The sequence below is a fragment of the Pipra filicauda genome, unplaced genomic scaffold (genome assembly GCF_003945595.2).
Source record: "Pipra filicauda isolate LSUMZ 115617 unplaced genomic scaffold, ASM394559v2 scaffold297_size1274073_pilon, whole genome shotgun sequence".
NCBI lineage: Eukaryota > Metazoa > Chordata > Aves > Passeriformes > Pipridae > Pipra > Pipra filicauda.
Window position 1 is genome coordinate 1,013,815 of NW_024104417.1, and position 72,089 is coordinate 1,085,903.

General features: G+C 38.7%; 2 long non-coding RNA genes across 3 annotated transcripts; one reads left to right on the forward strand and one right to left on the reverse strand.

Moving 5' to 3' along the window:
- Nucleotides 1–3,563: 3,563 nt before the first annotated feature.
- On the reverse strand, nt 3,564–4,922 carry LOC120323600. The gene is made up of 2 exons (XR_005564225.1): nt 4,807–4,922; nt 3,564–3,834 (listed from the first exon to the last, which is right to left on the reverse strand). It is a non-coding gene; the product is annotated as an uncharacterized LOC120323600 (long non-coding RNA).
- Nucleotides 4,923–14,022: 9,100 nt separating this feature from the next.
- On the forward strand, nt 14,023–33,675 carry LOC120323598. 2 transcript variants are annotated; one of them, XR_005564223.1, is made up of 3 exons: nt 14,023–14,057; nt 15,366–15,463; nt 33,596–33,675. It is a non-coding gene; the product is annotated as an uncharacterized LOC120323598 (long non-coding RNA). The 2 variants fall into 2 exon arrangements; XR_005564222.1 differs by having other exon boundaries at nt 15,366–15,460; nt 33,596–33,672.
- The last annotated feature ends 38,414 nt before the right edge of the window (nt 33,676–72,089 follow it).

The window sequence follows — 72,089 nt, forward strand, 5'->3', positions numbered from 1 at the left end:
TGAGCCTTTTGCTGTATTTTCTCTCCTCTTTCCAGTTGCAGAAGTGGGTGATAGAGTGGTTTTGGTGGATGCTTGGACACCAGCCAAGGTCAAACCACCATAATCAGTCTCCACTAAACTGAGTGGGCATTATGTTGAGATTTTGGTAAGATCATCTTTATGATTATGACTGGAAAGGTATAGATTTTGTTTAATTCTACATGGCGCACTGATACTTCTACCTTTTAGCTCAAGAAGAAAACAAAAACTAGTACAGAGTATGATTCCAAAAGTGAACTGAGACTTTAAAACATGTAATTTCACATTAAACACAGAATCTGTATATACAAAATGACATTTGATAGCGTTTTCCAAGCACAGGATTACCTTTCCTTGTTACGATCATATTACAGTACCCTTTCAAAATCTGAAACCAGCTTCAAAATATCTCAGTCTTAGGAATTTTGCACACATTTAGTGTGCAATTTTTGAACACACTTCCCTGCTCTCAGCTCAGGTTATAATGCAACAAAGAAAAAGACCATGTGTAAGAAAAGAGACCAAATAAAAATTGTATTTCAAAGTAAATCTGAAAAATAATCACTCTGCAAGCTACATAGCAATACTTATATGAAAACTGAGAAAAGCCCCTTTCAGATTTTTCTTTCAGCACTCTTAGCAACATGGTTAAATATGGGATTGCCAAAACTAAACGAAGGAATCTTGATAGTAGTTATCTCACAAGGAACAGCTTGAAATTCACAGCACCTGGAGGCTGTGGTTTTCATGCTGTTTTGTAAATGACGCCATGGGAAAGTGCTAAGCTATCTTTTAGAAATGGAACTGTGATAATGAACTATTTAGGATTAGTTTAAAAAAGGTTATCGGTGGTAGGTGACTGGTTAATCAATGGGCTTTTTTTCCAGAATTATATAACTTGGGATATACCTGTACTGCAGTCACAACACAAACTGCTCTCCAACAGTTTAATATCCTAAGTAGTGCTAGAAATTTAGAGCTGGGATCAATCTACCAGTAACTCAAGTACAGGCTGAGTGTAGTTGCTTTTTTGACAGCTCAGCCTGGTGTTGCCTTGGTCTACTTATTACCTGCCCCTAAACTGCTGAGTTTAAATTGTGCTTCTCTGTCACAATCATTTGTGGCTGCAGTCCTTGCTGTCCTTGGCCTAAATTTGGCTCCCAAATGTACAAGTGCAGTTCTACAATACATTAGCTGAAATCAATTAAGTCTCTCTCAATTTAAAGCAACTGAAAGCTGAATTTGACCAATAAACGCTGCTGACACTCTAAATGCCTGTATCAAATGCAGTGCTGCTGTTCTGGTTTGAGCCAGCAGAGAATTTAGCTATGTATCAGAAAATCAATTAAGTGAAACCTTCAAACAATCAGAGCTAACCTCTCATCTTGAAAAGCACATGGAAACATGTATCAACACTATAATAATAATAATGATGAAAAAGTATGAAAGTGTGTATGAAGCTGCATCTGTTTTATATGTACACTATTACTTTGGGAATAGAGAGGAATATCTGCATAAGACCACATTTTTCTAAACAAATTATTTAATCTCCAGGGACTAACATATGAAAAAGTTCTACCACATTATGATGTGGCTCTCTGATGTGACAGCTTTGATATTCTGGATTAATCAGAACACTTTGACTCCTTTTTGCTGAATGATTAAATGCAAAGTAATATTTAGATGCCTGAGATTACATATACAGCAATAGGAATATGTAGGCCTGAGAAGGAGGGATATGGATATTCCCATTTTAAAGCAGGCAAACACCTTATCAAAGGCAAATGTCTCAGGATAAGGGAAAAGTTAGGGAGTATACAAGTCTGTTCACATTTAAATTAGGAGTAGCTGTAGTGAAGTGTAAAGTCAGTAAGTGCAATATCAGGATCAGAACCTCTAATTATCTCACACCAGCACTCAAAAGGTGTTATCTTATTCAGCAAAGTCCGTTACAATCCTTATACTTCCTTCAGCTAGTAGCTTCCATGTTTAAGTCGAATACTAATTGTTAGTCTTATAATGAAGCTTACATATTTTCTTCTTACTGAGAATAAAAGAGGAAGTGTTTTTACTTTGAAGAGTGAGTGACAATAATGCTTTGGTTGATTGAATAGTGTTTCAGGAAGAGATTGAGAAGGCTTTGAGAGGCTTTTGCTATAGTGCTTCCTGAGATTAGACTTACTGTGTTCTCCTGCAGTGGTATAATTAGATATGTTTTTATTATAATTAGACAGATATTTATCATACAGAGGTACAAGGAAACCCAAAATTCAACTAAAAAATCTTTGGTTTTAGCTAAAATATTTTGCTAAAGTCAATTCTTTGTTTATAAGCTACCTTCCTGGAGTTCTGCTTCTCCAAACAGCTGTTAACACCTGACTTTTTGGGTCCAGAAAATGAGGATGGTGTAGGACAAAGAAGGCTCACTTGTAAGGCTTAGATTCTGGGCAAATGTCCTATGGTGGAAGCTAGAGCCAGAGCATTGTTTCTGTAGGCAAAGACTGCCAACTGAAACATCGATGTCCAGTGATTTATTCTTTTCCTCTTCTATCCTGCCAGGATTACAGTCTCAACTGATGAAGTGGTAATTATATGCATAACTAGTTCTTCAAATTAACCCTTCTTCTATGGCCTATTTATGCATCTGATGAAGTCACAGGCAAAGTTTCCGCTTTAGGTGGGGTTTTTTTGGGTGGTTTTTTTGTTGGGTTTTTTAAAATTATATATAGCATAGAGGTTATCATTCAGAGGTGCCAAATCAGATTAAGGTTCCCCTCTTTTTTTTTTTTTTTTACTTTACTGAAGTGTTACAAAAACGCTGACAAGTAGAGGAGGAAAATTTTCTTCCTGCATATCCAGTCTCATCACACTGTAAAGGATGTGAAATAGAACATTTTTATAGAAATGACTAAACTGATAATGATTATAGCATACATTTCTCAAATTAAAACAGCTGGTGAATTTCATGCCAAGTGCCTTCCATGCTGTGAAATAGCAAAACAACACATTCCAAAAGTAAGGCCTTTCAGGGTGGTAGCCTGTATAATGTATTCAAAGGATCTCACTGCTGATTCAGAAAGTCTTGATCAAAATCTCCACTGTGTATTTTGACACTCTCAAAGAGCAAATTACTTAGTAACAAGACTTGTGAAAAAGATTGAGAAGAATATATTGCACACCTGGAGACCAATTCTGAACATAAACTCTGGGCCACTCGACAGATGGAACTGAGGGCCATTTCATATTTTTTTTGAACAAAAAACACACACACACAAAGAAGGATATTTAGATTCTCAATTCCCAGACAAATCAAATCTGTGGAAGTTAGGCACCTACTCTCCTGAAAGCAGTTACTCTGCTCAGAGCATAGCTCTCACAGCCCTCAGTTATTATAAAGTGCTTATCACTTCTGCAGATCTGAACCTGGGAGTGGAGAAAATCAGTTTGCAAGCAGATATTTAAAAGACTCTGTGCATTGATCATCTGTAGTGGGAAAAAATTTTGGCCCAGTGGTATATTCAGTGTCACAGAAAATATTCAGAGCAGAGGGATGGTCTTGCTTTTATTTCTCAGCTCTGCAGCTCCCTGCTGCTCATTTACTTTCTTATCACACACCTCCAGCATCTGTTCTGGTTTTGCATCTCAGTTTCTGCTTTTCTTATTTGCTCCAAAACAGTCTGCTGCTTTTTCTGTCTCTCGGTCACCTAGGTCTTTTCAGAGCAGCCACTGAGTCATTCTGCCAGTGCAGCAGGTACTATGTCACGGCAGATGCAATTCCAGGGGAAGTCCCATTCATTCCTCAGGCTTTGTGGAGAGCTGAACAGAGAAGGTAGAGTTTTATAAGTTTTGCTATCAAACCACTGAGCAGATACAGACCAGAATATTCAAGGCTTGTAAACTAATTGGAGGGGATATTCATCAGAAAAAACCCCCCAGTATTGGAGGTGATCCTTCTATCAAATCCAAAGCTCCTGCTTAAAAGAGGAGCCCTAACAAATATCCTTAAAGTGCTCTACCATGGTGGTTCCTCTATATTGTCTAATTTCTGAGGAAGTCACTTATTGACTTCTGAAAAACAACGACGAAAAATGGTTCAATCTAAACAGGTAATATTTGAAACACATGCGAAGAGCTGTAGGAAAATCTTATTGTAGAAAGGACAGAAAAAAATACTTCAGTCCTTGGTTTGCAGAGAGGAAAACCTCCAGACTAATATATTTGCAGACTTCCATGAGTTCTTCTTTTTCTTTTCTTTATTATTTTAGTATTTGCTGCGCGTTAAGAAAACAGAGTGGGAGGACTAACTGCCACCAAGTTCACAGATGCATCTGTGAACACACTTATTTCATATAAAGGTAAATAGATCAGTGTAGATGTACATGTACGCACATATCTGTATATTCAATGTAATTTCTGTAGCAAGGTATAACTGTGATATTGCTCAGCTTTAAATAGCCTTGCCATTTTTATTACCCATGTCTACAGGCAGCAGTCTTTTTAATGAAGTAAATGTATCTAGCAACGCATTAAAATCAAATATGATACTCAAGAGTCTCATTCTCTGCTAACAGTTAAGCATTCCAACGTGAAGCAATTTCCAGAACATGGTCATATGCAGCAGTTTCCTTCTTTTAAGTTAACTTAGATGTTTTACCCCTAATTGGACATTAGAGCATTAAGAATATTTTGTGTTTTAATGTTCTCATCAATATGTTCACTCTCTGACAGGAAAATAATGCTGGTAAAATTAGAACACTGTATCAGCCTGAAAAATGCTTGCATACTTACTTTGGACAAAGAGAAGAGAAACACCTGAAATTGCCAGATAACTATCTTATTTTTTTTCCATCTTTCTTCAGCAGCTCCAACAGCTCTGTTGTTGTTGTTGTTTTCTTACAGGAAAATAAATTAATAAACAGAACAAGAAATTTAATTGTGTTTATAGTATTTGATGCTGTTCTACATAGTCATACTTTCTAGTTTTTCTGTGAGGAAATATTGACTCGGGAATTCAAAATAAGCCTCAATTTCATGGTCATCTGTGATTCGAATCTTTGGATTAATGGTCAGCTCAAAAGCTTATCTCGTATGATCTCTTACTCAGTCTGAACCAGGAGACTTCACCTGGTGCAATGTACTATGTCCTAAGATGAAAACCATATCCTTCTACACCAAATTTGATTTAAATTAATTTAAAAACCCCTTATATATTAGGGCTGACCAAATCATAGTTGTTCCAAGTGTGTGTATGGGTCAGCAGCACTTCAATTCTACCAGGTCCTCAGAAATCCCATCAGAACTTCTGGAAGGTATTTCTGCCTTCTCTGATAAGCCCTTAGAAACCTTGATTGAAAAAAATACAAATGCCTTGAAACTAATGGGTGAAGTAAAACCAAGAGTTCATTCCAAAATTTACTTGAGAATTTGTTTTGTTTTCAAAGATACTCATCCTCACAATAAAATCACACCAGTTGGATTATTATTCCTATCTTAAGTTTTAATATGCAGAACTGAAATGCAAATTTTATTTTCCAAATATCTTGTTCGTAATTAACTGTTATTATTTTTTCCCAGTGGAATATTGTTTTTTAAAAGAATTAATAAAAGTATTTCTATTGGTCTTCAGTTACTCAAGCAGACTGCTAATTTTCTCTGTGTTTCATTTGTTGAGCTTTAAATCTTTTTGTCCTTCTGTAAGTCAGTATTTCCTTGATTTTTAAATGAGTAAACAACAAGTTGGCTTGTGCTTGGTTTATTCTCTCCCCCAATATCTTTGTGGATGTACCATGTGAGCCAGCAGGAACAGCAAATCATTTCTATACTGGAAATGAATGAAACTTGCTAATTCTTTCTTTGCTCTGAAGTAATGCTCAGACTAGATAGATAAAAGGAAGAAGTTTTGTCTTGATTTTTTGCTACATAATAGAATTATTTTGAGAAAAATAAATACTTTTTACATTTTCTATGCCTTTTTAACCTCGAAGATTATAAATTGAAAATTGCTTTTTCCCATCGCCTCCTTTAAAGCCCAAAAAATTTGGTTACTAATATTCTTTGTTTCCAAGTGACAAAGGTGGCCTGAAAAGATAAAAGCAATTTCCCCGAGCAGAAGAATTGTTGCTCTACTGATCTAAGTCATACACATTTGCTACAGGACCAGAAGAGCAGTTGAAAACAAACTATTTAACCTACTGATGGTGGGAAACCATGAGAATATAGAAACAAATTTAAATTTCATATTTTGAGAGCATGAGCTTTCACAATCAAAACACCAATGGCAGCTGGTTGTTGACAGGCAAGTGTTAATCTGTATTCTTCAAACCTCATGTTCTGTTTTCCATCATATTTGTGTTCTGAAAAATTGGAGAAATTTAAGAGTTTGTGCGGATACCCAGGGAAGAGTGAGGGAAAAAGAAGAGAGAACAGTTCTTTAGGGAATTAAACTCTCATTACCCATGAACAGTTCTTAAGCAGCTAAGATCTCAGGTGAAACATTGCCTCTTTGCAAGTGCTTCCTCACTCTTTTTAGGAAATATCTTCTACATCGTTGACTAGAATGTGTTGTTTTGTTGGAATTTTTTTTTCTGGAGGAACTTCTCTCAAAAGGCCATCTGACTATCATAAACCAACTGAGGTAAAATAATTTAGTATGGGAAGAAGCAGTAAATTTTTGAGGCTGTGGATTCCATTTGGACATATGTTATGAGAATCCTGTAAATATTAGGATATCATGAGAATCCCAGACCACATGATTATAAAAGCTGCATCAAGACAGTAACAAGTCATGCACAATACAGTCTCATATCTCAGATAGAAATGCAAATTTATAATACGAAATCTTTTTAATTGTAACAACAGCAATTTTTGTTTGTTTTATAGACAATTATTAGTGTTCCTTGTAAATGTCATCTTGATTTCTGGCCTTTTAAAAATTTACTCAAAGAGAGATAAAATGTGCAATGGAAGAATGTTCTTTGTAACTGCATAAATAAAATCTTGGATCCTCAGATCTTATCATCCTATTCTCCTGGATTTTATCCCTCTACCGGAGTTGACAAAGTGTGTGTTTAACGTAGTGTATCAGTCATGAGATCACTTCAATTTTTAATATGAAAAAATCTCTGCATTATCAATAGAATATTAAAAGTTTTTTTTATAAAGGTGGGTATAAAAACTGCTGGTTAATTTCCAAATAGCTTATTTAGTAATTTTCCTTTTTTCATTTGCATTAATTACTTGCTAGAGTTTGATAGTCTTTTTGTTGTTACTAAATCACTTTCATAAATGTCCAGAAAGTAAAATGAAACTGGAAAACAAAACTTGTCATCAAATTATACCCCATTTCTAAGAGTAAAAATGGTATTTAGATGTGTAAAGTTTGGAATTTTATCAAAACACTTAGATTTTTAATTCTTGATTTGCTTATAAGTTAAAAAATCTATTGGCAAAAGAATATTTACTGCAGCTATGCAATATATACAGACAAAATTATACAAAAGAGATTAATCTTAAGACACTTGTAAGAATACTTTAAACCCTTGTAGCATGACAAGAAGTGAAATCAATGATGTATAATATAGAGAACACATGACCCCCTCTTCAGTTATTTGAATTTTCTTTGTGAGCCAGAGGGTTTTTTGACCTATTGGATAGAAAAAATCACTCATTTGGTTGAAAGACATGGGTTTCAGACGTCAAAGATTTTAAAGTTGTAGTGTCGCTGTAAACATGAGGTTTTGGTTTGAACTGCAGAGACCGTAGTCAAACCGTTAATAGTGATACCTATAAAAAGATACCTGTATAGAATAGAGAAACCTATGTAAAGCCAGGAAATTTGTGGACCATGATGTAGACACATACAGTCAAGCTAAATCTCTTTCAAGATAAAGGGGTTATACTGAATGAGCAAAAGGTTTCCTTTCCAGACTGAATGCACATCTTAGGACTTTTAATTTGGTCATGAAGTACAACTTTTAGTTGATCACAGATATTGTTTTGTTTTGTCATTGATCTGGCTTTTTTTTGACTTTGGTATGTGAAGCATCTGATCAGTCATGAGCATCTGTTCAACTGAGTTATCTGCTCTGAGATGGTACACTGGCTACAAGTGGCTGCCCTGGTCAGGCTTTTTGTTTGGTTTTTTTTTGCAGACTCTTCAGTTAAGTGGAAGTGAGTGAGCTACCTCATCTTATCATGGTATCTAAAGGTGGAAAGGGAAGGTTCTGTGATCATTGAGGCATGCAGGTGAAAGGCAAATTCTATAAATGATACGGAAATTGGATGTACTCTACTGCTGTTTAAATGTGACTGTCTGACATTTGTTTTTGCTGACCTCTGCAGATTACCTCGCATTTTGAACCATGGGATTTTCGATGTCACACATCTCTCCAGCAAATATGAGCTCATCTAATCTGGAGAGAAAATATTTAAATACTTTTTTTGCCAGCAACAATAACTTTGACTTTTACCTTTTCCCCTTCACATTTAATAGTGATGTTGATTGACACTGCAAAAGTGTATTAGATTGTTATGAACTTAAACCAGAATTGCACTAGACTGTAACTAATAATAGTTCAGCGCTAACGTAGGTTAGTATCTATTACTGAGAATTCTGGCATTTATCATGTCTTTAATTAGATAATGACAACAGGAAAAAAGTGAAAGAAATGCATTAAAAACAATACTATCAGTTTCAGGATTTCTGTGTCAATACCTTTGAGTTCACAAAGGGATCCAGAGGGATCCAATTTTTTTAACTGAGGCGATCATAGGGTTGTTGCTATGGTATTGTTATTTGAATTTGCTCACTTTTGCTTCTCTAAATCTGTGGAATTGGCTTATCCCTGCTATTTGAATAAATATTGGGCTATCATGCAGCAATGAAAAGCAAAATGCTGTGACTGTAAACATTTTAATTGACATTTTTGTCTCCATTAAAAGCTGATTTTCTCATTACACTAGTCTAAATCTTCAGCATCTTTACAGTTTGCTTCCACTTTGATCACTGAACTGAGAATGAGATTTTCCCACAGATATCTTCTGTCCTACTGCGTGCATATTTTATTTTATTTTGGTTTTGCTTCTACATTTTGGAAAGTTTCAGGAAGCGTTGAACTGAAAGGTACTGATTCCTTGTATTAGAATTCTGTTAAAAATCTCTCTTGTCCAATAAGATTAAGATATAAGCTCAACCTTGTGCTAGTCTGCAGAATACGTGGTGTTCTTGACCCTGGGGGCAGATTACCCAGTTTTAACTCTTGGTTACCCTAAAGTTGGATTTTTAGTGCCTGTTAGGCTGAAAAAAGGTAGACCACTTGCTCTAGCAATAAAAGCCAATGTTACCTGAACAGAACCACAGAATCACAGAATATACTGAGTTGGAAGGGACCCACAAGGATCATCGAGTCCAACCCTTAGCCCTGCACAGGACCATTCCCAAGAGTTACACCATGTGCCTGAGAGTATTATCCAAACGCCTCTTAGATGTGTGCTAAAAGGCATGGATCAAATTGCATCTTCCAACCTTCACTGTATCTTTCCATATTCACATGTCATTGTTCAAAATAATGGCTAGAGCCCTTTAGATGTGCCATTCTGATCTCTGCCATTTGAGTTATTGTAGCTTGCAATGGTGCCAGTAATGGGATGTCATTCTCTGTTGCAGCCTATGCTGCAAAAGGAAAGGTCTCTCTTCCAGTGGGTTTTCAAATGGGTCCGTAACAGATGATACAAGATGAGATTCACAACCCTCAGGCTCTCTCATGTTCTAGGAGAGTGTACTCTACAGGCACAAACTTTCATGCCTGCTTCTTTTTTTCCTTTCCACCCAATCTGTCCCTGTTGCAGACACTTTCTCTCTCCTAGCTCCTTTCTCAGGCCTTCCTCCATTCCTTGCTGGTCACATTCAACTGATGTAAAATGACAACTGAGAAAAAGCAGTACCCGGGCTTTACTCTGCTCTTTTTGTTATGACAACCACCAAGTACTTTCTGAAAGTGTTTTTAAATTCCTAAACACTAACTCTTCTGACAAACAGACCCATACTAGGAGGTTCAAACTGCAACTTTCCTTGTGTTAGTTTCATGAGAGTTAATGATATGAAACATGAACAACGGAATTTCTATGCTACTGAAGTCTCAGGTACATTCTTTGAAAATCTGTTTCAGATAAATTAACACCAGCTCTACTGAGAATTTTTGTCCTGGTTCTGCCTAGGATAGGGTTAATTTCTGCAGTAGCCAGGAGGGGCATAGACAGGATCCAGAGGTTATTCTACATCACCTCTCATCACGCAGAGAGGATGAGGGTGTGGGGGCAAAGGGGTTTCCTTCCAGTCGTGCCAGTAGCAGAGGAGAAGTCTGGGTATTGCCAGGTTCTGTGTGTGGACTTTTGCCTCTCTTATTAATATTGCTGTTGTTACTGTTTGTTTCTTAGGTCATTGCTGTTTCTAGTAAATTTTTCTATCTCATTCTATGATATTTTCCTTTTGTGCCTCCAGTTCTCCTCTCCAGCCCACTGCAGGGGTAGGAGGCAGTGAACAAGCAGCATGTGGTTTGAAGTGTTTTCAGTGGGAACACTAAATTGGGAAAGAATACTAAATTGGGAAATACCACTCCTAAACCATGACAGTTTTTTACTTTGTTTTGGGAATAATGTCTTCTCTGTCTTAGTACAAAGCCTTTGCTTATTTAGTAAGATGCTGAAAAAAATGTCAAGTCTGTTTTGGGGACTTGCTACTGCTTGCACTTGCTTCATCTTATGCTGGGTATGTTGAATCTATTTTGTCATCTATTGCTTTTTGTCCCATGTTCTATTCATATCAGATTGTTGGATTGTCTAAAGAGTGGTTATTTTAGAATAGAATAGAATATTTTCAGTTGTAAGGGATGTATGGTGATCATCTAGTCCAACTGTCTGACCACTTCAGGGCTGATCAAAAGTTAAAGCCTATTAAGGGGGTTGTCCAAATTCCTCTTCAACACTAACAGATTTGTAGCATCGGCCACCTTCTAGGAAGCCTGTTCCAGTGACTGACCACCAACCTAAACTTCCCCTGGCACAGATTTGAAACATTTCCATCTGTCATACCAGGGAGAAGAACTCAGCACCTCGCTCTCCTCTTCCCATCCTCAGGAAATTGTTGGGAGAAATTAATTTTTCACTCAGCTTCCTTCTCTTCAAACTAGACAAACCCAAAGTCCTTACTGCTCCTCATAGGAAATTCCTTCCAATCCTTTTATCAGCTTTATTGTCCCCCTTAAATTATGGTGCCCGTTTTTTCTTGTTAGAGTTCTTTGATATCCAGTTTTTGTGCTTAGATGTTTGGCTTTTTTAATTTATGAAGTTATAAGGTAATAGCTATCAGCTACTTTTTGAGAAAGGACTTGATAAAGAGGAAAAGAGCTTTTCCTATAACGATCCGATGTATATCAGAGAATCATTGAAGTTGACATGGTGTGGTAAGCATGTGCTCCTATAGGTCAAAATGGACCTGTAAGGGGGAAGTATTTCAGGAGTGTATCTGTGCAGTCCTCAAAGCAGAGTTAATTGCTAAGGGGAAAAAAGGTCCTATCTGTCATTTGAGAGTCCATTTAAAGACATATCTTATTCCTATACAAGATTAAATAAAAGTATTCCATCAACCTTATTTTAGCAAAGAGTAGCCTTTGCAACTTGGTAACTTGTTTGGAAGTACATTTTCTGAAAAGTTATCTACCAGTAGTCCTACTGAGAGGACACCTTCAGAGGTATTTTGCTTTTTTTTATTAGTTCGCAGATCTGGATCCTTTTCGTAATCATGGCTTTATAAAGATGTCCCTTCATATTGCTAGAGACTAAATGCAAGCGAATTTCATAAAAACACCTTAAATGCCAATATCCTCTTTTCCTGCTGCTCTGCTCAGTGATGTTGCATTCTTGTTTGTCAATGAAAATACAAATTTAATACTGGGTTGCCTCATACAGGAAAACTTGTGAATATAAATTTACTGTGTTTCCTTTTAAAGTGATCTACCTTCACTTTCCATCAAATTAATTCTCTTACAGAGTATGTACACTAAGTGTGGTCTCTTTTCTCACCCTGAGAGTTGCTTTGGGTTTTACTTGGCTTTAATCAGGCCATTTGTCCTGTTTTACTCAACCTCTTCTTGCTCGGTGCAAAATTTCTTTCATAATCAGTCTTAAAAATTACTATGGCATGAACTTGCTGTGAACCCCACAGCTTGCCTCTAGCATTTCAAACAGATCAGCTGTAATACATTGGTGCAATAGGCAGTGAAGAAAAAAAATTGATGCTTGATCAAATACTACCCCTTTTTCACAAGGACATTGTTTGTTACAGGGAATTTGCCACAAAAGTATTGGCCCATGCTTTTTTTTATGATTATCTCTTGGAATAGAGGAAAGCTGTCATATGATGATTTCACCTGAACATCAAGAAACAGTTTTTTACTGTGAGGGTGAGTGAGCAGTGGCACTGGTTGCCCAGAGTGGTTGTAGAATCTCCATCCTTGGAGATATTACAAAGCTACCTGTATATGGTCCTGGACAACCTGCTTGAGCAAGTGGCTGGACCAGATCACCTCCAGAGGTCCCTTCCGACCAGAACCATTCTGTGATCTTATGGCCTTCTGCTTTTCCACCTTTCATTTGGAAGTAGATAATAAATTTTGTTTGTCTTGTTCTTCTGACTGGCATTGGAAAAATTGGATTTTGTTGCTTCTCTATTTTGAAAAAAGGTCAGTCTGTACTCTGAACTAGCTATATGGTTCCCCTTGAAGTCACTAGGAAGAAATAGGTGCCTTCAGTACAGTTAACTCATCCAGAGATAGCTGTCTACTAACTTTCAGGTCAGAGTAAGCAAGTAGTTTAGAGGACACGTGTAATTTCTGTCTACCTACAGTTAGGGGAGATGAATTCCACTGTAGGTTTCCATATGGTCTTTCTCTCTTGCCTTTTTTTGGAGTGGTTCTAATCTCTTAGGAGATTTTCTGTTTTCATTAGTGTTGATATTATGATATGAGAATATAGGAGGCAAAATATTACACATTTGGCTTGTGTGACGTCCTGCTGTTTGGAGAGACACATGAGGTTGCTCTGCAAGTGCTCAGTACAACAAATGTGAACACGTATTCCTCTTTCCTCTAGAAAATTTGTTACTGGACTCTTTCCATCCCTTGCCCTGAAAGCAGGGTAAAACACTCCCTTAGTCTTCTGGTTTATATTTCTTTGTTATAGAAGGACAGACATCCTACCAGTTGGCTGAAGATCTCATGACTTAGTTGCTATTTATTCTGTAGTGTGAGGCTAGTCTGCATAACTTGATAAGCACATACCTGTCTTGTGTACCATGCATCAAATAGCTAACATTGCAAATTGAGTAACAGGCACTAGCCCTTAAAAATGCTCTGTAGCAGTGCGTATTTAATTTCTGCCTGAATAGTTCCTGTGGCACTAAAGCTGCATTATATGGGAAAACTGTGGTTTAAACATGTCTTAAACTGGCTCTTTGTGGTCTTTTTGCAAACACGTGTTTCTTCTTCCCAACACCCCCCATGACAACTGTTATCTCCCATGCAGGAATGTCCTGGGAAAGGTGTCCTGAGGTGTTTCCCATTGGTCCTTGTTAACCCCTTCCTGTGATTGGGTGTTCCTGTAAGCCCCTTGAGACTTCTAATTGGTTAACCTGTGATTCTCCCTAACCCTATAAATGTAACAACCCCCAACAATAAGCACCCTCTTGCCTCCTCTCCACGCCGGTGTGCTGTCTCTGTGCCTGCCATGGAGCCACGTGGGTGGTGGGGGGAGGGGAGGGCACCTCTCCCCTCCAGGCTCAGGGCCAGAAATCCCTGAGGAAACCCCTGGAGTTCCCTTTCCCCATCCCTCAAGACGTCGGAATGGTTCTTCAGATGGAGATGGAACTAGAACTGGGCTCCCCCACGTTGTGGGTGGGGAAAGGGATCCAGAAGTTCCCTCTCCTGGAACACACAGCTTGAACTTTTCCCACCTGAGTAGTACAGAAAGAGCTTTCACCAGTAGTGGTAAATAAAATAGGCCTTACAGTGCACCTTCATATGCTTAAAACTGTCCTTCTGCTCTATTCTCACTCCTCATAATGGTTTTGCCAATGCTGGCAACTCAACAGTTGGGTCAGGGCTCCAGGTTGTGTTCTCACTCTGTTTTACTTGCCAGTATGGAAAGCCTCTGTGTTTGGTGGGTATCTGGGTGCAGGAGCTATAGCATTTTCTCTTGCCTGAATAGCGGCCCAAGTACATTGCCAGTGTCAAGACTGGTGGCTCCCTGGGGATGGGCATTACGAACGACAGGTGGACGATCGCAGGCAGGTAGGCAGGGCCTGTCCTGTCTCCCCACACAGGAACAGGGTAACGGGGGGGCACCAGGGCAGCCACAGCCCAGGCATTGGGCACCTCTCTAGGGATTGGGATGGGCCAATGTCAGTTTGGGACATGGGCCCACGGTGGCCCAGCTTGGCAGGGCCCATGGCTGGCCAGGGCAGGCCTGTGGGGAACTGGAGACTGGTCCTGCTGTGGGGATACTGGGGCAGGGGCTGGTGGCCCCAGGGTTCTGACATAGGGTCCTGGGCCACGGGGTGTGTGGGGTGAGTTCTGGGAAGGTGCAATGGGGTTCTCCCTGGGGTGGGAGGCAGGGAAGAGGCCCATGCCGATTTAATTTCATTTCAGACTTCTTTCTGGGCTACTTCTGGAGAAGAGGTGAGGGAAAATGTGAGAGACTGTAATGTTAATCATTAAGGACTCAGCTGTTTGCAAAAGCAGCACGGTGCTTCACTGAGGCCAGGTTTGCACCCCTCAACCAAAGAGGAGGAGGAGAGTTTTCTGTGTGAGGTAGCGAAACCTCTGATCTGCATAAGACAGAGAAGGTGCACACCCGCTATGGAAGGTTACAAACTGGATTTTGGGCCAGATAAGGGAGAAGGCAGATGAGAAGCAGACCCTGTGGAGGTGGGATAGTGCCAATATCCTCCCTTGCACAACTGGCTCAGTTGTAAAACTTCCCCTCACTCCTTGGGGAAGATGTTGAGACATACACATTCATGCGGGACATTCACAGGTAGCCCTGAAGGTATTAATTCTTTATGATAGTGAATAACTGTCTGAACTATACTGACATGAGAGGCAGCTCTCACATCTGGGAAGGGGTCATAAACCATCAAAGACCCCTGAAGTACCCCCATAGTAATTTCTGGGACCTTCCACCAGAAGACTGCACCATCCAAAGTGTTGCAATAGACAGGGTAAAACTCCCACTCCCAGGGGAGATACCTGGGCATTCCCATGTAAACCTAACCTGTTGAACGTTGTGTTTCACAGGCTTCCCCCACTCCTGACAGATCAAGACTGCAACCATCACTTTGACCAATGGACACCTAAGTTGCAACTATCAAGTCTCATCGCTTGATCTATGGGTGGTAATATCTTTCTACTCTTATCCTTTCTTTCTCTGTCTTTCTTTTCCTTATACATTTTCTTAAGTGTTATTTTCATGCTTTTATATTGGTATCTTTCTATAGATAATAGCCAAAATGGCTACATACCTCCTTTCCTTTGCAACCAAATTGTTCTAAAGTAGCCCCTATATATACATACATAAATATATTTGTAATTAGGGGCCATTCAGTGTTGTTTCACTCCAATCTACCCCAAGGGATCTATTAACAAGGACCTGAATTACCCTTGTGTTTAGGGGTGGGTCATGCCCCCATCTCAGCTCCCACTGCTGGTGGGTTTGCCACAGCATCCCTCACAGGGGTGTCGGTTCTCGAGGTGGCTGATGGCATACCCTGGGCCACACCTTTTCCATGTCCGTCCACTGCAAGTGTGGATCCAAAGACTGCTGTCTGGGTGTGTAACCACAGATGATTGTTATTTAGGCAAAAATGGTAAAAGGCATGATTTATATTTCATGTTATAAGTAAAAATGAATGATTTTGATCTGTTCCTCTGCCTATTTTCGGCACCATATTTTTTCTCTGTGTATCCCCACCACCAGGTTTGGAGGCTGTGTGTTCCCAAACCTCTTCTTATTCTAGCTCTATCCCTTTCCTCTGAGAGACTGGGACTCTCAGACACTAAGACTCCTCTGCTGTAGCATGATCTCTTTGCTCTATGGTATTTCACTGTCTCCTGCTCATTCCTGCATGCTTTCTGAGCTTCCAATGAAAGAGCAGAACATGTACACTCTATAATGTGCACTAACCATTTTCTGTGGTGGTAACTGCAAAGTAGATAGATATTTCCACTTGGTGACATGTACTGATTTTATTATGAAGAGTTTTGTTTTATTATATCATGTAACAGTTCTTTAATTGTGAGCAACTAGATGTAAACAATTATTTATTATTATTATTATTATTATTATTATTTTTTCTAATCTTTAATGTATATGTTTGGCTTCCTGATACCTATCATATACTGTATTCTGAAATTTTGCTATATAATGTGTAATACTAAAATCAAATAAATAGAGGTGTTAACTCTTTTTAAGTGTGGGCACTTCTGAATTTTTTGTCTCTAAGCGTCTCAGTTCATTTCTTGCCTCAAAAGTCCTTCATTGTATGGATGCAGTAGTGCATTGGCCACACAGGGTATGGTTTTTACTTTTGTGTCTCTCACAGGAATCATCTGTAATTTAGGTTTAATGTTCTAGGGCTAATAACTTTCTTGTTTTTGCTAAATGTCTTCCTAACATTTACACTACTTGAAATTTAACTTTATCTACTTCTTACTTGATATCCCACTCGTAATTTACTTGGCCTAATGGTACAGAGATTATACTATCAAAGACTTAAAAATCTGGTTTTGCTATTTCCCGTCTCTTTATGTACACTTCTGAAGAGGTCTTTGTGTCTTTCACACACACTAATGCCCACTGTTCATTTGCATTCTATTTCTTATTGTGTTGTACTGCCCTGTCTTTGCATCTGGTGCTAGTCTGAACTTCACAGTCCATTTATTTTTTTGCTGTCTGGCACTTCAGTGATGTCACATACATGCAAAAATCTCTGAGTCACTGATTACTTTCTCAATATGGGGGCACTTTTTCTTTGTCTGCCATCCTTTGCATAATGACTTGTCAGAATTTTTGCATGTGACCCCATGTAAAGGGCATTTCATTATTATCTTTTTTTCTCCTCACAATAGCCATAAGTCTTTGGATTTTCTTCATATCTTCTGCTTTGTGTTTGTATGCCTTTCTTTGTTGAATTTTCAGTAAATTTTCATACTTTCCTTGCTCTGCCTTCTTAAATACCTTTGTGACTGCTTTTCCTATGTTCTCTATTTGGATGTGAGTTTGTACACTAGCAGTGCATGTCTTTAGTTCTCCGTAGAGTTAATGGGATCCCTAAGCATTCTCATTTGAGTGCCTGGATTTTTGTCCTGTCATTATTCTATCACAAATTAGTTCAGCCTGTACAGTTTGGTAATTGCATGAATCAGTCATCTTTGTGTAGTTTGCCAAATCTCTGACCCATTGTTCTGCATTGATGGTTCTTGATTTACAGAAAAAGGAGTCTTTCATGTAGCAGAATTTTTAAATGAATTAAAATGCTCCGGAGCATTAAGATTTCTCCCTACCTGCTGCTGACGTAGTGGGATGTCACTGAAGTACAAGACACCCTTTGGCCATAACAACTGTACCAGTCTACTCCTCTTGTGTTTTATTTTTTCCCCTATTTTCTAGAGCCATGTCAAAATCTGTTATCTTCTTCCTTTGTTTCAGCAGTTTTGTATGTTATCTCTTTAAATACTCATCTGCTCAGACATTAGACTACATTGTCCCTTAGCTTATTATTTTTGTTGTCTGTAAGATCACTTTAAATTTCCTGTAATTGTACATAAGCACAAACAAAAATAGTCAAAAAAGATACACATTCATATTTTGTTCCTTCCTTCACAAGTAAGGTCTTCACCACTCTTACAAACTTCAGCATTTTATATCTAGGAAGAGCTCTACAACATTGTTCTTACAATCTTACTCTCATCCTTCTGTCCCCTCCATCTCTTCACTCTGTGTCTGGCCCCTAATCACTTGTTCATTATCCCCCTCGCTCTGTTCTGAATCTCACAGTTTTGTGTCATGGTATCTTTGCCTAGTCAGCTCCATACCCCATGCCTCATCAAATCTGTCTCAGCTATCCCTTAGGGCATTTTTTCACTGGTTCTCAGGTTTGCTGCTTTTGGCCACCTTTTTGCTACTCCTCCCGACACCTCTTCTTGCCGCATCTTATCTCATACGCATCTTATCTTTTGTTCTTTTGTGTAGGAGTCAGACAGATTCCTGTTCCTTACCTGGGATCTGGAACATGTGAGGAAGCTGGTGTGGCAAAGAAGGTGTTGCTTCATTCCTGGAAAATATGAGTGGAACAGCAGTTTTACCTGTTGAATCCTAGTTAACCCCTGCTGTTCATATTCAAAATGGGATGATTCCACCAGCAGCAGAAGGCTTGTAGCACAATCCATCTTGAATGCAAATTTGCAAAGCATATTTTCTGACACAAAGGCCATTACCTTGACTCTTCATAGTTTGTACTCCAAAACATGTAACTTTCGAAGAAAAAATCACCTGTCTTAATACGGAAAAAACTCCATGCTTTTCATTCCCTAGTCTTTCAAAAGTGACTGATCTATGGCAAAAGAAAAACTGTTTGGAAAACATCAGACTGAGCCAGTAGTAAAAAAGAAAATTTTATCTCCAAAATTTAGTAGGTCAAGGTCACATATAAAACAAAGAAAAACCTTACCGAAGAATAAGACAATTACAGCAACAATTGATGACAATAAATTTATTAAAAAAAAATGTCAGTTTGAGTTTAGGAAAAACTTAAAGCGTAGGATCCATTACCTTAGCTGGTATTGAAAAATCACATTAATAAGAGAGAAGTCATTAGTTAAGGAGAGAATCTCTCCTCAGAAAACTATGTGAGCTGTTTGTGCACATGGAGCAGGAAAAGAAGCAGTGTCAGCATCTGCCATGGCTAACCTTGACATGATGAATCAAAAGACTGAAAAAATTTTCTGTGTCTCAAATTTTCTGTGTCATTTTATTCTGTATCTCTTCACTTCAGATAAATAACTTTGTTCCAGGTAAAATCAGTGTAATTCATAGGCTCAAATTTTTCTTCCAAGTTCAAAATGTATTTGAGTGCATATATGCTACAGCAGTCTAGATCTGATTTGACAAAGGCCAAAAAGCCTCAAGAGGAAGGGCATTTTTATAATACTGAAAATGCACTTTTGCGTAAAACAAAATCTACTTCTAAATATAATATCACTTTAATTACTTTTATTTCCAATCTATCCACTGATGGGATAACCACGAAATGAACAGCTCAACATCTAACCTCTAGTGTAATGATGTCTTCAATGCCTTCCTAGCACGATTTCTATTGACCTTGCCAGACTATTTCTGTTTCATAGCCTGCCTCTGTCACTCCTTAGTCCTCTGTGTTTATTTGTTTGCCTTCATTATAATTGCAGACCAAGTCCAGATGCTGTTTCCCAAGTGCAATAAGCTGTTGGGTCCTAGGACATCTGTTTGTTTGGTAACAGTATTGCATAATCTTAAGAGAGGGTATAAATTGGAGCCAGGTTCACCGTGTATAGAATGCGGTGAGAACAGTTTCTGAGCATTAGCTGTGACTGAGAAGTCACAGATAAAAAGGTGCTACCTAAACCAGGTACAGTCTTGGAACTTTGTCCTCTGCACTGTTTGCTCTGTTCTGTTCCCCTTGAAATCTTCAGCTGTTTAAAGCAAACAGTTTACCCCTTAGATAACACTCTTATATATATTACTCAGGTTTTACACTAGTGTGCAGGCAAATTCGTTCCAAATTTGTCCCAGGGTGGTTTACTCTCCTTGATATAGGGCCTATTTGATAGAATCATAGAATGGTTTGAATTGGAAAGGACCGTTGAGATCATCTAGTTCCAACTCCCCTGTCATGAACAGGGACACCTTCCACTTAACTAGGTTGCTCAGAACCCCATTCAACCTGGCCTTGTATACTTCCAGGATGGGACATCCACAGCTTCAAACTCCTTTACATCAGATGAAATTAATGGGGAATGTTTTGCAAATTGTTGCTGTCAACATTTAAACCCCCCATACTATGTGAAGGCAATTGGCCTAAGCTGCTTGCAAGTATTCAATGACAAATAAGAACTTTATTTTGAACTTTGTAGAAGTCTGAAGGATAAATGACCTGAATAGATTTTTTTATTAGTTTTGTTCTTTTGTTTCTCCCCTTTGGTCCTATCTTACTTTCATTGAAAGTATTTGACAGGGGCAAGGCAACAGAAGCCCTTTGAGGAAAGAGGTTTGCTGTATCAGAGAGAATATTTTCATAGGAAAAATGCACTCATTGCAAGGCATGTAACAGTTTGTACATTTAGGACTGGACGTTCTTTAATATATTTTTTTTAGTTTTGAAACTTGGTGTGTATGGTAGGATGATGACAGCAACCTGTCACATGAACAAATAATGGAAATAATATCCTCATGTTTCACAGTTCATTTTTTAAAATTAAGCCAAATCAATTTTTGCCAATTCTTGTATTTCCTCCCTTGTGTCACAGTTCAGCTGGGTTTCTGTTGCTCTTCTGTAAAAGGCGTACAAAGCTACATGACTGCTAGTCCCCCAAAGAGTGCTGAGGCTTATGCGCTTGGTAAAGCATAGCTGTGCATAATAGGAACTATGTTCCTGTTTGACCCATGGTTGTTAACAGGCTTCTAGGTATGGTTTTGGGAGGATCATATGCTGAGGACTTTTCCTGGTAAGTAATATGGATGAGGCCATTCAGCTATGTGTGGGGAAGGGAAAGCTTAGCTGTTTGAAGGTGAGACACATTGTACCGCTTGCCATCTCAGAGCTAGAAGCCAAGCTATGTCTTAATTACTTATATAAGTGAAGTCTAAATGGATCAGCTGACTGACCTGTGAGTCTGTTGGCTTCCGTGAAGAAATGAAGTTGCCTTCACTAGAACTGAAGCTATAGAATTATTTTATTTGAGCTGTGACATGGATGTGGGCATAATACTTTTATGTTAGTAAACCACATGCAGTTTGATGAATCTTTGGAAACTACCAACAGAAAAGGGACAAGAGCTGTTCAAACAGTGCATGTCCTTCTTACATATCTCTTTGGGTCTCATTTGGTTTTCCCATATAAGTCTCCAGTTTTAACATGAGTGTTCTGGACTTGCATGTATTTGTTACTTTTACTTTAGCAAACACTTTTAGATTCCATAGCACAGTGCGTGACAACCTGTACCAGGGAAGTTGAGCTTCAGGACAGGACTGGCAAAACTAGAAAAAGCAAAAAGCTGTTTAATGTATTTAAAGGCAGCTAAAATAAAATAAAAAATACAAATGTATCATTTTATTGAAGCTTCTCTCTCTCCTTTCTCCTGTAACCAGTTATGTTGGAAAGAGGTTCTTGATTAAATGTCACTGCTGACTGACTGTTGTTATCCTTCTGGTATGTTATCATAGCGTACATTGCGATAAGCCGTGACAGATATTTGAAGTTGGATTTTTATGCTGAAAAGTCGCAGACAGGTATAATTCCTGAAATGTTGCTCAGGCTGGCTGGGATGAGAGGGCACAGATGTTTCAGAAGCTACTTTCTCATTTTGTTTTCAGCAAAAACCCACTGTAATTTTGATAGCAGCACTAGATGGTCAGGTTTCCATGGCTAGTATCTGTGTAGTCCCTTCTGGTCTGTATCTGTCTTGACAACCACTGAGAACAAACCTGTGGAATTTGCCAGAGAGCATCTTGTCTTCTCGTCTGAGCTCACTACCTGATTTCTCTGTTACCTGTGACACCAGTCTTGCATGTTCTGTTTGCTCTCTGTGCTTCACAAAGTTCATCTCGTAATTGCTCCTGTAGATCAACAACCTGCTTTGCTCTCTCAGCTTATTACCTACCTGCCTTGTCTTTGCTCATTGGCTGTCTCTCTTTCAGACTTTTCTCATTCAGCAACAAAACAGATCTCTAGGAGTCCCATAACCCTCTGTCTCTCTTCTAAGCACAGGGCTGCCTTTATGTCTCTTCTTTTCCTGCTCAGAAAACCTGCAGGTATTCAAAATGGAAAAATGGGGACAGCATTTGTAACAAGCACAAAACATGGGTCAAGGATACCTATCCACTTCCACAAGGGCAGGAAGGAGAATGGAAGATGAAGAACAATTAGTTCTTTCTCACCATATTCAACCACGTATGATTGTCCCTTTCAAACCTGTCCACAAATTGATGGAAATTAAAGACTATAATGTCAGCTGCTAAAGTTTGAGACAATACTTGAATACAGGACTTGTAATTAATCAAAGGTGGGCTGGAAAAGGAGAAGGAGCAGAATGTAGTTTAGCTGAGGAATGATGCAAGTGGAAGAATGAAAGGATGAAGCTGGGGGGTATGGGTGGCATGTAGGAAACAGAAATATTCTAGAGAGCAATCATTCACAAATAGCTATTTGGCTAAAAATTCCCTACCTGATTTTATCCAGCTATTCTAAGGATCCCATATATTTGAATGAAGTAGGACTTGTGCAAAGTCAGTTTCAACAGGTTCCTTGAGATCTTGCAAGTGATTTTGAAAACTTAAAAAAATGAGGTAGCCTGGAACAATAGGTCAGGTACTAGATGCAGAGTAGATTTCCAGGCTTCTGATATTTGGTTTTTTTAAGCTTCCAAGATTTTTATGAGTTTTGTGTTAGGGCTTCAAAATGATCTACTACTGTGATTGAGCTCTTTGGAAAGTCTGGCCATAAACCAATGTGGAAGAAGAGATCAGGAGGTGGGGGAAGTCCAGATCTACATAAAACATTAGCTACCTGTTGTAATTTTCATTCAAAATACAGCGCTTGAGAAATTTCTGACTTCATCACTCCAGAATCCCTTGTGGCCCACACTGGTAAAATAGTAGAGAAGTCACTGTGTAGGAAGTCATAAAACTTTCTGTAATATATTATACACAGATATATCTCCCAGTCAACATCCTTTTTAATTTCCTGGCTGTTATGTAGGACAAATGTTCCTTGACCAAAAGATAATTTTAAAACCAAAAGGAGAGTTGTTTACTTACAATAGTCGGCAAAAGCACAGGAAGAACTTATTGTTTTTAGGAAGAGCCGACAGCAAATAAAGATGTCACAGATATAAAAATAAACCTGTGCAAGAGTGCATGCAAAGTAAATAGCAGGAGTAAATTGTTTTTTGGACATTCATAATCAAATTATGTCATACATGTGAGTCCCCTTTTTCCCACTTGGAATCAAACAAAAATTCAAGGTGTCAAGGTAGAACTAGTTTTTGAGGGCCTAATTCAAGGCTACCCTATGACAATAGATCTGGTTTTGTGCTTTCAGTCTAGACGTTTACGCCATCTTATTTCTACAAACCAGTGCAACTTTATGCCTTGACACCTAATATAAAGAAAAGAATGTTGAGTAACTTTTGTAACACCAAAATACCCAAATGTGCGATTGGCCAGAGGAGTCGTAACCTATAAATACAACCAGCTGTACACATCACATACATTTTATGTTCCTGATTCAGAGTGGGAAATCCCAGCAAACTTGCTGGAGTTTGGTGCAGGTAGATTCTGCACACTTTCATCAGGCCCTTCTTGAAGCCAGGGTTTGCTAGAGGTAAAGTGGGGTAAGAATAGTGACATATAGATACAATATAGAGAAGCAAGTTTTCTCTGCCACTGGAAGTTGCTGCTCTTTTTTTTAGTGAAAACAGAGTCAATTCCTCTTATGTAGCTGTTCTGGTAGAATGCAATTATACAGACAAAATCTGCACGTGAGGGGTCTAGAGCAGTGATTTTCTACCTTTTTCATTGAGTGGGAAAAAATCCCGGTATGGAGTGGACTCCTGTATCACAAGCTGATTAGTTTTCCCTAATAATCTTTAAGCCCCTGCAGACCAGGAATAATGCTGCAGGTCATAGAGGGAAGAGCCATTTCTTTTCTGAATTTTTGCAACCTATTCCACAGAGCATCAGTTTGCTGGCCCTTCTCATCTGATCCCTCACGAGATAATAACCAGTCTGCCTCATATAAATCAGGGGCAATTTGCATCACAGCAGTTCTTTCTTAATGATAGTTTTCTTCACAGAACTGACTTGTCTTTGCTGGAGAATGACACAGAGATGTCTAAGTCAAGTAGATCTCATACATCCTCACAAAATTCCCTCCTGCCACATTACCTTACAGACAAAATTCTCCTTTGGCTTCACAGTGTATTTGTGAATGTTATGCCATTCCTTTTTGAGAGATTAAGAATGTGGGTGCAACAGCAGGGAAGCAGAATCAGGTCCTGAAAAATGGATTTCTCTGTGCTTTGTTGCAGTTGCATGAAAGTATACAGATGTAAGGAACAATTGGTTCCTTGAGTTGAGAGAAGATGTCCCTATTTGGTCAAGCATGGGTATAGTGAAAACCTGATAATAGGAATATGACTCTCTGTGCTTTGAATTAAAGAGTTTACATTTGTCAAATAAAAAAAAAGTGCAGAAATTACATATATATATAAAGCTTTAAAGTAAACCAGAGCACTGTTGTTGTCAATTCAGTTTTCTCTGTGGTTGAAAGCTCTGCCTTGTAGTTTGGCAGGGTAAATCCTTAATCACTTGGGCAGTCTTCTGAGGTAACCCCTTAGAATCATAGAATCAGCCGGGTTGGAAGGGACGTCTGAGATCATGAAGTCCAACCCTTGATCCACTACTGCTGTTGTTACTTGACCATGGCACCCAGTGCCACATCCAGTCTCATCTTAAAAACCTCCAGGGACAGTAAATCCACCACCTTGTAAAAGTAGTGGATGGTTTTAATGTAAAACAGTCTTTATAGCATATCTGGAGCTGCTCTGGTATATTAGTGGTCATGATGTTCTCTGCTGGTTCATCATAAGATGCCTAGGCATTTTCTGCTTGCCATTTAATGGATTTCATACAGGGAGGATAACATGGAGGCATTTATTTTATGAAGCAGCCATATTTCATTAGTTTTGCTGTGTTTGGCAAACTGTTCTCAGATATAAAAAACTGAAAATATTAAAAGATAATTGGTAATTTCCCATGTTCCTTAAATAGCCTAGCCAGAAAGTCACCCAAATTTTCTGCAAAATTTCTGGGGCTGGTAAAATACACAAATATTTCTTTCATTGTGCTATGCATGAAAATATAATTAACTGAAATACAAAAGAAAAAATACATATTTAAATGAGATATCTTTTATCTACACCACCATTTCTAAGGTTATTTATATGCTTGATGAGAAATGAAAGTGCAATGTAGTGTCACATAAGGCTTATAGACTACCACGTTTTTGCTGTATTTGTACAGATTTGTAATTAAGTCAACAGGTTCAGGAAGCTTTGGGCACTGCCACAGATGCTGATGGGGAGAGGCAAGACAGAGCAAGGGAGGGACGGACCTGTGATGTTTGAAGCTGGGTATGGAGGAAGGATTATGACAGTCTGGGAAAGGCAAGTGAGAAGGCAATGACAGAGGCTGTAACGGGAGAAGGAAAGAGGTGGAGGAGGACTTAGAAAGGAGTGCAATAATATGTGTGGGGTGTCAGGAAATGAAGCAAGAACAGATGGGAAAATGTAAATGAGAGAGAGAAGACAGTAGCACCAGTCAGGCTCAGCTGCAGAAAGATTGAAACTGACACCTATGTTTAATATAATCCTGTATTTAACTCTTGCTTCCAGAACAGGGGTATCTGGAATATGATGGAATGATTTGGAATGTGTCTTTCTATGTGGTAATTAACATACCTTCTGCAGCAGCTGGTTTGAGCCCTCCAGCCCAGACAGAATGAGCTATGCAAATCAGTGAGAAATGAAGGAACTACTCCTCCTCTCTATCTGTCTCACACCCTCTCTCTGGATCATCTAGCAGAAGAACTGTCATCCAGCTGGGGGCTTCAGCATCTTGCCAAGAATACCTAGGAAGCAGAAGGGCACCGGAACCATAAATCTAAAAGTCTTGCAAAACAAAATCTGTGCTGATATACATAAAATTGATACTCTGCACAGAGCTCTATAAACTGAAATTCACCATTTTTTCTCCTACTAAAGGAAGTACATATTGCTTAAAAAATTCTGGAGAAAGGATGTCATAACTTATTAAATTCTTTGAGATAAATGCCTAATGAACCCTATTGACTTAATCACTATTCTCATTCCATTGTTTTTTTTACACAGGTAATTTATGTATACAGTGGAACAACAGTAAACTTTGTACATGATCTTCATTTTAGAGTGTTGTTATAGCTTGATTCTCCTCATGGAAAACTTTTAGACCACTGAAGTTGTTTTCAGTACAGTCAAAACTGGCTTAATGTGCAAAGCATTGAGCACATTTTTCTCTTTACTAAAAGGTTATAGTTCTTTGACACCAGTGTCAAAAGTTGCATGAGGTACAGTGTCTTAAAATACACAACATGCCTATCTCTCAAACTGGTATAACAGAAATACTGTACTTGCTCAAAGCAATTATACAAAGTGAATCTTACCCTGTTTTGAACTTTGAGTCAAAAGGCGTAAATATTTTGAAAGGAGGTATTGGCTTACAAATGTGACTCCAGCTGAGACTTTAAACATCAAAGAGACATGTTGATGGAGATCAGTAAGAATTTGTAAAGCCATACGACTTGGAACATGTCAGCCAGAGATGAAAAAGAGACTGAAGTCCTGTGATCTTGACTTTCCCATAGTAAGTTGCCTTTTCCTGGGGATGCTCAATTGTTATTCATGACAAAATAGTACCATAAATGTTCATCTTCATATTTGTATAATATAAAATTATGGTCAGAGAGAGACGAGTAATAGACAATTATTTTCTTATTATGTAAGGTTTAGAAAAAACTATTTATCCCTTTTCAGTCATCAACAAAATTTCCAAGGTGCTGTAATTATTAGGCATTGAAGTAGCCCTTATTGGGACAGCAAGGTCAGGTAAAAGGTAGTGTGAAATAAGCAGTTTCATGAGGAGACACAATTCAGTCTTTCACTGGATGGTACTAGCAGTAACTACTCTGTGCTCTTTCTGGGAAAATAACCTTCCAGAGTGTCTTTATTTTAACTCTTGTATGTGCTTACAAAGGATTTGAGATTTTTTTGTTGTTGTTTAGAGTAACAAATCTTGATAGCACCCCACCTCTAACTCATGTTTGTTCTATATGATGTATGTTACTTACTGGCAAAAAAGCAAATGTAGAAAGACATTGCATCATATTCTGATGTCATCTATTGGTGCCTGTATGAAAGAGGAGGTAACAGAAAAGGAAACTCCTCTTTTCCATTACATGCAGTTGATTCCACTTGTAATTGAACTCAGCAGTGAGTAGTTCTATAACTCACTTTTAGGCTTTTAAGGTAAATTACTCCTCATATTAATTGATAAAAGAGCTTGTACTCCTTTTTTTTGTAGGAAAAATTGCATCATTTTATCTTTTGCCTCAAAAATTGCCAGACCTGGACCTTTACTTCAGCATGGCTTATGTCTGCAATACAGTCGTTCCAGTGGTACCAGAGTCAGTCTTCTCAAAATACAGAAATGCATCATGCTAGGAAACCTGTGGTGAGGCTCAATCTGATTTCTTCACTGAGGAAATCTAAGCAACTAAGATTGTGAACATGCCTATGTGCCAACTGAGCTTCACAGTAGGATTTTCTGAGCAATTTCTTTTTAACTCCCTTGTATTCTTTCAAAAGTGAAGGTAGCATTCTATATCGTCTTCTTCACAGGTCTCAATCTGAATTTTCAAAAGTGAGTGTGCGAAAGCTAAAAAACCCTTAAAGGGTTGTTAACTTAAATGATTCTAAAAATCTACCTATAGTAATTTCAGAGAGAAAAAAAAAAAGAAAGGGAAGTATTTCAGATTATTCTTGTAATTGTTTTTTTCTTGAAAGCTTCAAATTCTGATTTAATCATCTACTGGTTTCCTAATTCTTGGGCAATTTCTCTGCCTACATTTGTAAAGAAAAGAGCACATATGTAAATTCCTATTCAGGAAAACATAGGTTTTGTTCCATTTAAGTTCCAAATGCTTTGAAAGGAAGAGGTTTCAGCTTCTTGACAGTCCTTCTCCCAACTGTCAGAGAGTTTCTAATTTAGGTCAGATGGGTAGATAATCCAAATATGTATCTCAGGTTGGTAACCTCCTTCTTCAGTTCTGAAGGCAGTGTGAAAACTGTCACCCTCACTTTCTAAATCTTTCTTTACCATTTGGAAACCTAGTGGACCACCCCAGGGAAACCATTTGGATCTCACAGTGCAATGAGAACTGGGAGGGGAAAAAAGCTATACTGTACATACTCCTATGTAAGAATGATTAAACCGTAGCCATACTGAGTCAATGCCTTAACATTTGCTGTTAATCCATTGTCAAAAATATTTTCCTCAGACTAGTTAGACTTCAAAAAGTTTTGCATAGTTTGGTTCTTATATCAGCCATGGTTACTGATGAGCAACATAAATTAGCCTCATATCCTTATGATGATATTTGCTTATTATGGAATGAATGAGGGTGAAAAGAATTCTCCAGTGTGCTTCAGCTTCCAACCTGGTCTGAAAGCTAAGCACTGAAAGAAAGTCCAAAAGGCAGATCCAGAAGACTGAGGTCTTCTGCCTCTATTTTAAATTTTGGTTTATTTCTAGTACTTCCCCTTTAACTCTTTTTTCCGTATTTAGGTTTTGGTCCACCATGCCGGAAGCCGTATATTGAACAAGGATGCAGAATCAGAAAGATACATTGAGAATAGCACTCCCATGCAAGCACTCCACAAGAACTTCTCTGGAATATGTTTCTGTACAACATGCATAGCCTGCTCTTGTAGAAACAGCTGTTTCTATGTGTCTTGTTTATTACTGATAGCAGCCACCATAGTCAGATGATACATATTCACTTTATAATTACTGATTTGTCCTTCTCTCGCTTTGCAGTAAGGCTTCATTGTTATGGTCATGGGAGGAAAAAAGTTTCTTATGAGAGATGGTGTTACAGTTTTTGAGGCTAGATTTTTTCCTAGTATCTGACAAATTCTGTACGCAAAAATTTGCAGAATTGGAAGAGTTAGCCGGGAAAGATTTAAAATAGGGCTTCATAAGCATAGATTAAACAGAACTTAGAAATCAGTGAATCTACTGAACTCTCTGACACCTGAGAAGCTTCACACAATGTGCTTCCTTCTAATATAATTTATGTTCCTTTAAGAATACTTCTCCTACTTGCATTAATTACCGCCTTTCACAGTCATTTAATTTCCTTCAGTCTTCATTACATTCAGTGAAAATGGAAAAAAGACTATTTGTTAGTGTTTCTTCCTCCTTCTTTGTTCTAATGTTTTGCTCATCCATTTTCATCTGGGAACTGAAAGATAAGGAGATTACAAAATATTAATCTGGGAGTGTTCTCCATCTGACCATGTATTACTCTGAATATTCTTCCTCTGCCTTGTGTTTTAGTTATCAAATTACACTTTTCCTCTTTCAGCTAATGTTTGCAGTTTGTTACTCATATCTACTGGCACAGCTAGGACTCTGGGGTTTATTTTTACAGGTGGAAAGTATAACTTCTGGGACTAACTGCCTTAATCAAAGTACTTGTCCCTTTCTCCCTCTATTACCCCTCTTTCTCACATAATTTTGTTTGATTGGAGAATTGATTTTTAGCACTACATGTGAGATCTCCCTGCTTTCTGTCTTCCATCTTGACATTTACGCAGATCTGAAACTGCATTTTGGCTTCTACTCAAGCTATTCCCTGTGATTTCCTTCCTGTCTCTGTTTCTTGCTTTTGTTTTGTATAAGGAAGTCTTCTGTTGGTGTGTGTACAAACACCTCTCTTTCTGTAGTCTTTGCAAATGCCTATTCCCATTTCTTTAGCTGAGATCTCCTGTAGTACGTGCCTACTGATGAGTTCCACCTCACTTTCATCCAACACATTTATTGTTTTCTTTTATTACTGTACGCTTGGGTGTAGACATTTTATAATAAAATCCCAGTGCACCATTTCTTGGGCTGTATTATGCTTGGGTTTTGTCTGATTTCCCCTCTGTCACAGTCCATGAGAAACTATCTACCAAGGAAAATTGCTGCTGAGTGTGGTTAAAATGCTAGGATCAGGTCTCCTAGTGACAGCTTCAAAACTGGGATCACACTGGGTTCCAACCTCTTTTGTTTAAGGAAAAAATTCTACTTTACTTGTTCTTTCCTATGTATGCTGAACCACCAAGCCATGGTAATTTAGATTCCTTCTATAGCATATATTACTTGGTTCCCTTATTTTTCATTGGGGTTTTCTCTATTTACATACAAGTACAATGCACATGTCCAGTGGTTTTTTATTGCTGGGTTGAAAAAAAAGGGAGAAGAGAACATAATCATGTTTCTCTGAATTAGAATAATATTCTCCCCAGCTATCCTGAGTAGGAAATACTTTCCTAGTTCCATATTTCCAATACTTTTTTAACTCCTTCATTTGACTGTGCATTTTTCCATCTATACAGTATTTTTTCCTCCCATTCCCCAGCTCTTAACTTTAACAGATGAATTTTTTTTCGACTTCCACCTCAATGACCTGTATCAACTCAGCTTCCCTTAATTTTACACCTCCTTTATACAAAATTCATGTATTTCAAGCTAAGTTATTTTATCTTCTGATCTGGCTCTATCCTCATGATGATAACACCTGTTTAATGTCCCTTTTTTTAAGGGGGCATCTGGTAGCCTCAAACCTAACCAAACTGGTGTGATGAGAAACTGTGGGGAGAAGCTCCTCCTCCTCATCAGCACAGCACAGTGTAGGTCGTGCCGTATACTAGTTGAATTGTAATGGTGTTAAAAAATTAAACTTATCATAGGATGTATCTGAAAATCCAGCTAGCTAGCAGTAGCTGGTGAAATGGGGATTTTACGTCCAGTTTGAGTCTGCTCTTCTGCTAAGGTCTTCATGCTGAAGGCAGTTCAGCTTCACAAAGAAACTGAAACTTAATAAATCTTTGTTTCCTGTCAACAGAGAATGAGTTCTGGTACAAGGTAAGCTCTAGCTAAAAGATTCTCCTTTTGCATCTAAAGTTAGCTCCTGAAAGGAGTTGCCTCTGCAGAATAGTTCTTTGCTGCTTGTTGTTTTCTAAATATGGTGTTCTTACACAACATTAAGTAAGGCTGTCAAATAAATTTTTATATGGGGAAGTACGGATTGATAGCTGTTTATTTTTGTTTCAAGTGGTAGTATAGAACTGCCTCTACAGTGCATGCACATTCCCAAATACCAGTTTATAAACTGTGCAGAAGTGTTATAATTGTTGCTTAATTTTTCACTGCTCATTAAATCCAAAACATGCTTACACATGCACAAGCATGTTTCCAACACTTCCAAGTAGATTCATGGGGCATATTTGCGTATCAAGGGTAAAACACAGTGTCATAGGCTGAAAAATGTAGATCTTCAAAGGTACAGCAAGGATTTATGAATTCTCATTCATGAGAATGTAGCTAGTGCAAAGAATTTGGGTTTTACTCTTGCAACAAAAAACCCCTTTTGTGTTCAGTTGTTGATTGTTTCCGTGTAATAATGCCATACTAGGTATGTCAAGCATCTTGTAAAAATACCCCAAAATTTTGACATATGTTTTTCTTTCTCTTTTGTGGTGTGTGTCTGCATGCTTCATTGGTTCTTCAAAGCTGAAAGTGCCAGTTTAATTAAGGCTTGGTTCAAGTCACAACTGACATTGAAAGACATTCGTTTAGACTTCTTGTCCATGGTAATGAAAAAGTCACTACAGGCATTAGGAAAGGGTAGCATCTTTAAATCCTCCTGTATTTAAGCTACATAAATGTTTACACTTATTCCTAGTATTTTCAGTAACTCAGAGGTAATAATGTGATTGCTGACAGTTTATTAACCAGACAGAGTAAGTTAACAGGTATCTAAGATAAACACATCCAACCCCAGCCTTTCTATGATTCCTGAGTGTCATTGCTACTTCTTGGAGTTTCAAACACCAAAGTGTGCTTGCACATGTCATTATCGGTGGTGTGTGGACCACAGTTGCAGTAAGAGTGAAAGGATGGATGGACAAGGCATCAGGAAGTCGTTCTTTGATTTTTGCACTTGGCTATCTGTTTAGTTGTGGTCTTCCTCTGCTCAGCATTTTTACTTGTATTTTCCTTGTATTTTTACTTAAATACAAGGAAAAGGATAAAGATGACTGTTCTCTAATAACATTGGGAGGAGTCGAGGAAAATTTTAAATTTTTTTGATAAAGAGAATATTTCAATAGTCTTAATTTTTAATTTTAAGAAACTTCAGGTGTTTCATTACGAGATGTTTTTAGTAACAATAAAAGGGAAGTAGCTTTAATGGGAATATTCTGCTGTGAATGTAAAGACAAAATATTTTCAAGAACTTTCCTTCCAACCACAAACTCTCGTTCAGTCTTTTTCTCGTATCTCTGCATCCAAAGCATGTGACTTCTGTAGCTGAACATGAATGTGCAGCTACATTGTCTTTGAACAATTTGTTTAACTTCAGGCTACAGTGCTCAAAAGCCAGGAGCTGCCAGCTCTGTGTAGCTGGGAACTCTGATTTCAAATTCAAAGGTCCTGTGCGCACACAAACATTCCCCAGTTGAATCTGGGGAAAATACATGAACTAATATAGCTAACTTTGTGCAAGTTTGTTCAGCAGTCTTTGCTGTGTTCAGCTGAGCCTGAGTAGTGGCCTCGAATTTTGGGCTAGCACTGAACGTATTTTGTACCAGAGTAAGTTGTCCTGATTCTCAGTGAAAAAAATCAGGGCTCACTTGTTTATTATCAGATTTATTTATACAGAATAAATTTGTATATTCTTTTACATTACTATAATTTGTTTGGATTTAAATACTGATATGGTTTTCTGGATTTTAAGATAAATTATGTGCTCTGTGATACAATAGATACATTGGAGATCTGTCTTCTTTTCTCATACCAAGAATTTTCATGTGATTTCATTTATGTTTAGTATTACACTGTATGGACATAAACACAATGTTCCAATTTAGCATAAACAATTGAGGCCTTCACTTATGAAGAACTGTGAGAAAGTCTGACAAGAGAGGTTCAAGGGAAAGTGCATAAAATCAGCCCTGGAATCTCCCAGCATATCTAAACTTGTCAGTAATTAAATTCAGAAACTGCTGGAATCCTTTAGAAGTTGAGTAGCTGGGGGAATATTTAATTTTTCTCCCTTAGTAGATTGATTACTGTGGTGTTTCTGTTACATGTGAAGAAATCAGCTCCTATGTAAACCAGCCAAAATGCTCCAGGGCTTCTTTGGAAAGAAACTTTTAGTCTTGTTAATATGTGGTTTAAAAGATAGGGAGAGAGAGACTATTTGATGGCAAAATGTTTAGATTTTGGCATTGTAAATGGGAAGTCAGGTATCTGAATTTTTCCTTGCAGGGTGATGACAATGAAATCTTAGTTGTTAAATACCTTTCACAGTTATGCTCACATGAGGTTGAGCCTGTGTTTCTCATTTCAGCTCAAGAGGCAGGAAAAAGCCAAATATCACTTAGTAACAGAAGACAGAAGGCAAAGAGCAGAAAGTTGCTAATAGAGGTGAACTCACATCTAAAGGTAACTGGAAAGAAAGCTGTGTTCCTCATCTGGGTTATCAACAGCAGCTTTTCCTGAGACCAGTTCTGGTCAGCAATAATGTCTGAAAGAGAGTAAGATCTTTGTTTTTCCTTTTGTGTAATCTATCATAATTACATACATAAATTTATTTCAGAAAGCTTTTCCTGAAGCCTCATTCTGGTTTTGATAGAATTCAACTGGAATTAATTCTAATGTAAACTACTGGATATTAAAATCAAGCCTATTCTGAACTTTGTCTTTTTCTCTAATTCTCTTCGTAATAGTCACTCTTTTTTTTTCTTTCTTGAATACAAAATACATTTTAAAGTCAGTGCAAACTGTTCATGTCTATTTTTAATTTTAACTTTTAATTTTTAGAATATAAGTAGACCTGACTTTACAGAATTAATACTTTAAATTGGCTGTAAAGGAAAAATATTTTTGAACTCTAGACTCACTGACTGAATTCTAGCATCATGTTTTGCCAAGGTATGAAAAAACCTTATTGTAAAAGACAATTAAGCAAATGAGCAAGAAAGGTGGGGAAAGTAAGAAATGTGAAGTTCCTGATCACAATTAAAGTACATATACATATAGCTGGTATTTTGCATAAAAACTGTTGACTGTTTTTGATGTTTTTACTTATTTTGTGAGAACTCCAGTTTGAAGATGAGAGATTTCGGGAGGATTTATCAGAAGACTCCTACTGTTTCCATCATTAAACTGTAGTGATTCTGAACTGTAAAACTTTAAGAGCTAAAAAGTAAAGTCATTGTAGTCGTAATTGTTGCCATCTCCTAGAGGTTTGCTGCTAATTTTTCAGTGTTTAATGTTCTACTCTTAAACCTCAGTTCCTGGAATCAGTTGAATAAATGAATTAAGATTCCTATGATAAAACTAAAAAGGAAAACTCAGATTTCCGTAACTATGGAAAGAATCAAACAAACGAACTCCACTGGTATACAAACCAGAGTGAACAATCAAACATTTTGACAACTGTAGTATTTTAAAATTTAATGCAATATATTATTTAGGGGAATATGTATTTCAGTGAACCAAATAAAAAAGGAAATGTCAATTGAGGCTTTTTTTCCCCTTTCCCTCTTTTTTTCTTGGCTTTTGATGTACTTTTACACTTCTGTTCAGAACCAGAGCTTTGCAATTTTGCCATCCTACTAGAGCAGCCAGTTTCAGTTATTTCTCGCAGTGATTCTGGAGGAAGGAATGCACAGGAATGGGGAACATTATTCTAAAAGCACAGCAAAGAAGAAGAGAACAGCCTGTATTTAGCTTTTTTTTTCCTGTATACTAAGTTTGGACACAAGTCTCCTGTGACAAAGGGCTTTATATATTTTAGCTGCCAATTCCAAAAGGAAATGCTGTATTATGCAATCAATGGAATTTCACAGTAGATATCTCTACATAAATGAAGCTCTTTTGAATTATGACAGTATGCTAGGAGATACTTCTTCTTTTAAAGACAAAAGACGCTGTTGCAGTATTCCTGACTGTTCAGATCCCTCATTTTTTACTGATGTGTTCTACTGATCTGGGGTGGATACTAATAAAAGATGTTGATCAAACTTCCACACTGCTGCCCTGTGTGGGGTGCAGCATGAGCCATGGGTTATGGGCAGGGCAAGGTAGGTGCATGACTGCACCCAGACAGAGTAGGTACCCACAGACTTCCAGAGCTGGGCCGCCCTTGGCTGAGTGTGGTCCTGCCATGCCCAACAAGCCAAGCCAAGGACTGGGGCTGAGGACAAGGGAGAACTCAGGGCCAGTAATCACCAGGTGAGGTCACCGTGACAAGATGGGTCCCAGGTGCACTGGGCAGGCAGCCTGCTTTTCAGAGGCAGGAGCCCTCAGCAGTGGGATATGTGACTGGGTGCAGACATGGCTATAATGCAACTGCAACATAGCTCGGGTGAAGGTGAAGGGCAACACTCACAGCTAAAAGCAGTTCCCAGGGAAGGAGAGGTGGTGTCTGCTGGGGCTTCCTCTAGTTTTCTTCACATCAGCTTTCAAAGTCAGCAGATGTGCTCTTTCTAAGCTGGCCTGAGCCCAGGCAGCCAAAGCCCCAGGAGTAGGCATGGCACCATAAAAAGAGTTCATATCAGCAAAATACCAGTAGCAGGTCAGAACGCAGTTGTCTCTAGCTCTGTTTGCTATATCTACTGATAGATATCTACTGCTAAGAATATAAGAACAGGACAATCATAAAGTGGTCTTTCTCCAGGGACTTGTTTTATCTTCCTTGACCTCATAGAAAATTCTGGTATTGCCAGAGTTCATTAATATTTTGACCTATTTTATCACAAATGCAGATTTCTGACATCCTTGCCTCAATCCTAGAGCATTTTATATCAAAATCTCTCTGCTCTCCTGATGCTCTCCAAAGACATTTTTTTGGCTGATGCTGGTCTCTGGGGAGACCTCTCAGACAAAACTGTCTATTACCAACTTCCAGGTTGGCTGACAGAGGCGGTGGGGGAAAAGGGACTTTTGCTCCTTGAATATCCTGAAAAAGAAATGAGCTAGATGTGGTTTCTGGACAGATAGTAGTTCTTGAGGGGTTTCCCTTGCATGAACTTGACTAATATTCTCTTCAAACAAGGCAAACTCTGGGTCCACAAATTTTTCAGTCAAAGAATTACAATAGTTAACAACACCTAAGTGAATATATATATATAAGTGAATATTCCAGTGGTTAACAACTACCTTTGTCTTGAAGTCTGCTTCTTCAAGACTTTTCAATGACATTTAGTTCTTAAGTTAAAAGAAAAGAGGAATGGTTGATCTCTATGTGCCTTCTATCCTGCAGCATATGGTTTTAGAGACCCTTATCTTAATTCCCTGGGATTCCCACTGAGCCAGATGAGAATTTTACTCCATTTAGCCATCACCTCTATTGAAGCCCTTTCACATTACTAATTATCTTTTTCATGCATTTATTCCAGTAATTCTGTGTCCTTTTTAAATCAAGGAGACAGAATTACACAGCTTGATATATAGGGAACCCTGATCCCTTACGGTGGAATGTTTTGTTCTCAATTTTATTCTTAATAATCATTAACACTTCATCAGTTGCAAACCCACGATCTTTCTTCTGAATGCTAGCAGTCAGCCCTGAGCCCATGATTCTGTATATCACTTAAGTCTTGTTCTTCCCCTTGTGCGCTTCTTTACACTCATCTCTGCTGAACTGCCTCTGTCTTTTCTATATACAGTGTGCAAAGAACCTCTGCATTTTTCACCATCATTCTCTCCTGTTCCTGCTCAGTATCAGTTTGTATTGTCAGCAGACATTTTTTATTGTTGCTCATGTCCTTTCCAGGTTGATTATCACTGTATGGAGTAATGCCAACAAAAGATTTTCTTTACATTAATGATCTTGTTCTTTTCTATTTTTATTCCACTTTCTGTTTCCTGACTTTTAATGAGGTATTCACCATGCAATGCCACAACTAATGAGTTTCCTGAAAAGGTACTGAAGTGGTACTTTTAAAATAGCACACTTTTGGAAATACAGGTAGTTTACATCAGCTGGATGTACTTGTTGACCCTGTGAATTACTCCCATAAGTTTGCTAGGCGGAACCACGTGAAAACTCTCATTTTTTTCCCAAATACATAATCTTTATCCATGTGTCCACTAATTCTGGTTTTTATTGTAGTTTCTATTAAATTTCCCAGCATAGATATGGCCAGAGTTAGAAGCCTGTAGTTCCCTTGCGAAATCTCTTAAAAAATTGACTTCCCATTTGCCACCTCTCAGTCCTTAGATGAAAGGACTAATAAAAGAGAGATTGCAAACTAAAACTTTTTCTTTCCGGCTGTTTGCTCATGTTCCTTTATCATTTTGGGGTGAATGTTGTCTTAATTCTGGTCATTTCTTACTGTTTATTTTTTGGTTTATGCCATTTTACCTTCTTTTACTGTCCTTATTCAAAGTACATCCTGTGAGTCGCTTGCAAAAAGCGGTGGTCCCTCCATTTGTTTCCACAATCAGGCATTCTTTTGGTTCTCTTTGAGATTCATTTGGCTAGGTATCTTGTCAGCTGATAAAAACTGTCTACTTTCTAATTAGATCAAGGAAAAAGTCTTTGAAATTTCTCTTCCATATTATCGTTTGACACAAAATCACAGAATGACTAATGGTGCAATACAAGTTTCTGTTCAATAGTCTAAAGTTTGTGTTTGACCTTTTGTGCAATCTGTACAAAACATTAAGATTGCTGTTGCACTTTATACAATCAGGTAATATGAAAGTTCAATAATTTCACTTGTGGCAACCATGCTGGAAGGCAATAAATTTTCATTAATAGTAGTATTATCATACCTGATGCCTAATTACATCATAAGAAGAGACTGTGTTATTTTGCAGTTATATCAATAATGGTTGTTCATACAATGCACAAATGTACAGATTAGGAAGTTGTAGAATTGTTGATCAGAAAGGCAACATTCTGACTCTAAAAAGCACTGGGTAAAGTATCAACAACTGGTAGGGAAAACAGGATAATAAATTCGTCATTTCCTTACTATATTTTGCACTAAATCAGTGAGTGGTATTCTGTCCTTTTCTGTCTGGAACATAATAAAAATACATATTATTATATACCCCCTTGGCTATCTCAGATCCTCCTGTGGTTACAAACAAGTCTTTTAACAGGATCCATATCAGAATGGAAGTGAAACTAGCTTGTGCCTAAGTGTGCTGCTGAATTGTCAAAATTGCTGTAGTCTAGGGGTACTCAAACATATCCAGTTTGTGTAGCATCACACAGATGTTGCTATTGCCTGTACAGGCATGAGTGACAGTCATTTCTGGCTTTATATGTGCACACCAGGAGGAATTTCCAGTTCGCTGACTTTTTTGTTATGACATAACACACTCTGAGTGACAGGCATACAGAGCTGGGGACTCTCAATTGCAGGCATTAATTTCTAACTTTGTTCTCATTATTTTTATTTTTTGATATTTTTTATAAAGGTCAAAGGTTTTTAATTTTTAGTATTTTTGGAGACTGTATTCAAATTTGTTGTTTTCTACCCTTTTTAATGACCTGGACTTAATTTACAAAAAGCAAACTCTATCAAAAGGTATGAGCAGCAAAACTCTAAAGGGTAAAATAATAACAATCCAGTTGTTAGACTGGATGGATTAGGGTCTGATTCTTCCTACCACCTTAAGTTTATTAATAGCAAGTGTGTCCCATTAATAGCTGCAAAAATTGCTGGGTTAGTTAGCTTTGAAGGGATGCTGATGTCAGATTTTAAAACAGATGCAACAGAAAGAGCAGTGCTTCGTTCTTCACATTCCTTGTCATCATACCCATCTCCAATCTGGAGGGCTAGCAGGGCTAATTATCTGCTGTTTTCATTAGAGCTGACATGCAGCTGGCAGAGGAATGGAAAAAAAATTAACTTTCTGGTTTGCTTTCTTGATTTGTATCTCCCCTCCCCCTGCAATATTCTCCCCTAATTTTTCCCTGAGACATTGACATTTTCTTGTTGTTTCTAATCTTCATTGAGCTCTCACATAATTCTTGAGATTATCAAATGTTTGGTTATATTCAGTCTTAATTATGCAAATATAGGATTGCATGGAAATGGAATATGACTCTCCAGCACTTGTAGGGCTTTCCTGCAAAAGAGTGTCTGCAAGTTTTGGACTGCTGGTTGACAGTCTGGGTAGTGAAATACATCATATCCTTTTAGTAATTAATTAAATTTGCAAAATATATTTTGTAAGTATTATTTACATTGCATTTACAGCAATATTTGAAAAATTAAAATGATTTGGAAGTAAGAAAATTTAGGAACAAGTCTCTATTCAGTCTAGACTTTATTCCTGCAAATATATGATAAAATGGGTGTTTGAATTATTAATCACTTGCTTTTTTCCCCTCTGATTTCTGCCTCAGTGCATGAGATGTTGAGGAAATGACCATATTTTTTCTCCTTTATCACTAGCCTTCAGTGTTCAATGCCCTTTGTTTGCTGTACATTCAGAGCCAAGCCTGTTCTGAGTAAACAATTATTAATTTCTGTGTGGGTTCTGCTGCTGATAATAAATTTCTTGTGTACTTCACAAGTGTTATTTAAGTTACTGTCTCATGACCTTTGGGAGGTTGAGGTATGTGACTGCTGCTTCAAAGGTAGAGTATTAGGCAGTTAAGATTATCTATCTGTGTATGTATGTACATATATCCAGGCAATCTTCATGGCTGCTCTGAATGCAGCTAGAGTTCATTAGAGAGTTCATGTTGGTTGTGGAGGCAGCTCACTGGGGGTCTGAGGGAGCTGCCATGCTTGCTCAGTACCCTGCAGCCTTGGCTTTATGGACCTTGATGTGGGAAAGGTCTGTGCAAGTGTTTGTTAAATGCCCTGTACATCCCCATCAGAACCAAGGCTTAAGTGGACAGAAGTGAGTAGGTATAAATACCGTCCTGAGTGCAAAAACTTAGATTGCTTTATGTCAGAAGTTTGCAGTGTGGACTAAGGCACAGGGCTATTGGAGTGGTGGAATATGGAGTCAAAGAGAGAAAATAACAACAACAACAAACCACCCAAGGGAAAACACAAAGGAAAAAAATGCAGATGCACAGATGGCCATGCACAGCCAGGCCCTTGGAGCAGTCCCCTGAGAGAGGTCCCACCTGTGGAGAGTTTGTTGTCTGGAAGGATTGGACCTGTGATCAGGGAGACTATCTCTAGCTCTTTGATTTTTCTGGTGTTGAAGGAAGCAGGATATTGCACATTCCTGTGCTGTATCTGGTCTGCATCAAAGACACCTGACCCTCACCCACACGTCTTCCTTTTGAAGGGGCAGTTTTCAGACTCCTGGTATTGTTTTAGCTGGTTTGACAGAAATGCTTAGGTTTGAAAGACTAACACGTTTAGTCATGCTCACACCGACCTTAGATACACACAGGAAATATTCAGCACTCCTCACGATTGGATTTTGATGGACTCAAGTAGCATTCAAAATAATTTTAGGATGCAGTTGCACTTACAGTGCTTTCTAGACTTTTTCTTCCCCTACTCCCCACCCCCAACAAATTCACTCATAGAGAAACATGCTTACCTGGCAAAGCTAGAGCCTCTAGAGAGACAGCACAGATCTTATGCCACTCCTGATAATGGAAAAAGACTGTTTCTTGCTGCTGGTGTGAATAGTCACCAGAGGTGGGAAATCTGCACAATTTGAGGTTACTGAATTCCTGGACTTGTCACTCAGGGTTCAGCAGCGGACTTTCCTCTGGTGGTGCCCAGCTCTGTCTAATTTCTCCCAGTTTCATAATTTCCCAGCCCAAGCCCTTTTGCTCCTTCCCTGCTCTGTCTCTGCTTTTCATTCAGGATAATGAGAGGTGCATCCATGCCAATGTTTTCATTTGGATCAGGAAAGAACTTTTCAGGTCACTCTCCCATGCATCTCCTATTACTGTGGTTTCTTTGCACTACAGATATGTTTGGAGTATACAAATTAGATTTCTTCCGGAGGACAATGAAATTGCACATGTGCTCCAAGCACCTACTGTACCAGTGTGAATTCAGTCAACAGGACTAGGCCAGAGATAATACAAAGAATTATCTCCTTCCTGTGCAGAAGATCTTCCTTCTTTTTCTGTTCTGCCGCACTATTTGCTATCTCCTCATCCTGTTCTCCTTATTACAGTATATATTGTAGTTCCTGTCTTCTGGCATTATTATCTTCATGCCGTCCCTCAAAATTAGAACTTCCACCATTGTGTTCATATTGATTACAAAGCACAAACCATTGATTCAGTATTAATATCAGTGGAGTTTGCATCCTGTGAACCTAATACAAAGAAGGACTAGGGTTTGGACTACCGTTAATTGCATATCCAGGCTGACTGAATAAAATAAAAACTAAAAAAATAAAATAAACTAAAAAAATAAAATAAAAATAAAAAAGTAAAACGACTTTTCTAGTAATGCAAACATGGAAATCTGACTATAAATACATATAATTTTGATTTTGATATGTAGTATCTGCAATTGATGATGCAAGAATTTTCTAAATTGTGAAGAAAGCTTTTAGAAGGGCAACTGCTTGGTCCATATGAGTCTGGAGATGTACAGAATTTTTGCTTATGAAATTAATTTAAAAAAAACCCCACTCTTCTGTACCTTGTTCAAATACACTTGCATGCTTTAATTTTCACTTCCTTTCTCAGTTTGCATTCTTTTACCCATATTATTTCCTGTTCCTTTTTTTCTCTCTGTCCCTGCAAAGCAGCCTGTTGTTGTGCTGTCCTTGGATACCTTATATGTTCAGACTGATATGTTTTATTATGATATTCTTTTGAGGTTTCATTTGTAACGGAGCATGAATATCAACCTTAAAGCTGTGTCAAGCAAGCAATCTGGTTTCCCATTACCTGATAGTTAGGTAGTTTCACTTTTCTAAACCACGCCAGCTTTGGCAGTCTTAGGAATCCCTTGTAATGCAGAGAAATATAAGTTCTGAAAGACACGCCCAGGCACATTTGCTCCAATGTGTACTGTATATAAGGTATGTGAACCCTGTAGATTGTAGTTTTTAGTGAGAGTTATCTCTTAGCAGAAAGCACCTTTGGTTTACTTACTGGTGAGGTTTGAAAATGACATTGTTTCACTGCAGAAAATATTGGTGTAGTTGTATCTGACTGAAAAATTGAGCCTTTTTCTCTAAAAAACTATTTTCCCATGTTTATTTCTAGAGATTAATTACTGTTTTAAGAGGAAGGATACCATATTCAAACTTCAAAAGGGTCAAAAAGAGAAAGTGAGATTCATATCATCTTATCTTTGGGCTTTTGGGTTATTTGGGCTTTTAGGGTTTGATCCATCTGTAAAATAAGTCTAAATGATTTTTATAGTCTCAGGCGAGCATATGAAAGCTTACATCTCTGTTGTTACGAGGTCAAATTTCTTCTTCTGATTTAAACTATCAATAGAAGTTAAAAAGATGTAGAGATGTTAGTTTTAAAATGTGAGTAAAGATCAGATTCCCATTTACTGGAATGTTGTATTCAGTGATAGCAAATATTTCAGAAATACCTATATTCTAAACTAGGCTTCTTTGATCTACTCAGGTGAAACCTGAGGATTTCAGGTTGCCTTTGTTCAAGGCTGTAGACAAAATCCAGCGTTACAATGCCTTTTTTAACAAGAGTGAAAATTCAACTTGAGAGACCTCAAAACAGATTCTTAAGACTGAAATTTATAAATATAATCTAAGACACTACATTTCTGTGGATTCTGTCCCACTCTACAATGTAATGTACCCTCATACAAATTAGATAGTTCCAACAAAATCAATAAAACTACCGAATGTCATTATTTATTTCCTATATTGCATTCCTTATGTTTGGGTGCATCTCAGCTATATTTGACTAATTTTTTAGCACCAAAGAATGTTGAAGAGGATTTCTTCTGCTTAGACTAAGAAGGAGAAGAAGGAAAATTCAATCAGAATTTCAATGACCACTATTTTCCATTCATACCTGTGGTTATTCACTGATTTGAAATTTGTTTATTTTGTACTGAAAGAGAAAACTCAAGTAGAGAGATTAAATAATAATCCGATCCTGATTCAAGCAGTTTGATTCAGTTGTAGTATCTCTGTCTATGGATGTCAGTATGAATGACAATAATAAATATTTTCTCATTTAATTTGCACAAAAATTTCAATTCTCAGACTGTATTTATTTTTTCTACTAATATTGTATTGAGTAAAAAAAGGTGTTAAATTTGTTTAATAAACAATTTTTTTTTATGTCATAAGCAATAAACAAAGGAAATATTTTAAAATGCTTTTTTTTCTTGGTTTCCTCAGCCTTGAGACTCAGTAACTTTGATTATATGATTTCTTCCTACACTACAACATCATCTTCATTAAAATTTGAAGCTCAAGCAGTGCAAAATATTGATTTTTTTTTCTTGTGGGTAGTATACTTCATTTCAATGCAGCTTTAGGGAATTAAATATGGATTTGAAAGAGATGTCCAGCTGCTTATACCATTTGGCAGAAGCTGTCTGGACTGTGAAAGTGAGGGATAAATGCAGACATCTTGAGACGTTCTAACCTCTTGTTGACTAGACAACTCCATCCATTATAAATCCCCTGGGACAGATCCTCACTGAGGTAAATTGGCACTGTTTCCTTAGGCTCGTTGCTTCTGTGCTGATTTACACCAGCTGGGCCTTAGATTATATTCTCATTAAGTGGACAAAAGTAACCAAAGCATGCCTGCTGGATTCAGAATTGAAATACATTTCTGTAAGTACTGTCTTGCTTTAGCAGCACCACTAATGTAATGGAGGGCCTTGATACCCTCTGTAGACACACTCTCACAGGAGAGAGTGAATTAGGGTAATACACCCACAGCTGTGAACTGTTGTTCATTTGAAGGAGAGGGAACTAGCTGTGCCAAATGAAGCAGAGGAACTATGAGCCATACCAGCTGATCCTGGACCTGCTGTACAGCAGCCCCAATGCCCACACTCTTCTGCTACACACTCTTTCCTGATAATACCCTGGATGCCTTACAAGCGGATTCAGATTTTTCACAGAGCAGTTCCTTTTTTCCCACATGTCCATTGCAGAAGCTGTGGAAAGGTTTTTGCAAGAGAGAACGGTGCTTTCCAAGGTGTTACACTGCATGTGAAGTTTTTGTGTACCTCTCCCTTGTCTCCCTCAAAACCAACACACTGAACAGTTCAGAAGCACTGAACAGAGTGCTATAAATATGGTCTGAGGAGTTCAGCATGTATAACTTGGATAACATTCCCTCTAGAAGGGAGAAAGGGACATTTTGGATACCTGTGACAAGTATAATACGGGCTTTTTCATAAAGGATCTCAGATTTACTGTTCTTTTAGTGGAGTGTGAAATAAATAGGTTGATTCCTAATCCGTATTAAACACTATTAAGTTCCTAGACACAGTCTTGATACCACCAAGGCAGGTTGTCAACTGGATGCAATCTATCTGGAAGAGTTAGAAAGGTGGCTGCTTCTGAAAAGTTTAAAATAAGCTCATTGTCTTCAAAAGCCTTGCTCCTTCTGTGTCCTATACATGGTACATGTGGAGGGGAATGTGCAGTCTTGACTAGGTTAAAGCCCTGACACCCTCTTCAACTAGGAAATCTTGCTTTTTCTGAGCCTGCAAATTTGGCAAAAAAGGTGGAATCAAATGGTATTATGTTGCTAACACATGTTGCATTTAGCTTGGGTAATGACAGCGTACTTGATGCACGTATATGCAAGATCCTATTTAACAATAACCTAAAATGAATGAATGCTTTCTCAAGAAAATGCAAAGAAATGTTTCACAAATTGTACAAAACCCTATTAATTAGGAGTTTAAAAGATTTTCATTGCCGGGGAAAAAAATTACACAGTGTTTATTAATGCTGCCTGATTTTACTGGCTGATCGCTCAAAACACTACCAGCATGATATGCTTTTTATTTGCTGAGTGGCCATTTTGAGCTTCTCTTTGCTGACTGTATGGAGCTTGGTTTCAAATCTGTCTTAATCCTGCAATGAACCTTTAATAAAGCTGGATTGACTTTAAATCGGTACTTTGAAACATTAATTAAAATAAAACAGGAGAAACTGAAAGATCAAGTGATCCATTGTGGTGGTGGTGGTTTTTACATCAAAGCTCTCTTCTCCACCCCTCTCGAGAAAAAAGCAAGCCTTTGAAGGCTGCAGCTGTATGACTTCCAACATGGTTTTGAAACTGGCCTTAGGTTTTAATTACTTTTGCTGTTTTAGGTTGGCATTTTCTATATTTTTGAAGAGCTGTTTGAGACACTTCTTTTTACTCTTCCCTTCAGAAAAGCAGAGGATAAAACAGGCAAAATTGCTGTGAAAAGTTGACAGGGCATGGCAAGTCCACTCAGCCCAATCTGTTCTCTCTTCCAGGGAGCTCAGTTTCCTGCAAAGACTGGAAATAGCCCTGGAAAGTTCTCTGTTTTCTGAGCCAAGTTGTAATAGCAAGCATATCCAGTGCTGCACCTCTGGCATCTTTTTTTTCCAAGTGACTCTCCAGCAGTGTCTTTGTTTTCTTTTCTACTACTAGCTAGCAGTGTGTTCTGCAGACAATGCAGCCTGTATAGTAACAGTACTGCACTCCCTGTTGTTCTGCTCCACTGTGCCTTGAGTTTGCAGAAGAACTCACTGATAGCAGAAAGAAATGAGACTTGAAGAGAAATGTTAGCCTCTCTGAGGGCTGATATTTACCTGTTATGGTTATACTTCGGGAACTAGTTCAGGGACACCTGATCCTTGCTGTCAAGGCTGCTATTTCATAAGTGAATGATCTCATCAGTTTTTCTCAAAACAATTGATCTTTAGTCTTGTATTGTTTATCAATTCCTGCGCTCCCTTAATATGTGTCAAGTGACTGCAGGAGGTTTCCTATACTAATTTAAAAAAAACCAAAACAATTAAATGTGTGAAAAACCTATCAGCTGTGTTAGAGGGAAACCTAATAATCAGTGTCTTAAGCCTTGCCTCAAGTGTCTTTCATCTGCTTGAACTGAAGACTTCAGTATATGCGATAGTATTACTGAAAGGGAAGCAGAAGAAGAGGGGTTGTGTAATTTTCTCCAGCCTCAGTTAGGTAGGAAGTCACAGATCTGTGTTCTAAGGGTGTCACCAGGAAGGTAAGGTAAAGCTGATACAAAATGTGTGACTACAGGTACAGGTAGGGGGGGTCCTCTGAGGAGGAGAGTGAGAGATATTAAACTTACAGCTGTTGTATTTGTGTTGCTGAGCTGTGTAACCTGAAGCACTGCAGGAGTTCACTCACTCTCCATCTCCCTCCTCCCAGGGACCAGAGGCCCAGCCTTCAGGAAACCTAGAAGGACAAACTCTCAAGGCCTCTAGTGATTTCTCAGTGTTAATACAATATCATATACCACTGAAGCTAGAAGCAATCATATCAAAACAAGTACCGTTGTAAAGTAGGCATGGATGTGGCCTGTGTTGGAACACATGCAAAATAATATTGTTTTTAGCCAGCTTTACGCACTGAAGTAATGGCTTAAGAGGAACTGTCAAATGCATCCATCTGGGATGGTCATTTTATACCGGGGAGGATCTGGGGGTGGATAGGAGGTGAGAAATGCTTTAACATAAAGGCAGACATTGCTGTCACTGGAGAGGATAGGAGTTCTATCGTTTTTTTCTATAAGAGTGAATATTCTGGTTTTGTCCTCTATTATTTCTCCGGTCTGGAGCTTCCAGGGGAGGAGGAAGAGGAGAAGGGTTAGACAATAAAATATACATCTACTCATTTTCTTGGTGTAAGTGCAATGCTTTTTCCACTGTATTGCTTTGCACTGGGCTGAGTAGGAGGGACGGAGGTGTCAAAAATAATTATGGAAAAAAGGAAGCAAAAAATTAAAAAAACCCTTAAATGTTGAGAGCAGCTGCAAGCTTAAAAATGTGAGTTCAAAGTGAATTACTTCTTATATAGCAATGTGTTAGCTTCTCTAGTGGGCAAACTGCTCCTCTTGATACAGTCACACAGCATTAGTCATATATGCTCTTGCCAAGCACCAATCTGTTAGGTTTCCTGTTACAGCAGCTAATTGCTTTTTGAGCTAATGCATACAAATACAGTTACTTAGTTAATCTCTCTCTCTGCCCCCTCTAACATGTTTGAAGTGTCACCAGCATTATGAAAACTTCCTGAAAATATTTCTGACTTAAGTCTTACAAGTCAAAAAGGGATGATAAGAGGAGAGGAGTGTAGCAGCAGAGGGGAAGAATGATGCAAAGCGGGATTAAACCCTCTCCACCACCACTTTCTCAGCACATCAGTGTAAAATAACTGACCCAAAAGGAATTTAGCAGATTTATACCCATGGGAGATGTGATTCATTGCCTCATTTCAGTTTGCTGTATGGTATGATTTTAACTTATTTAGAAGACGTTTTTTAAAAATGCTGTCACAATCCCAGAATCTGTGACAACGAAAGTTATCTGTGACCTGATGAAGGAAAAAACCAAAACCAACCCAACAATCAACCAAACTCACATTCTTTTACTTAAAAAAAAAGTAAAAATCATCTTTCATTTTATTTTTGTTTATTTTTTTATACTCTGCATTGAAAAAACATGGATACAGTGATTTCAGCAAATCAGACATAAACCTCCTCTTAATTATTATTATAGGAAGGTAGGTGGTGAATGATGGGCAGAGAATATGTGGGAAGGAAAAGTTACTTCAAGAACAAAAATTAGAGAAAAATTATTGGAAGAAGCAATAAGAACAAAAATGGTAAATTAAGTACAGCACATATAGAGAGTTCTGTGAGACCTTGCAGTTTTGTTTGGGTGGTTTTTGTTTGAAATTTATGCTTTTACATCTCTTGAGAACTGCTTGCTTTAATGATGAATGCACTATTATTTACTGGGCATACTCAAAAATCATCTTTTTGACACAGTATTTGACATCTTATTTTTAGTAATACTTGCTTCCATCTTCGTATTTGTGAGTAAAAATCCAGCTGGACATTGGAGCTATATTGCCCTTGTTAGTGCAAATACTCCGAGTTACTCACTCAAATGGATATTTTCTTTCCTGAAAAGTCTTGCAACCTAAGGATGAGCCAATATTGTAGTCAGTGTAGACAACAAAGAAATTTAAAAGTTAGGTACTGCTTTCAACGTATTCGTGATGCTGAACACAGTTTATGATTCTCATCTGAGAATAAACATTTGAGCTACTCAGTACCATTTGAGATTTATAGTATGGCTACTTCTCTGCTTGCAGCTTCTGATTTGAGTATCTTGAAGCTGTCTCTGAAATGTCTTCCTGGACAGCAGGAACTGGGGTATAAACATTTTCTGAGTGAGAACTCATAGTCTCAGTTGCTCAAAATTGCCTCTAGGCTCAACAGCAGATGGTTCAGCCACCCATGCTGGTTTATTACCAGGTTTCTTTAAAACATAGGCGTGTTCTAGGACTCAGTGAAATGGTCAAATCTGGAAGAGTGACTTATTCTTTGTGACTTTGCTTGTTCCTAGCAGAGCTATTCATTAGGAACAAAACATGGCATTGAACAAATGCCTTTGGCTGGTCCTTAGCATATGGGGCATCAGTGTGGGTCATGGTGAAGAAAAACTAGATATAAAGAAGAAATTTTTTACAAAGTAGGGTGTGAAACACTAGAACAGGTTACCCAGCAAGGTGGTAGATGCTTCATCACTGAAAACACTCATGTATCATGTTGGACAGGGCTCTGAGCAACCTGATCTAGTGGAAGGTGTTCCTGCTCATTGCAGGGGGTTGGACTGGGTGATCTTTGTAGGTCCCTTCTAACCCAAAGTACTCTACGATTCTGTGGGTACATGGGTACTGTTGGAGCACTTCATAATAAATTATAATTTCACTAATCATGATAAAGTCTGTTGCTTCTGCATGCTGAAGGCATGGACTGACAGTGAAAACCCCTTTGTAAGAACCATTATCACTGAAAACACAGCCAAACAAGTGGAGAAGGTGGTTTAGTCTGATCTAAATCTGAGCAGGTGGGAGGCTGGAGCTTTGGACATCCAGTGGCCAAAATAAACAGGCTAGCCTCTATGTTCACTTCCTCTTCATCCATGAACAAGTTATCTTCTTAAAAGTCTGTATAGTCTGCTTCTAAAGAGGCTCCCTATTTTAAACCATTTGAAATAGGAAATGAAGAAGGCTTTAGGATCTGAATTTTAACATTTGTAAAGTACTTTGATGAACAAAATGCACCTTAAATTACTACACAATAAATTTAGTCCTAGGCTTAAATACTGTCCATGTGACTAAATAGAGATTTTTTATCCACTCACAATTGTTTTGAGTACCATCTTTGCATTAATCCAGTCCCTTATTTTCAATGAGAACGGAAATGTTGTTTGATAAGAAAAGATAAATTTATGAATGTTCAACACGTAGTTTTCCACAAGTCCATGAAAAGGAAGTTGACAAAACTAAATACAATTTATGTCCTCAGCATAGCTTAACAAACTTTGAATCACAGAATCAGAGAATATTCTGAGTTGGAAGGGAACCACAGGATCATCAAGTCCAACTCTTTAAGGAATGGCCCATATGGGGATCAAACCCACAATCTTGATGTTATTAGTACCATGCTAAACTGTTTGTATCATTGACTTGGTAGAAAGTGAAAGAACAGTTTTCTTGTTTTCCCTTTTTTTTATTTGAAAAATTAATGTTGTTTTAGAACCCAGGTCAGTTTAATATATTCCAGGAAGTTTAGATGGAAACAAAATAACATGGACCAGTTACTACTACCATAATTTTCATAACCTCCCAAAATCTGTCATCAGGTTGAGCAGCTCAAGTCATTAGCGAGCTAACACTTTTTCCATACCCCTCCCATCCACTCACCTAGTTAGTGTCTCTGTTCAGTGAGAAGAAAGTGTAGCGAAAGAAAGAAGAAAAGGAGATTAAAGCTGGCCCAATTATCAGTTACCTGAATGGATGTATCTTTTGGATTAGTCCCATGGTGCATATAGTAAAATTTATCACATCATTTTTCTTCCATGTGTTTGAAAACTTCTATGACCAAAATACTTATTACTGATCAACTCCATAAAAGCCAGACATGCTGTATGGAGAGCTCTGAAAGCAGAGTCACTGGAGTGCAATAGGCAGGAGGGAGTGCAGAACTGTGCCCAGACAGATAAGCAGAAATATCTTGGGTTTCCGTCAAGAGCCACCTCTGCAAAATTCTTAAGTCAGTCTGATCTGTGCATCATACAAAACCAGTGGAGTAGGTTTGAAAGAAGAAAAAAAAAGAAGGAAAAAGAAGGGGGGGAAAAAAAGACAAAGGAAAAAAAAAGGATTTTTTATTTTCTTTGATTCAGTACCCGTGAGCTTGTACTGTTTTACCCCAGTTCTTCACTCTGTGATCAGGGCCCGAGTATTAAGCTCTTGATCTGAGAATGTTGCTATATTTGGCTCTAAATTTGACTACAGCCATCTTAAAGTGAAACTTCCTAATGTTGTCTGGCCAGGTGTGGGTGAAACTCAGCAAACAGCTAATCTGTGGAAGCTACATTGAACCCAAAGGGTAAAGCTTAATAGTATTATTCATTTTCCCTTGAGACTTTGTAGCAAACCTGACCTGCTTTTTACATTCCTCCCTTACTCTGCTTTATACCTGGCTGTCTACATGTTTCTACTGTCTCCATCTCTCATAAGTCTCAAAAATTAAGGCCTATGTTTATCTCCCCTAGAAAATGCTCCTGCCTCCTTTGCCTGTTAACTTCAAGAATCTTTGCAATGTTCTGTAAAACAAAAGGCAGCAAATGAAAATAGTGTGTTTCTTGGTTTTGTTTGTTCGTTCTAGCAAACATTTTTCAAATACGTGGCACCAAGTTAGCAGAGTAGCTTTCAAACCATAAAAATGCAGCCTCAGAAACACTTGATGGCAAAGAGAACCAGCTGTCTTAAATAATGTAGATTTTTGTACATCTTGAAGCATTTAACGCAAGTGAATGAGCTGTCAGAAATATGCCTCGGAAATACTTAGCTTTAGTTAAAATCCTTGCCTTCTAATTCTAGTCCTATTTACTTAACAAGAATCTCTTTCTTCCCAGCTGCTGTGAATGCTGTGAATGCTGTGAATGCTGTTACTTACCGTGATGCTCCAGAGTGTGAATATCCATCAATTACGCAGCATTAGTCAGCCCCTGAGTGGGCACATTGCAGATGATGAAAGCAAACAGGGAAGAACTTGAACCAGGGTACCTCCATTCCCTGGCATTACTCTTTACATGAAGCAGGTAAGATGGGGCTATAATTCTGTACTAGGTTAGTGTCCACGGAAGAGGAATATCAGGCCTTCTCCTGTGCCTCTTTTTCTCATTTCATGTGCAAAATCAAGAGCCTTCTCCTGCTGCCTACATTTGTTTACTAACCACTGATTTTTCAAGATCTTTCCAGAATCTGGAATTACCTCTGAACTGTAATCCACTGTCTATCACATTAACAAGTAAGTCTGAAGAAACTAGGGTTTTGATTACCCATGAAGTCTGTGGGTTTTATCTCTCCTCCATGCAATCCTTAAACCTGTGGCTTTTTACTTTCTGTAATTTTTTTTGCTTTTTTTTTTTTTCTCCCCTGCAAAATGGACACCCTAATGAACAGTTACATGAGATCACATGTAGGCAAGGGACATGTGAACCAGCTAACCCAAGGCAAATAAAGCTGTCCTGATTTTTGACAGGCAGCAAAGTTATCATGTGACTTGAGTACAGCTCGGGGCTGTCCCAAAGTACCCTTGGATGAGTCAGGGCTATGTTTCTTGCTTGATCAAATGTCTTTCTTTCAGCATGCAGAGTGCTTCTCTCACAGGCTTTCAAATGCACAGTTTGCTGCTTTCTCAGGAGCTGCCATGGTACCTTTTTTTCTGGTCCAAGTCAGCACCTGCAGCATTGCCTCTTTGATCACGTAAGCATAGCTTCAGCTAAGAATACCAATGACTGTTGGAACAGGACTTCTGCAACTTTCAAGCAGAAAGATTGAACCCAGTAGAGCAGCAGCCAGAAACAACACAACTGATGTATTTAGAGGGTTTTTGGTAGCAGTCTCTTGATCAAATTTTTTTTTTCCTGAAAGCACTTGAAAGAGGGAGGCTGCTTTTGATTCTATACTCAGGCAGTGAGCTGCAAGGTCTGTCACAGCAGGCCAGTAAGAGGACCATGCCCTTTCACCAGAGAGGAAAACTGCTGCAAAGGAAATAAAAATATTTGCCCAAAGTCACATAAGAGAGAACTTGAGCATTAATCATGAGATTGGTATTTCTCTTAGTATATTGTCCTGGGCACAGCAGAAGCTTGAGATCTTTCCAGGTGACCTGGGAAATTTTCCAGGCTATTGCAGGTAAGTGCTTGGAGAAGGTCTTAAAGTGGTAGCAGATCATATCAGGCACCATTTCGTATCAATGGCTTGATTCTCTAAATTTTTGAAAATAATGATGTTCTGCTTGCAAAAAAAACCCCAAAAACCAAAAACCCAGGAACTTGAATCACTGGGGCCAGAACAAAGAGCTTGCAGCAGTAGTTCTGAGAGGTCCAAATGGTCCATTCATTTCAGCAAGATAACTCAATTGGCTAGTAATAGTAATGACTTGTTAGCAGTTTCATTCCTAATGAAAAGCCTGGCTTTACAGATAGCTTTGCTGGATAACTTTCCCAATAAAACCGTACTAATGGAATCACAGTTATACTAGCAAAAAAGTGCTAGGGCTAGCATAGTTTACAGTGGTTCAATGTGTGAAATGAGCTATACTGACAAAAGAACTTTGGGACAATATAACTGCTTCTATGGTATCCAGCAGATTTGTGGCAATGGATTAAAACTAGATGGTTGAAGGGGTTATGGCCCACAACTTGATTTAGGTCTATTTCACTGCCTAGCAGCGTCTGTCAGGAAGGTGCAGGACACCTGGGTCATCTAGTTTTAGTCTGCTGCCACAGATGTGTCAGAACACAAACCCAGGTCTTTAGGCAGCATCACAATAATTTTTACAACTCAGATGCACACCCTTGGATTTAACCAGTATAATTGATACAGCTGAAATATCTTACATGGTTTTATGTATGGATGTGGCCATAGGTTTTCATAATATATAGGCATATGGACATGTAAGTGACATGTTTGCTTGATGTCAGAAGTGATATTACTTTTTCCTGATAAAGAAACAGCTGAATCAAGAAACCCAGCAGAGCTACTGAATACATTTGAGCTGCACTCTGGGGCTTTATCAACACAGTTGTAATCTGAACATTTGTGTAGTACACTGCATGTAGCATCTCGAGTAAGCAAATAACACAGCCTCTGTCTGTATTGTATATAGGACTTGCACCTACATTGCCATTTAAATCCCACTTAGATATTCTGATTATTTACCTGACATTGAACAGATATGCCTGAAATTTGAGTTAAATTGCAGAGGGAAAACTTAGGAGCAAAGCTGTCTATCAAGGGTTGGTGAAAGCAGTTAAACACAGCATTTCTGAATTTGGCCTTTCAGGGTGAATGTTTGGATTTTTACATCTATAGAGCTGAACAAAATCTACCTTCACATGCTCTGTACTGAGTTTGCCCTCCAAGCTGCTTTCTAAAGAAAGCAGAGAAAGGCTTTTGGTGCATGCCTGTACTTTACGGCTGAAGTTTAAAGTTTTTAACCCTGGTGCCCAGTGTGCCCTTTTGCCTGTATGTTATATACCAACCTGAGTCTGTTTTCCCTCCTCTGAATCACAGCATGGATTGAATCTAAATAACCTCTCCTTGCATCCTATTAAGTGTTTCCTTCTGCAAGTCCAGAAGTAATACACAAATACATTATCCTTAGGTTGGAACTGAAGGACCTCAGTAGACCTCTGCCTTTTTCCAAGTTTCTGCCTATGGAGTTCCAGAGGGACTATTTAGAAATAAAGGGCCAATACACTCCAATAATGAACAATTCTGTCACTCTGAGTAAAAGCCCAAGGCTTTACAGGATATCATCCTGTTTTTCCACAGAGTTGTAAACAACAGTCCTGGGCACATGAGTCACCTCATTCAGGGCTTCCACTGTCAAAAGCACTCGCATATTACTCTTAGTTATTCACCTTCAGGAAGGTGTGTGTAACCTTCCTTCCTTTATGGTAAAATAATAGTTTTCCATAAGTTGGCTTCCAGTTTTACCTACCATCAGAGCAGCATGTGCACAAAAGGAGACTGTGCTTTATCTGCTAATGCATAGGACTGGGATTTGAGAGCTATAGATTCCCAACCTGCTTTTCTCACAGGCTTGGTAGGTGACCAACTGTGTAATAGTAAATTGAACTCTTGTGGTTGTTGTCTGAGGAAGGGAAAATACTACAAATGGCCTTATCTGGATCCCTTTCCCCACCCTCGACGTGGGGGAGCCCAGCTCTAGTTCCTTCTCCGTCTGAAGAACCATTTCCTACGTCTCGTGGGACGGGGAAAGGGGACTCCAGATACAGGGTTTTTCAGGCCCCGAGCCTGGAGGGGAGAGGTGCCCTCCCCTCCCCCCAGCACCCACGTGGCTCCATGGCAGGCACAGAGACAGCACACCGGGCGTGGAGAGGAGGCAAGAGAGAGTTTATTGTTGGGAAGGGGTTTATAAGGCTTTTAGGAGGGTCAAAGGGGAACCAATCACAAGTTCAGGGTCACACAAAAGAAACCATCAGGTAAAGGGTCAACAGCCAATAGGAAGGGGTTAAACAAAGGACCAATGGGACGCCTCAGGACACCTTTCCCAGGACATTCCTGCATGGGAGATAACAGTTGCTGTGGGGGGGTGTTGGGAAGAAGAAACACGTGTTTGCAAAGGGACCACAAAGAGCCATTTTAAGACATGTTTAAACAAGTTTCTCATCAGATTCACTGCTACAGCCTTATGTTTCCTAAAATGTGTCTTGGACATTGATTATATGTGTTGCAGAGTGTTAAGCTGCTAGCTTTTGTCAAAATTGATAATAGAAAATGAATTATTTGCTCAGGCAGCCCTTGAATTAAAAATAGTTCTGTTTACAAATAGTAAGATTTTAAGGCCAACCACTGTATTTTGTACAGGTTTCACTGAACACTGACATTCTGACATTTTATTTAAGGCTTTGTTTGTTGGGTTTTTATTTATTTATTTTTTTTTGGTAAAGCAGCAGTCATGCATGAATTACAAAATACTTTCTGAAACTGAAGATACAGGGCCGTAGTGTGCAAATGTTTGAAGTGCATGACTTCCATTAGGAACTTTGTTTCGTGAGGTGAAATCCTAACTGGGTTAAAATCAGGAGGGCTTTTGCCATTTGTTCCAGCAGGCTATTAAATTTTCAGCTGAGAATAGTTTATCAGATTAGGTGCAAACTTCTCAGCTTCTTTGTGGTTTTAGAATTATGTCCAGTCAGAGCTAGATTAGATGGAGCATAGATTTTAACTATGAGTTTGAAAATGCTTTGCTAATTCCCCTAGCAGTTGTTGTGCACAAACTAGTGTTTATTCTCATTTTAGGGATAACAAAATTGAATAAAATGACCCACTTGTCCAAAATTACACAGAAAGAGTCACGAAATTGAGGGACAAAACTCTGACTAGTTGCAAATTCTGTCAACCACAGTTTTTCTTGACTTGAGACCTGAAAGAAAGGGCTAATACCTTTTAGTGCCAGGCAGGCTCATATCTGCCTGTAACCTTCAGAAGATATGAAAGGCACATTGAAGCATGGTGTACATTTCTCTCTAGTGCTGATTTCCTAGTTTGTATTGCCCCTTTCTGTTCTGCCTTGACTCTATTTATTGTTTCTCTGATGCCTCTACTACTTTTAGAGGTCTTTTATGGATTTAGAGAGAATTGAAAAGTCTATAGCGACTTGCTTGGTAGTAGGCATAAGTGATAGATTTGAAAAGCAGAAAGGTTAGACAACTTAATTGTTGTATATACATAAGTAAAAGCTACGAGCAATAGAGGGTTGTTTGCCCTCTGCCCTTGGAATTGGGATGGAGGTAACTGTAAATCAAAACAATAGAAATCAAAGGTTAAACTGTATAGAAAATACATTGTTTCAAATCCATTTTAGCAGAAAGACCAAAAAGCTTTTTTCGTCAATTAGACTTTGGTTTTTTTAAGCCTTTCTGAAGTATCCATTTACACTCCAGCCTCCTAATGCATAATGCACAAGTCTTAGGAGATCACAGCTGGGTGGGGAAACTGTGTTTTCATATGTTGCTTTGAGAGAGTTTGTAGTTCGTGCTATATCTGACTCTTGTAGGAAGAGTAGGTATTTAGAAAGCCTCCAGAGCCAAGGCTTTGAAGCTCAAAGCACTGCTGAGATCTCCCAGCTTTCAGAATAGAATGATGCCTTGAAAACTGCTGTCTTTGAATTTTTTGTTGGAATGTTATATGAGGCCATTTGAAACAGCTTTGTGAAAAGCAGAATCTTAAACAAAGCTTCTTCAGTTAGGATCTATTGTCTGCAAGGCTCATCAGTGTTGAAACACTTTTTGTTCATCGGTCTGTAGCAAAATCTCCTGCTCATGGTACTGTCTGTGGCTTTAGGAAGGGGTGCCGGAACTGCAGTTTCTGTAAAGAGAGATAGCTCAGTCTCTGAGTGTAGCATTAGGAGGTCTATGATGGAAACACGTTCCTTACAGTAAGTTTACATTTTTTCCCTCTTGGCAAGTTGTAGGTTTCAGAGCCAAAAAGGGAGGAGAGAGAATTGCAAACCTATAACTCAGGGTAAATTAAAGCAGATCCATATGGTTAATCTGTCAGCTATTGCTTTCCTCATCCATCTGGCACTAATCAATACGAGGCATAACATAAATAACCCACAGTGTATTTTGTGTGTATGCACGTGTGCATGTGCACATGTGTGTGTTCTGTACTTCTGTTCCATTTTGAAATCACATCTGTACTTCGTTAGGGAGTTGCTTGGATGAGATTGTTACCAGAATTCCACACTTGCAGCATCACTCTGCTCCATAGTGATAAATATTTAATGTGTTTGGCTGTGACAATCCAGAATAATAGGCTCTGCCAGAAATGCAGTTGAATCACTCAAGCCTATAGAGGCCATCACATTCAGGCGAGCATGCGCCTGCGCACGCACACACACACACACACACACACAAACAAACAGGATCACCCTCTGTCTGTCATTCAGTCACTGGATTTAATGTTTATTATCGTGGAGAACACTCTTATCCTATTTAAGCCTGTCTAGATGGCTCTAGAATTTCAGACAAATACCCAACTGAGAAAATGTAATCCAATAGTACTTTGTTTCAGGGAGCCGTTGAATGGGGATGTAGCAGACCAGTTCTGTTTTAGCTATTAACTTTTTCCTGTTCATCATGCTGATTGCCTTTTCCCTCTTCAGTAGCTATTCTTGTTCCCTTACATGCTCTTGCTGCAGTGACAGAGCTCTCTGGTTTAGAAAGGCAATTAAGTAAAGCAATATCCTCTGAACTTAAGATGTGCAGCAACAGGGATCATGGTACATTTAACTTTAATCACTTCATCAGCTTAAGAAAGGACTACTAGAAATTGTAGAGAAGGTGTAATATTCCTTCTGAATCTCTGTCATGGAATTGTTCCAGACATTTGAGTTACTACATGACTGCATCTATAAATAATAAATTTTTGAAGGCAGCATACTAGGAATAGCTGAGTTGTGTGGTGATGAATTTATGGTGAGCTAAGCAAATTGTCTTAAAGAGAATTGAGAACTAAACTAAAATAACCTTTACCTCTCTCCTCCCTCCCACCTGCATGCCATACTCCATGGAAAGAATCATTATTTCTGACAATAGAATGCACATTATGTCAGGTAGTTTCTTGACAGAGAATAAACAAGTGTGTTGCTGTAAGACAATTGAATACATGTTGCAAAACATGATAGATTTGAAGGTCAATGGATCCAGCACTCAATGTAGGAAACAATCTACCCAGCTTGATTTATCTGTTAATATTTACAGCTAGTCAATATTTTCTTTTATGAAGGAATATTTGTACTTAAAAATGTTGTTCAACTACATTAGTTTCACTTGCAGAACAAAAATATTTAGCAAAAAATCATGTGTTCTGATTCTGTGCTGAAATGCTAATTCACTTCATACCACGGTATGAATACTTTACTATGGGTTAAGAGGCTTCCAGCTTTATACTATTATAATTAAAAAAAAAAAAACAAAACTAATTTTTTTTCTAATTAAACTGTTTGCTCTATTTTATAATAGAGCAAAAAATGCAATAAACATCAAAATACCAAACATTTAGTAGCTAAATTTTCTGCTTCAGCAAAATGCTTTTAGTGTCCACGTCACAGAAATTCATGAGCAATTATCCACTATTAGTAAGTTTTAAAACTATTTCTATGTCCTGCCCAAGTAAAACCCATTGCTATAACAATAAATATATGATTTAGTTATAAAATGGTAAACAGTCAAACCTTGACTACTCTCATCTTTCTAATCCAGATGGGGAAAGGTCTGCTCATGGGGATTACATTATCAAGTGACCAGAAGACTAAGCTTATTTTCCCCATGCTTTTGTTTTAAACTAAGAGCAGAATGTATATCAAGTTGGTACAGCCCTCTCCTGCCCGCCAGCTCCCAGTCGTGCTTGCGAACCCCAACAACAAAAAGACAACCCCCAAACCATACACTGTCTTGTTTAGCTGTTTTCAGGCACTGGCTGAACACAAAGGAAACATAAATGTGGGAAAGGTGATGAGCAAAAAGACAAACTACGTTGTTGGACATTAAAAGTGATTGTCAGGAATAGTTGCACTTGGCTTTATGCTGTATTCTGTGGATTAACTCTCCACAGTGAGGCCTGAGGTGTACTTGGTAAAGCACTCTGGTTGTCACTGTTTTCTTCAGTGCAAAGATGATGGATAAGATACAATAAAGCTGGAACAGGAGCTGCATTCAATAGATACAGAAGAAAAGACAGTCGTTGTTGAACTCTGAGCATGTAAGTGAGCGTACATAAATTAAATGCAGTATTGTAATTATTGATTTGTAATCTGAAATGGAAAAGAAATACATTTCCTTACTTTGATACATTAGTGACTCCAGTGATAATGGATCTCAGTCTTTGTATAAAAGGCTTATTTCTTAAAATAAACAATGAAATGGTGCCCTTCTTCCCCTCCTTCTAGCATACACAGAGAAAATAACACGTAAAAATTCTTGCTATGTTAGTTCTTTTTTTTTTTCTGAAGGCATTTATCTTATTACTGGAAAAAAATCTCAGTCAATAATTCATGGAAAAACACCCATAGTTCAAATTCTGACCTTCCATTTTGGTAACAGATCTCCCTCTAACTCTCACAGGGCCATAATGAAGTGTTTTATCTGGTGCACAGGATAAAAGCCTTCTGCCACGGAAAAAAATGAACACCAGTATGTATTTTGGTCTGTTATTTGAGTTTTATATCAGAATTACATATAAGGCTTTATATTAATCAAATAGTGTTGTCTGTTGTTTAGGGTGGTTTTTTTGAAAGTAAAACTTAATACATGACCAGATGGGTTCTTTTTCTAATTTTTTGTCTACTAAAATGTGTTTAAAGTCATGTTACTTTGAACTTGGTAGGAAGAATCCTATTAGCCTGCAGTACATGCTAATGTGGAGAGATACATCAAGAGTTAATGCACGCTTATATGGCTTATTGATCTGCACGGTTTGAGAAAGGAATCCCAGTTAACTAGAGCTTAACGAAGTTGTTTCTGTTCATCCCAGAAAGTGGCACATCCTGGAATTTCAAAATTATTTCTGAGCTGCAGAAAAATACAAGGGATTTTTTTTTAAATTACATATATATATATATGTATAATGATCTTTTTCATCAGGAGTGCGATCTGGTTTGGGGGCGTCTCAGCCAGTGGAAAAGAGCGGTCTCACTCCTGGTAGGTGGAACTTTATGTCTCCCTGGCTGTTATAATGTCTGGGTCACAGAGCATTGGAAGGGCAAAATAGTGCATGGAGCTTGTAGACAAGGGCTTTTGTCATTTTAAACACTGTAAACATTAAATTAGTACTCCTTTGAATATCAAATAGCATCACACCCTGAGGTACATGTGATGGCACCTAAGATCAAGTATATTTTAAATCTAAAAAACTTTTCTAAATGTTGGTTACTCAACAGGATATGCCTTGGGAAGTTTTTTTCTTGCTATTGCAGCTTTCTTGTAAACTTGTGCTCTACCTCATGCATAAAATACACGGAAAACCTCAAACAACGCAATCTGCCAGATAAGGATTTTCAAGGCAGTTTCTATATAACCAAATAACTATTTGTTACTCAGTATCTAAAATAGTTGGAGAATATTCAGTCACTCCTGTTCATAGAAGAAATAAAGTGACTGTGGAACTGAAAGCCACTAGCCATTAAGTGTGTTAATTCTTTTCTGGTTTAAAGTGGTATTCCTTTGCTGAGGTCAGAGGACTTCAGCAACTTCTCTCAGCCCTTTAGCTATAAAATATTCACTTTGATTATGTAACATGATGCAGGGATCTTAGAAGTTTATGTCTATGGTGAAATAATTTTAAAAGACAAAGGAATATTCTGTGATATGCAAATATTGCTGTTATTCACCAGCACGTACCTTTATCAGGATAATCATTGCAGGTGATTTTCCTCCTCCTAGAGTAATATATTCCAGATGTGGGGTTACTTTAAATAAATGGCAGGTAAGAACTAATTCCATTAGTAAACACCTGCACTGTTATAAGATTTAAAAACTATATATATGTATTGTATATAATCCAACCTTTATAAAAAGACATAGATAATTAAAAAATCAGAGGAAATACAACTGTGGCATGAGATTCTCATGCTACCTGCATATTCTATAGTGAACTGAGTATTTACGTATAAAGGATTATCCATAATTGTTAAAAAGATGTATTATTTTCATTGTCCTGGGTTAGTAGAATACAAGGCATGGCATACAAGGAAGTTCCTTCCACCTGAACACAAGGAAGAACTTTTTTACCATGTGGGAGCATTGGAACAGATCACCCAGAGACATGGAAACTCCCTCACTGCAGATATTCAGAAACTATCTGGACACAATCCTGTGCCATGTGCTCTAGGATGACCCTGCTTGAGCAGAGAGGTTGGACCAGGTGAACCACTGTGGTCCCTTCCAACCTTACCCCTTCTGTGATTCTGTATGGCTACATTCTGTATTGAGCAGCGAGGGTGGGGTGTGTCAAATGAAAGGTGAGAGTTTTGATTTTTACCTGTGGGTATCCCCTGGAGAGTCAAGATCCTGATGCCTGACAGTCTGACAGTGTCTTGTAATGAGACCCTTCACCAACAGATTCACAAGATTTGGAGGGTACCTTGACTTCCCTTGTTAGGGGGAACTCGACAAAGCCAAGACCGCTCAGTGGGTCCTGCAACTGGTGTTATCTGCTGCCAGTAACTGTAAAGACTCACTTTACAGTTTACAAAATAACACTCTTTATGAATACAAATTGTGACAGATTAATAAGACTTGAGGGTTGTTGGTGATAGTGTCTACTGCAAGAATATGTCTTCATCTGCTAATATGTATATTAAGCAAGCACAAGCGCTAATATGAAGCAATCTACTAATATCCTATGGGATAAGCACAAACAAAAGCTCTAGTTCTAAAAGCAGCATTTAACACGCGTAGAGTATATTTCTCATGAAAGGCATCCCTCTGCGAGGGCAGAAGACAGACTCAGTCTGTCAACTGATCCAGCAGCTTCAGTGGAGGTCTTCCACTTTCCCCCTATTCCCAACTTGCTTTTATACTATTTTCTTTATGTTTGAGTGGAGTTTGAGTAGCTCTAGCCATAAATACCTTTTATTTTTGATTGGTGTATTTAATGGGAGAGGGGTGGTGATCGTGGTTTGGCACCTGAGGAGGGAGTTCAATGTAATTGTTGGCTTTAGCAGCAGAACATCTAGATTCTCCCTTTTGAGACAGGCGCTGTATGATCTCAGTAGCACAATGTTCTCCCATTCTGCTGGGATTTGCATGGAGGGGGGCCACATAGTCTCCACTTCATTCCACACTCCATTCTGTTTCTCTGAGCAGATGTTTATTATTGTACTGGGGAGCATGTTGACCTCAGTTTATCTAGGGACTTGCAACTGCTTTTTACCTCAAAATTCTGAATCCCCCCTAGGTTTAATTGTATCTATCATCCCACAGGGTCTCAGGAAACACCTTGCAACAATACTCTGGGCTCCTACAGAGGGAATGGATCTCTGGGCCACTTTACCTCTCATGTGCATATGTGTACTTTTGGCACAATAACTGCACTACCAAATTAATCCATTCATTTATTTTAGATATGTACAAGGTCTCTTTTCAATGAAAAAAAAGAAAAAGAGATATCCGTTAAGATTTAATTCCCTTGGAAATTCTTAAGCTGCACTGAAGTGCCATCCTGGATAATCTTTGTGTTAAGGGGCTAAAATTATGGAATTGTGGTATTACTGGTGATATTCGTATTTTTAGTGTGAAGAACTATATCATCACCAGTACCAGTCACATGATGATGCAGGACAGAAAATGGATTCCCTGAGATCAGCTTGCTTTGTCAGGCCAGAGACACAGACCTTTTAAATAGGTGTTACAACAAAATAAAATTTCCAAAAGTGGAAACTTTTGAACATGACTAGAAGTCATACTTTACTCAGCATCCTACTTCATTGTTGTCCTTTCCTTTGTTACCTAAAAATATTTAGAAATATTTTTTTTCTGAAGTGAAATGGCAGAGTAATAACTAGATCTCAGGGCATGCAGAATTCTGGGAAGTACATGCATTTAGAGAATATTAATTTTGCCCCTAAGGCAAAGAGGTCTCCATCTGCTCAAATCTTTCATTGCTTAGCCTGTGAAAGACTCAACATTAATTTTCAGTGAATTCTTAATCTCCATAGGAATGGTTACTATGCTGACATTGCAAGCCAGTGTCACCATTTAAAATTCCAATTATCACTGATTTCTTTATGAACCTGTTTGCTTATGCTTAGTTTCTGACTTATTCCTACTAATGTTTTATCTTGAGATATGCTTTAATTAGTTTTAATCAGCCTGGAAATGAACTGTGAGTTTACTGGAGCTCTGCCAACAGGCAGTATGATTTTATGCCGTTTGATCTATTTAGATGTCTTATGCATTTTGGTTCATAAAGGCTGGAAGATCTAGCTGTATTACAGTCAACAGTAGCAGTGAGAAATTGTTTCATATGTCATGGCTTCTGTGCTGGTTTTGGCCAGGATAGAGTTAATTTTCTTCACAGTAGCTAGTATAGGGTCATGTTTTAGTATTGTTCTGAAAACAGCATTGATGATACAGAGATGTTTTTGTTACTGCTGATAAGTGCTTACACAGAGCAAAGGCCTTTTCTGCTCCTCACACCACCACAGTGAGAAGGCTGGGGGTGGGCAAGAAATTGGATGGGAGCACAACCAAGACAGCTGACCCCAAATGACCCAAGGGATCTTCCAAACCATATGGTATCATGCTCAGCCTGTAGAGCTGAGGGAAAAAGAAGGAAAAGGAGGACATCTGGAGTGATAGCATTTGTCTTCCCAAGTAACCTTTATGTGATGGAGCCCTGCTTTCCCGGGGATGGCTGAACACCTGCCTGCCCATGGAAAGTGGTGAATGAATTCCCAGTTTTGCTTTGCTTAAGGACACATCTTCTGCTTTCCTTATTAAACTGCCTTTATCTCAATCCACAGGTTTTCGCACTTTTCCTCTTCTGATTCTCTTCCCTATTGCATTGTGGGGAACTGAGTGAGCAGCTGTGTGGAGCTTAGTTGCCAGCTGGGGTTAAACCATGACGACTTTATATGAAGGAAGCCAGGCAACTGAAAACTCTGTCATTTAGTAAACATGAGGAATAGACATTCAAAGGCTGTTGTTCAATGTCTCCTACATATCCAAAAAAGAAATTATTTAGCTTCCTAGAGACATGAGTAACATTAACATTAGCTGGAACTGATAATTGTAATTTCTATAGAAACTCTTAAGTAACTCTTTTCTATCCCAAGAGATGATTTTTAAATCATTAGGGTATGTTTTGTTACTTCAGGTTACCTTATACCCTTCCACCAGTTTAGGAATTGGCCTCTCTGTAGTGTTTCCTGATGGTTTGTAAGAAGCTCATCTGTATAAGGCACTTTTTTACTAGTCTTTATTTTGAGAGATAGATTTATATCCACTAAATCCAAAGGAAGTCTATGATCTCTTTTGTGAGTTAGGTAGTTGTAAAAATGTTAAGCTCTTCGAAAGATTCCTATCAGACAAAAGTAAATAAGTAAATTGTTTGACACTTGCTAGTTGTGTCTAAATACCCAAGATCACTTTCATGTACAATAGTAAGAATGTGATTTCATATAATTCCATTTTAAATAAAGTGGTTGTATGCTACTTAAGAGAAGCTTGCAGATCTCATGTCTTGTCTCAGTTAGGTACCATGGTCCTCTGAGGGCAGAATGCAAGTATGGTGCTTCATTGGGAACTTCAATTTCTATTGAAAAGGACTGATTTAGCACTACATTGCTTCTGAAATGATTCCCTGTAATCATCAGATCTGTTAAACAGAGGTTGACAGATTGACAGATGAATGGTCCTAAAAACGTTGATGCTGTTCTGTTATGTGCTGTAAAGAGAGAAAAACTGAAGAATAAGGAAAAACATCAGTCAGCAAAATTGTGAGTGAGAGAGAAGTCTGGCAAAGGTTATATCATGTGCTATTAAAATAGGAATATGATGAGAGGATATGTTCTGTTCTGCAGTACAGAGAAAATAGACTCCCCATCCAGAAATTTTGTCTACTGTTGGCTCTCTGCAGGTGAGCAACTTAGCTATTTAGTGGGCTGCTTGAAGCAGTTTTTTCAGCCTTACTTCTTTAACACATACCTCCCCCCCCTTGCTTCATTGTAGCATGCTGTCCCCTTCCGTTGCAGAATGCACCCCTCCCTAATTTTAAGGCTCCTTGGTTACTAAGAAAAGAACAGTAGCAACCAAGGGGAATAGTGTAACAGCGATTGAGATACCACTCGCCAGTTCTCTCTTGAATGCTGTCGGTAAGGGGAGGGCAAGCGCTCTGTTCGTTCATATTAGGTATTTTATTCACTGTATTCCAGGGTTCATGGATCTATGTCTATCTCACTAACCTCTAATATCCTGTTAACACTGGCTTGTGATGATGTCCTCCAACCTACTACTCAAGGAAGAGAAAAGGGGAAGGCAGATAAGATTAAACACTGTGTAGAACAAGGCAGATTAAATTGTCTGCCCTCTGTTATAGGCAGAAACTTGAGAAAACTGCAAACCTTTCAAAGAGAACTTTCAAAAAACCTCAATACATTTCAGTCAGTACAGCTAACGGAGGAGTTTCAGGCCACTTTGTTACAACTATGTTACTAGTGCAGATGCTACTGCAGTAAAGTGTAAGAGTATCCCAGCCACATTCAATCTACATGTGTCAAGGACCAGTATCTGATTATACCTGATAACCCAGAGCCCAGGGTAAAGACGGAACAACTACTTGCTATCTTTTCCAGTACACAAACCAAGAGGCATTAGACTAAGCTATCAGGTGGCAAGATCAAAACAAACAAAAAAGGAGACAACGGATTAGAAAACATACAATAAAACTCTGTAACCTGTGCTGTGGTGCATTATGTGCATGATAAAACTGCACGCAGGATCAAAATTTGGAAACCTGTATTTTGCAGAAGAGAGGTACATTGTGGGGTCTTGCACACAGATAACAACTCTGACTCTGGAAGTCTTTAGTCTGCAAATTGATAGTAACTTGGTAAATATGCATTCCCTGTTTCTTCACTCTTTTTCAGGCATCCACGTTTGAATGGTCTCGGAATAAATAGAATAAGATAATGAGCTAGATGGCAGTTTTATATAGGTAGGATGAGCACAAGCTGGAAAAAAATCTGTCCTTCATGGGAACTGTGGGCAAGGAGGATATCAGAGGCACTCAGGCTGCGCTGGGGTAGCAACTAGAATTTGTGGCAATATTCTGGTGAGTAGAAGACTTCTAGAGACAACAGTGTGGGATGAAAAAAGAACTAGGGGCCTTAGATCATAGCCATGGGCTGTTAGCTTTGAAAAAAAAGGGAAAAGGGAGAGGAGAGGTTCAGAGAGGCTTGGAGAGGGAGGGGAGGGGAGGGGAGGGGAGGGGAGGGGAGGGGAGGGGGAGGGAAGGGAAAGCCCTGAACAGGAGCTCCAGACAGATGGAAACCCGAGGCCTGAAGGCTACTGCAGTGATGTAAGAACTGTCATTAAATGAAGGGGGTACCTAGAATTATACTAGCATTTTATATGAAACTTGCCCTAAATTGCTCAGTTGGGACCTGAAAGCTGTCACCTGACTGGTGGGACTTTAACAAGTGAAATTGCAGAGGAGGACTGAGAATGATTTTTTGAAAAAATACTTTATTTTTAGAAATCTCTGCAAGTTACATGAATATTATGTGCAGTCTTGCTCTCAAGAATAGGCAGCAAGTGGAATGATCAATGGTTTAGCATGAGAGTCATACTGCAGTAATGTACTCTGTACCTGACGATGTCAATTCTCTTGCTACTAAGATTGTAATTTTTAAGGTCAGGCTGCTCTGTGGGAAAGGGAGTGTCTGCAAACAGCAGATGTTCTGTATTATAAATGGGGTGGGATGCTTGCCCGAAGCACTTCTAAACAAGAACACTAATTTAACAGGGCACTGTTGGCCCTGACCGTCCCTGTCTAATGCTGTCCAGGTCTTTCCCTTCACACACCCCATGACTCAGGACGCAATTTCAGACCCCCAGAGCCAATAGCTCTTGCCTCAGTGACCCCACAACAGGACCAGTCTCCAGCCCCCCATAGCCTCGCCCTGCTTGGTGTGGACTCCATAAAAATGGGCCAACCCATGGGCACACATCCCAGCCTGGTCTCAGCATGTCACAGTCCTCAGGGAGTTTCCTGATGATGGGGGTGCCCTGGTGCCCCCCTGGCTGCCCTGCTCCTAGCTAGAGAGATGGACAAGTCCTGGATGCCAGGCCCTGCCATGACTGACCCGGGGTGCCAATGACACTCCTGGTACCTCTGCTATTTTCAAATGAGTATGACCATGCACTTCCTTCTGTGGGTTGTTACAGACCAAGAAGCTCAAGAGCTGTTATTGGAAGCTGTGGCCTTTGGTTAAGGGAATCAAAAGGTCAGGGGTTTGAGATCACAGATGGTTTTAAAAGCATGTATGGTCATTTAATTTATTGCTAGCATTAGCTTTACTTTTATTTTATCCAGACAGAAATATGCCAGAAATATGCCAAAGGAACATCATTATTCATGTAATATTTTAATATATAACTAAAGGAAAACTGCCATGATTCCTATACCCTCAGATGCCCATGAGAGTTTAAATATTGATGAGAGACAGAAACAGAAAATGGCAGTGTAACTTGAACTTTACATATAACTTCATTATACACAAATTTTGAGATCCTCTACTTTTGTATTTGTCTCAGTTCCACCCAATTTCAATGGATTTGGTAAAGCTGTACCATTTCATGATTCAGCCTGCGCTTTGTGAGGTGCATCCTTTAGAGGATGTGAGACCGAATTTTTGACATGTATGATCAAGTAATCTCATGTAAGCAGTTTCAGTCTTTTCAGCGAAATAAGGTCTGGAAATGAAGCTTTGTCTCACGAATATTTTGGGCAGAGAAGAACCTTCTGAAATTCAACATGGCAAATGTACCTGGGGAGGAAAAACCCTGGGAACTGGTACAGGCTGGTAGAAAGCAGCTCTGCAGAGAAGGACCTGGGGGTCCTGGTGGACAACAAACTGCCCATGAGACAGCAGTGTATCCTTGTGGCCAAGAAAGTCGACAGATCCTGGGATGCGTTAGAAAAGCATTGTCAGCAGGGCAAGGGAGTTGATCTTGCCCCTCTACACAGCCCTGGTGAGACCGCATTTGTAGTATTGTGTCCAGTTCTGGGCTCCTCAGTACAAGAGAGACATGGAGCTCTTGAAGCAGGTCCAGCAGAGAGCTACTGTGTTAGTCAGGAATCTGGAGCATCTCTTACAAGGAAAGTCTGGGGGAGCTGGGCCTGTTCAGCCTTGAGAAGAGGCAACTGAGAGGCAGAAGAGGCAACTATGAATATCTGAAAGGCAGGTGTTAATAGCATGGAATCAGGCTTTTCTTGGTGGTACCAACCAATAGGACAAGAGAAAATGGGCAGAAACTGACACACAGGAAGTTCCACCTAAACATATGAAAGAACTTCTTTACTATGTGGGTGACTATGCACTGGAACAGGTTGCTCAGAGAGGTTGTGGAGTCTCCCTCACTGGAGGGAATTGTCAAGAATTGTCTGGATTCAATCCTGTGCAATGTGCTCTAGGACGACCCTGCTTGAGTACGGAGGTTGGACCAGATGACCTGCTGTGGTTCCTTCCAACCTTACCCCTCTGTGATTCTGTGATTCTGCAAATGTGAATGGGGACTTTGCTTCATGAAGAACAAACTACTGTAAATCTGGTCTCATTCCTTAGCATTTTTCTCTCTTGTTATAAAATAAATAAACAGCTATTCGAACATCCAGGAGGAAGGACTTGAGAAGAAAACATATTCAAAGAGTTTTGGGATCCTCCAAACCAAGCGCGTTGTGATTACTATTATTACCAGAGCACAAGTCTAATTGGAACATTATGTTTTGCTGTGGGCAGTAAATTCACTATTGCTACAAAATGATTAACAGTCTCACAAGCTGTTACAGGTGCAATGATAACTGACAGATTTATTCATATCTAACATTGACATGATCTGTCTTTACATTCCCGTCTTTGCCATTTAATTTACTATTTTCTTCAAGCAATAACAATATATTAAATTTTAAATAATACTTATTTACTGATTAAAGGTACAATTTCTTTCCATGTTTTTCTTCTTAAATAATTACCCTAAATCCTGACTTAAAGATTTAAAATACCTTAAAATATGCCTCTAAATGTGAAAATAATGCACTCATTTTTAAAGATTTATTGTTGCAAAGCTATGTCATATAGGCTGAGACCAAAGGTCTGTTTAGCTTGCTGTTTCCTATTTTGATGGTAGCTCATAGATAGTGCTTAGAGGGAGAACAAGAATCAGGGCAGGCGCAGAACAATGCGCCTTTGAAACCTCCCAGTTTAAGGCATTTAACAGGGCAGACTTTCTGAGCCAGGGGCTGTTATTTGTCCATTGTGTTTAAAAGCCTCTAGTGGACCTGTCTTCTATGATTTTTGTCTAGTTCTTTTTTGAGCTTGTTCAGCCTTTTGGCCTCAACAGCTTACTGTGTCAATGAGTTAGACAGTTTATTATGTAACGTGGGTTTAAATTTGGGACCTGGAAATTTCATTAGATGCCCTCCAGTTTCTGGATTGTGAGGAAATATATACTGAATTCTTTTGTCCTCGTTTTCTATGACTGCCACCAAAATCACTGGGAAGCAAGGATTCGTCTATGGTTTGAATGAGAACTACAGTGTAACTAAATAAGAAAAGCATCCAATTTTATTTGTTAACACAAAACATTTATAAAAATCACTGATCCCAAGAAACACGGTGGAACTGTTTTCTGTCCTGTGATACAGTTCTACAGTCAGAATGGGGTAAAAACTGTAATGCATGAAACATTTACCTGCTGGGAAAAGAATGATGATGATGACTTTAATATGTTTACTAACAAATATGTGTCTCTAACATGAGTCCTATGCAGATAACCTACTTTAAATGCATGAAAAGATAAAAATTAAGGGATGTATCAGTAAAATTGAAAGAAACCTCTGAGAAATGAGCTCATATTAGAAATAATTGTAGTCCAATAGTGACAGAAGGTATTAAAATAAATTTAGAAAGAAAGAAAGAGACATGATTTGCTGTCAGGCTGTTTCCTACTTGTAAGACTTCAGGTGACTCCTTGTTATTCATCAAATATGGCCTCTTTCTAACTCCATAGTGGAGATGGCAGCACAACTGAGGATGACAGGTAAAGGGCCTTGTAACCCTATATCTTCTAAACATTTTTGTTGCAAAAGTTGATGGATGTCTTGGATGTTCCTTGAATTTTTCCTGTATTTTCCAAATTTGAGTAAGCATGTCTCCACATGTTCAGGGGAAGCTTTCACCACATTAATAGCCTTTTACTGTAACATGGAATTTCCTAGTGTGTAAGCACAATTTAAAGAGAGAAACCAAGAGTGCACCAGTAAGGAATCACAAAGGGAAAGCTACACTTTCCACATGATGGATCATGGCAAGAGTTTGAGCTGGATGATATGCCAGAAATTTGTCTTTTCTGTGCTGTTAAGTGAGCCCCTCTCCCCTTCCTCTTTTTCTCCTTCCATCTAGACAATGTTTGATATTAAAAAAAAAAAGGAATAAAAGCCAGAACGTGTAAACACTTAGGAAGGGAAGTTTGGTGAAAAGATTGGCTGATCTGGGATGGAAAGTCTGTTCCTTCCTGTGACTGCAACAAAGCATAAAGTGTCTGAGACACTTTATGTCAGGGGAAACATGGGATGTTCCACAAGGACAGGGGTTGTGATGACATGTTCATTCCTGCCCGGCACAACCATGTCTTCCCCAATGGGGTGCAATCTCACAATTCTAAAAAAGCAGAGAAGGCCTGAGAAAAGCAGTCACACATGGTCCAGATTGATGGACAAGCCCAAAGTGAGGAGGTCCCAGGGTGGTCAGGCAGTGGGTCAGGATCAGGGGCCCAAGTCAATGGGCTACGTGGCCAGGCACAGGTGTGACTACCATACAGATATGATGTAGCCCAGGTGGAGCTCAGTTGCAAGAATCATGGCTGAAAGCCACCCCTAAGGAAGCAGGGAGCCCTTGCTGAGGCACCCACAGAAAGCTTTTTCTTCACAATGGCTCTTATCAGCAGGCTGGCCTCGCATAGCCAGCTACAAACCTAGAAGGGGAGAGTGCATTCAAGGCCCTGACACGCCACCAGCAAGTGTATGAGTATGTAATTGCTAAAATGTGTTTTCCTACTTTTTTCTTACAATTAGAACTATAAAGTTGGTCTCAATACAGAGATATTTACCAACTCTGGTTTTCTGTTTGCTCAAAGACAGAGATTTATGCTGTTAAAGATAAAAGTCCCGCTGATGATTCAGTCACCATGTCGCCACATAATTAAACACACTTTGTGCTTTTAAATTCTATGAAACATCACCAGCTTAGATTGAATTCCTTCAAGGTTGCAGGTCATGGGAGGTGACCCTGCCACTCTACTCAACCCTAGTGAGGCTCCTTCTGGAGTACTGTATCCAATCCTGGGCTCATTCCAAGACAGATGTTGATCTCCTGGAGTGGATGCAACAAAGATGGTTAAGGAACTGGAGCTTAAGAGGAAAGGCTGAGGGAGCTAGGCCTGTTTAGTCTGGAGAAGAGAAGATCAAGAAAGAATTTCATCAATGTCTTTAAGTATCTGAAGGGAAGATATCAGGAGGAGGGACCCGGGCTCTTCTCGGTGGTGCCAAGCAATAGGACAAGAGACAACAGGTACAAAGTGATGCACAGGAAGTTCCACTGGGATATGAGCAAGGACTGCTTTATAGTGTGTGTGCCCGTGCACTGAAACAGGTTCCCTAGAGAGGTTGTAGAATCTTTCTCACTGGAGATATTCAAGAACCATCTGGACAAAATTTTGTGCAATGTGCTCTAGGATGACCCCGCTTGAGCAGGGAGGTTAAACCAGATGATGCACTGTGGTCCCTTTCAACCTGACCCATTCTGTAATTCTGTGATTTTGTGATATCATCCCACATTTATTCATGTGATGACATACTT